The following is a 72,089-nucleotide window of genomic DNA, read 5'->3' on the forward strand; positions in this document are numbered from 1 at the left end:
ATTTTGTTGTTGGTTTCTTTTTTTTTTTTTTTTTTTTTTGAGTATGAAAACCAGAGGCTGGTTTGCCCCCTTTTACTTTGGAGGGTCCTTTGGGAATCACAAAGTTGGGGAAAGTTATACTATTTTTATAGTAGTGTTTTTTGTTTATAGTTTTAAATATTTTATTTGAATCAATTTTGTTGTTGGTTTTTTTTTTTTTTTGTTTTTTTTTTTTTGGAGTATGAAAACCAGAGGCTAGTTTCCCCCCTTTTACTTTGGAGGGTCCCTTGGGAATCACAAAGTTGGGGAAAGTTATACTATTTTTATAGTAGTGTTTTTTGTTTATAGTTCTACAGTTTTTATTTGAATCAATTTTGTTGTTGGTTTCTTTTTTTTTTTTTTTTTTTATATCTATACATATATATATATATGTACCTTACCCCTTTCACTTTCGGCTAATATTGTTGGGCCTTTGCTCGCTCAAACTTGAAGCATTCGAATTTCACAGCTTGTTGTTTAATTTGCACACACTTCGACTTCTGTCTACTTTTCTTTTATATATATTTTTTTTGAAGATCGATGTTGCTTCCAAGGCGGTTGAAAATTAAATGACTCGCTGCCCAAAGGTTTGGAAACTACAAAACGCACTCCAAAATTTGCGACACCACTCGTCAAACAATTCTGACTGTCGCGACATCGCTGTCGTTCTGTTCTAGCGGTCAGACCAAAAAGATGATGAAGTAGAGACGCTTGTCGCGAAGCAACTTTGTACCGTTGGGGCATCTCCGTCACTCTGACGAGACACGCAAGTCTGCAAAATGTAGCAAACGACAATGTCGCCTGTTACGCAGCTTGTACCCATATACATGTGTGTATGTGCTTAACGGGAATTGCTGAATTCGGGGGAACGAATACACCCGAAGCAAAAAATTTGGAAAAGATGATGAAATATTTTAAATTCGAGTGAAACTGAAAGGCAACACCAACATCAATATCATGGAGTGCATAGTACACATTGACGATTTATACATATGTATGTATATGTATGTACATATAGTCATATATCCGACTCCAATACCCAATAACATATAAATATTTCGGCCCTAAAATTCATAACGTTAAAGTAAACATCCGTTTTTATAAACAATTGTCCCCCTCAAAACCAAAGTGTATGAACGCTAATCCATAAAAATTAACATAAACAATCGAACACTTGAAGTAATAATTGTCCCCCTCAAAACCAAAGCGTATGAACGCTAATCCATAAAAACTAACATAAACACAACAACAACATAAACTTGAAATAATAACAACAACATAAACTTGAAATAATAATTGTCCCCCTAACAACCAAAGGCGTGAGAACGCTGACTCAGCACTTAAAATCGGACCAATCAAATCGTCGAAATATCAACCACGCCACCAAAGGGCTCCAAATTTAGCTATAAATATAACCATAAGACATTTTTGTAATCAGTTCTAAGTTTTCTTTCAAATAATAAAGTACGTTGCTTTTAACTCACGAAAAATATCTTTTTTTTCCTTATCGAGAAAATCGAATATATAATTGGCGCAGTCGGTAGGATTGGAAAAAAAAAAAGTTATTCTATCCGTGTTACATATAGAATTGTTATCCGTGTGTTACATAGAATTGGTGAATAACTATTGTAGTGAACTGTTATTCTATCCGTGCGACGCGTAGAATTTTTATCTGTGCGTTACATAGAATTAGTGAATAATCACTATAAAATAAATTTCCGATCCGACATCAAGAACTTACGGGTAGTGCTCAAAAGTCTAAAACAGTGAAAAATATTTTCTGCCAACTGTGCGCGGAAGTATCAACTGTGTGTTGCAACCAAAGAAAAAAAAATTTTTTACGCCAACTGTGCGCGAAAATATTAACTGTGTGTTACAACTATTAAATCCAATTGAGGAACAAAAACCGCCAACTTGTGTGCGAACAAAAAACCAAAATCCAAAATAAAACATAACCAAAACCCAGAAAATTAACAAAACAAAACACCACAAAAACCCAGAAGATCAACAAAACAACACATCACTAAAACCCAGAAAAAAAAAACAAAACAACACATCACTAAAACCCAGAAAAAAAAAAAACCAAAACAAACCATCACTAAAACACAGAAAAAAAATAAAAACCAAAACAAACCATCACTAAAACCCAGAAAAATCAAAAAAATTAAAAGAAATAAAATGGCTGTAGAACTCACCGAAGCCCACCTCAACCAAGCACTGTCTTCATTAAGACAGGTGGCAAATTACGATGGAGCTCCAGAAAATCTGACGTCGTTTATAAGGAGGATAGATTTTATTATGCACCTATATCCAACCAATGATATAAGGCAGCATAACATATTGTTCAGTGCAATCGAGATGCAGCTCACCGGAGAAGCACAACGACTCTCACAAATTGGACAATCCAACACCTGGCCGGAACTAAGGACACTCCTTATCAACGAATTAAAAACGCAGACCCCCTGTGAGGAACTTCTGCGACGCCTCTACAACACCAGCTATGCAGGAAATCTTCGTAAGTTTGTAACCGAATTAGAAGATAAGTCCTACATTATAACAAACAAATTAAGTCTAGAAAACGATGCGAATAACACCGCGCTTTATACAAACGCGTTAAATAACACCATAAAAGACGTAATCAACAAAAAATTACCCGATAGATTATTCATGACGTTAGCTAGATACGATATAACCACAGTCAGTAAATTAAAGCAAGTAGCTCAAAGAGAAGGGTTATACGAAAATAGTATAACAGAAATAAGAAAATCAAATCAAAGCCAAAATCAGAATCAAAAAGGTGGAAAAACTTTTGTACCCAATAGTACAATTCCGTCTCAAACAAAACAATCAGATACAATACCAAACCAAAAACTATTCCAAGAATTTCAACAAAAATTAAATATTGACAGGGCTCAAAATCCAATGAATAATCAACAGCAAAACAACTATTTAAAGAATAATGTAGCAAACCAGCCTACAAAAAGGCAAAGAGAAAGTAATAGTGGAATTAGCAAAATGGATACATCCGAAAATTTTCATCAGAATGCCTCGGATCAATCGGAAGAAGAGATAGAGACAAGTCCTTCATCAGAATAATGATGAACAATAAACCTTTGAGATGTGTAGTCGACTCAGGCTCTTCAATCAATATAATGTCCGAAAACTTTTTTAATTTCAAAACCTATTTAGGAGATTCCAAAATTCACATGATTGAAGGAGCAGTAGAACTAAAAGAAATTATTTTCCTTGCACCCAGCAAACTTTGTCCGACAGAACAAAAATTTTATATCCATAAATTTTCAAATAAATACGACATGTTGATAGGCAGAACTTTCCTAAAAGCCTGCAAAGCACAAATAAATTATGAAGAAGAATACGCAAAATTAGGAAACTATACATTTTATTTTAGAGATGTTGAAGAAATAGAAGAAGAACAAAACATAGAAGTTTTGGACCCACCCACAGAAAGGGACCCGGAAACAAATTTTGCGATTGAAAACGAAATAATAGAAAGCAATGAGTATAGACTCGACCATTTAAACAACGAAGAAACTCAAAAACTAAAAAAGGTCTTGTACGAATTCAGTGACATTCAGTATCGCGAAGGTGAAAATTTGACTTTCACGAGTACAATAAAGCACTCTATTCATACAAAACATGAGGACCCAATCTATAAACGACCATACAAATATCCCCAAACATTTGATATGGAAGTCAACAAACAAATAAATGAAATGATTGAACAGGGTATCATTCGAAAATCGAACTCCCCCTACTGTTCACCCATTTGGATCGTCCCAAAAAAAGGAGATGCTTCCAAGAAACAAAAATTCAGATTAGTCATTGACTATCGAAATCTAAATGAAGTCACAATAGATGACAAATTTCCAATTCCAGTCATGGACGAAATTCTCGACAAACTGGGAAAATGCCAATACTTTACCACCATTGATTTAGCTAAGGGATTTCATCAAATTCAAATGGATCCTGAATCTATTGCAAAAACAGCTTTTTCAACTAAACATGGCCATTACGAATACAGACGTATGCCATTTGGTCTTAAAAATGCCCCGGCAACATTCCAAAGATGCATGAATAATCTTTTGGAAGACCTTATTTATAAGGATTGCCTTGTTTATCTGGATGACATCATTGTGTACTCCACTTCATTGGAGGAACACATACTATCACTCAGAAAGGTATTTAACAAACTAAGAGAAGCTAATCTTAAACTCCAACTTGACAAATGCGAATTTATGAAAAGGAAACTGCATTCCTTGGTCATATAATAACAACAGAAGGTATAAAACCTAACCCAGATAAAGTCAAAGCAATTCAAAATTTTCCGATACCCAAAACTCCAAAAGAAATTAAATCATTCTTAGGATTATGCGGATTCTTCAGGAAATTTATACCCAACTTTGCACATATTGCAAAACCTTTAACTCTAGGATTAAAGAAAGGAGCTAAAATAAATATAAACGACCCAAATTATATTTCATCCTTCGAAAAATTAAAATATCTCCTTATGAATGATCCTATACTTGCATATCCCGATTTCAAAAAACCATTTTTCCTAACCACAGATGCTAGCAACATAGCTTTAGGTGCGTTCCTTTCACAGGACCATAGACCTATTTCTTATGGTAGTAGAACACTTAACGAACACGAACTTAATTATTCAGCTATAGAAAAGGAATTACTATCTATTGTATGGGCAACCAAATATTTTAGGCCATACCTTTTCGGTAGAAAGTTCGAGATTCTAAGCGACCATAAGCCTTTAGTATGGCTCAACAATATAAAAGAACCAAATATGAAACTTCAAAGATGGAAAGAAAATCATGTAGCAGATGCCCTTTCCAGAGTTAAAATAGATGAAAACTTTTTAGGATCAACAGAAAGCACAGCAGCTACAATACATAGTGCTCACGAGGATAATGAAAACTACATTCCAATAGTAGAAAGACCCATTAATTATTACAACAGACAAATAGAATTCATTAGAGGTTCAGAAGACAAAGCAGAAACAACAACTTACTTTTACAAAACAAACATAAAAATAACATACAAAGAAATGACCAATGCTTACGCAAGGGATATAATCATAAGATATCTTTGCAGTAAGAACACTGTACTATATTTTCATAATGAACAAGATTTTCCCATATTCCAACAAGCTTTTATCGAAATAATACAACCAAACGCAAATACAAAAACCTCGAAATCTAGCATTAAGTTAGAGGACCTTCAAACGTTTGCACAATTTAAAGAAATAATCCTAAAACAACATAAAGAATTATTACATCCAGGAATTGAAAAAACGATTAATTTGTTTAAAGAAATATTAAAATATTATTTTCCCGATTTTCAAAACCTAATTCAAAACATTATTAATGAATGCTCAGTATGCAATATCGCAAAGACAGAAAATAGAAATACAAAACTAACTTTTGAAATAACACCAGAACTTTTTAATATCAGAGAAAAATACGTCATGGACTTTTACATGATCGACAATTTACAATTCCTCTCATGCATTGACATTTACTCGAAATTTGCAACACTTGTAGAAGTAAAGTCTAGAGATTGGTTAGAAGCCAAGAGAGCAATTATGAAAGTATTCACTGAAATGGGCAAACCGATAATAAAATAGAATAAAATCAGACAAAGATTCAGCATTTCTGTGTATAGCACTAAAAAATTGGCTACAAGAAGAAAATGTAAAGTTAGAAATCACATCAAGTAAAAACGGCATCTCAGATGTAGAAAGATTCCATAAAACAGTAAATGAAAAACTCAGAATTATAAATAGTGAAAATGACATCGAAGATAAATTACTTAAATTTGAAAAAATTCTCCACGTATACAACCATAAGACGAGACATAAAACAACTAACCGAACACCAGCGGACATCTTTATCTATGCAGGATCCCCCGACTATAATACCCAAACAAGAAAAATACATAAAATAAACAATTTAAATGAAGATAGACACGACTTCGAAATCGACACTAGATTTAAACAAGCACCATTAGTAAAGTCAAAAACGACAAATCCATTCAAAAGACAGGAGAAATAAATCAGTTAGACGAGAAACATTTTGAAGAAAGAAATAGAGGACAAAAAGTTACACACTACAAATCAAAATTCAAGAAGAAAAAGAAAGTTAATAAAAGCAAATACGACAATTAATTAATTACAGGTCAACAACTCAAGATGACTTTTTTATGCATCATGCTATTCTTAACATTAAAATCAACATGCAGTCAATCCATTGACATAAACCCAGTAAAAGCACCAAACGGTTACTTAATATTTAAAACAGGAACCATGGACTTACCGACAAACTTTGAATATCATTATTTAAAAGTGAATTTAACTCTAATAGACATTACATATAATAATTTAATGCAACAAGCACAAGAATTTAAAAACCTAATCCATATTCAATACTTAACAGAAAAACTAAGTAGGGAAATTAATGGAATACACATTGTAAAACGTAACAAACGAGGACTAATTAACGGAATTGGTTCAATATACAAATATCTTTTTGGTACTCTTGATCAGGAAGATAAAGATGAATTAGAAGAAAAAATAAATAATCTTGAAAGCAATAGCGTACAAGCAAACGAACTAAATTACGTAATAGACACTGTTAATAAAGGTTTAGAAGTAATAAACAGCCTCAGGGAAGAAAAAGAAAAAGAAGTAAGATTAGAAGTTCTAATCTTTAATTTTGAGCATTTCACAGAATACATTGAAGACATAGAAATGGGCATGCAGCTCACTAGATTAGGAATTTTCAACCCAAAACTTTTAAAACATAATCACTTAAGTCATGTTAATTCGGAAAAACTATTGAATACAAAAACTTCCACCTGGCTTAAACCAAGTTCAAACGAGATATTTATCATTTCAAACATTCCTCAAGAAGTAATAAAACGCCTATCTTTGAGATACTTCCTTATCCAGACGAGAATAAAAATTTTAATAACAACACTTTGTTCAATAAAAACACAAAACAAATAGAAACTAACGAATGTATAATAGGCATTTTAAATCAAATCCCAACCACTTGTAAATACACTAAGACATATAAGAATTTTCAAACTAATTACATTGAACCAAACATAATTGTAACATGGAATCTACCAAAAACTAAACTTAATCAAAATTGCGTAAACAACGAATTAATAATAGAAGGCAATAACATGATAAAAATTTACGATTGTGCCTTACAACTAAACGAAATATCAATAATAAATTCATTGCTTGACTATAGCCAAAGCATTTATGTAACAAACAATATCACCAGGCTAGAACCTATTTCCTTTATCCAAACAAAAGAGATAATTAACGAACATACGAAATATTATACTGCATTTCAAACTATTACATTAACCACTTTTATACTTACTATAATAAGTTTGATTACATACTTAATCTATAAGTTTAAGGCAATGCCACAAAAATTAATTATTAAGCATTTCCGATCAAATAACAATCGTGGTCCCATAGACATAATCGAAACCCCAATTGTTGAAAAAATCGAGTCCCAAATTATAAACAAAATTGATACTCCAATATTTACAGCTGAGAAAAACCCCTCTCTATATCCCAATGTATCCGCCTGAGGACAGGCTATTTTCTTTAGGATGGGGGAGTCATATATCCGACTCCAATACCCAATAACATATAAATATTTCGGCCCCTAAAATTCATAACGTTAAAGTAAACATCCGTTTTTATAAACAATTGTCCCCCTCAAAACCAAAGCGTATGAACGCTAATCCATAAAAATTAACATAAACAATCGAACACTTGAAGTAATAATTGTCCCCCTCAAAACCAAAGCGTATGAACGCTAATCCATAAAAACTAACATAAACAATTGAACACTTGAAATAATAATTGTCCCCTAACAACCAAAGGCGTGAGAACGCTAACTCAGCACTTAAAATCGGACCAATCAAATCGTCGAAATATCAACCACGCCACCAAAGGGCTCCCAAATTTAGCTATAAATATAACCATAAGACATTTTTGTAATCAGTTCTAAGTTTTCTTTCAAATAATAAAGTACGTTGCTTTTAACTCACGAAAAATATCTTTTTTTTCCTTATCGAGAAAATCGAATATTTAATTATATGTACATGTTTTGTTGTCTTTATCGCTCTGTCCGATACAGTTGGTTCAATCGCAATCTCTCTTAACAATCTCTAGCACGATTAAGCAACAATTTATGCATTATTATAAATTTTTTTTTTTTTTTATTACCAATGCAATATTTGTGAATCATTATTTAAATACTTTTCTTTTTTTGAAGTGAAAACTTCTTTAGAATCGTTGGGAGTGATGTGAGACTCGATGAAACGAAAAAGCGACACTAAAAAGAGACACATATAGATCTTATAGTATTTAGCCTGCGAGAGAATGAGATGCAAATATATAAAAAGCATTATGAAAAACTTCGACCAAGCTGGGAGTCGAACATCGGCCGCCCGATCGCCAAGCCAGCACACTAACAACAGAGCCACGTCGACACTTTGTAAATTGCCGTCGAGTCGCTTTTTCGTTTTCACTTCAAAAATTTTGCGGACATGGCTATATCAACTCAGCTTCTCATGCTGATCAAGAATTTATATACTTTATGGGGTCGTAAACGCCTTCTTCTGTGCGTTACGAACATCTGACCAATTTTACAATACCCTCTGCAAGGGTATAAAAAGTAAATAAAATGTATCACAAAATATATAATGAATGAATGCACAGCAACTAGAATCACTGTCTGTTCAGCTCTCTAAAGTGGGAGAAATATGTGCATGCGAAACCAGATTGAGCAATGGAAAAACAGTTTTAATTGTGGCAATTTATATTTCACCCAATCAATCAATAAATAGCATCACGGAATTCATTCATGAAAATTTAATAAAGTATACACCAGAAGTATCGCGGATACTTAGAAAAGATTACGATAAAGTTCCAATGATTTTAAGTGGCGATTTTAACATAAATTTTGCATTGGACACAGCGGTTCCTTTAATTGACTTTCTCAATACAACATTCAGTTTAAAAATGTGTAACAATCGCACTGAATCAACAACACGATCAAAAACAACAATTGACGCGGTATTTCAAAGATATGTTGACAACATCGAAACCAAAGCATTTGTATCATATTTTATCTATCATAAGCCACTCGTATCATTTGTTGAAATTGAAAACATTGAGGATGAATAATAATAAAATGAAGAAAATAAAACATGACCTTTATAGCAATATTATAATGAACCTATAATTATCCCGCTCCTAATGCTGCTTTCGTCTCATTCTCTCTCAGTTTGTTTTACGGAAGGTTTCACTTCTATCGTGTCTAACCGTTAGACGCCCTCTTTTTTTTTTTTTTTTTTTTTACCAATGAAATATTTGTGAATCATTATTTAAAACCCTTTTTTTTTTGATACTTAGATACTTATGCATGAACGTAGGTTCCTTCGGGGCACTTTTTCCCGTCCCTGAAGTCGTTAAGCTGCGCCAGTTAACATCTCGGCCAAGTCGTGTTCGAAGAAAAGAGTAACTTTTCCCTGTGTTTATTTACTTTTTAGTATTTTTTATTATAAAATTAAAACCTCCGTCTTGTTTGACGTTCAACACACAATTATCATTTTTATTCGGCGACAATGCCGTTCTCTCCTTCAGTTAATTATGTATATATGTATGTATGTATATATGTATGTATGTATATATGTATGTAAGTTTTTTATACCCTTGCAAAAAGGGTATACTAATTTTGGTCAGAAGTGTGCAACGCATAGAAGGAAGCATTTCCGACCATATAAAGTATATATATTCTTGATCAGCACGACGAGACGAGTTCAAATAGCCATGTCCGTCCGTCCGTCCGTCCGTCCGTCCGTCCATCCGTCCGTCCGTCTGTCCGTCCGTCTGGATCAACGCAAACTCCTCCTAGACCGTAAGAGCTACAGAGCTGAAATTTTGCTTGTAGGCTTGTATATACTGCAGGCGTTGTATATCTCGGATTCAGCCGGATCGGATCACTATATCATATAGCTCCCATACAAATGGCAAAGTCACGAACAGTGACTTAAATATTGAATTAAATATTGGTGAGTTAATTACACATATCAACGACTATGCCAAATTTGATCAAGATCGGGTGACTATATCATATAGCTCCCATAGGAACGATCTTTCGAAAACAGTGACTTTGGTGAATAACTTCGTTACTTTTGACGCGATTGCTTTCAAATTAAACATTTGTTAGTTTAATATATCTGTTAATGACTGTGCCAAATTTGATAAGGATCGGGTAACTATATCATATAGCTCCCATAGGAACGATCGGTGGAAAACAGTGACTTTGTCCAATAACTTCGTTATTTCCTATGCTACGATTGCTGGCCGTTCTGTCGCAAACATTAGCCTTTTTAGATAAAACGTTTTTCCACTTTGATGGCTATAGGTAAGGAAAGAGTTACCAAAAAAGTTGCAAGGGTATACAAACTTTGACGCGGTCGAAGTTAGCCCCGGCCCTCTGGTTTTTTTTTTTTTTTATTCCTTTATTGATAGGTATAGATAGTATAGATAGATATATACAGAGGAAAAAGAAGATGCCATAAAGGGAGCTTGATCCTAGGGGACGTCCTCGTGGGAATTGCTTCCTAGGGTCGGTGGCTCTCTCTACGACGCTCCAGCTCTCATGCGTTCGGATTGTCGCAGATCCCGCATTACATATGCTGCAAAGCTGTTGACCGCTTCCCATGTTTGTGGGCTGCCAACCATTGAATCCACGAGGTTGTTCACCGTTAATCCAGCCCCTGCAGTGAGTTCTAGGTGCCTTCTTTGGGACTCATAGCGCCGACACCTGAAAAGAATATGTTGTGCGTCTTCTACGCTGTTATCGCTGCAGACTGTGCAGATAGGCGATTCTTCGTGTCCAAAACGATGGAGATATTGCCTAAAGCATCCATGACCGCTTAGTATCTGGGTTAGGTAGAAATTTACTGACCCATGCTTTCTGCCTAACCACTTCTCTATATTTGGGATCAGCAGGTGGGTCCATCTGCCCTTCTGTGACGCATCCCATCTTCTCTGCCATGTTATTAGGCTTCTGCCTCTAGCCTGTGCGCGTGCCAGTTTCTTCGAGGGCTCATCACTAGGTGCTGCAGCTACGACTGTGTCTTCATCCGCCTGAATGTCAAGTGGCAGCATCCCAGCTAACACTAATACTGCGTCGTCAGATACCGTTCTAAACGCGCAGCACACTCTGAGTGCAAAAAAGTCTGTGGGTTGACCGTATGCCCCTGCTGTAGCTTTCTACTAATAAAGCCGATTTCCAGATCCGAGCCGCATAAAGTACAATGGAGCTGTGAACTGTCGTCAGCAGCTTTCTCGTCTCTTGTTTTGGGCCCCTCGTGTTTAAAAGGATCCTTGACAACGAACGCACGCATACAGATGCCTTCTCCTGAATGTTGGCTAGGTGTTCTCGAAAGGTTAGTCGAGTGTCTATCCACACGCCAAGATAGCGGATAGCTCTTTTGGACTGGACCGTAGTCCCCTCAACAGTAATTTGTGCTGTCTCAACAAGTTTCCTGCTTGAAATTAGAACGGCCTCTGTTTTTTGCGCCGCTAATTTGAGTCCCACGGAGCCCAGCCATTCTACTATCTTTGCGATGGCCATGTTTGCTGCAGCCTCTGCTTGCTTAATCTCTTTTTTAACAACGACTAGTGCAACATCATCTGCATAGCCAATTAGTTGACAGCTATCACAGAGTGTCAACCTCAGGACGCCATCATACATTGTGTTCCATAGCAAAGGGCCCAGAACGGATCCTTGGGGAACCCCGCCAGATATGGAATGCAGCACGCTTCCAGCATCGGATGTATACTCCAACTGCCTCCTTCCGAAGTAGCTCCAGGTGATGGCATGAATGTGGGGCGGGACTCCAAAGTTTTGCAGTGCGTGAAGAATAGATCCCCAATCGGCAGTGTTAAAAGCGTTCTTTATGTCGAGGGTGACCAGCAGGCAATATTTTTTTGCACCTCCTTTCCATCTCTCACCTTTAATAGCTTCTGAGGCAATATCGACCACTCTTGAAATGGCATCAGTTGTGGACTTATTTTTTCTAAAGCCATATTGATTGGGTGAAAAACCGCCGCCTAGCCTTTTGGCTGATATAATAGATTCCAGGACCTTGCCTATGGTGTCTATTAGGCAAATTGGCCTGTATCCTGATGGCTCATCTAGGCTTTTGCCTGGTTTTGGCAGCAGGACCAACTTTTGCAGCTTCCATGTGTCCGGAAAGCAGCCCTCCCGGAGGCATACACTTGTGCAAATATATCTGGGTTCAGCATCATTGCCAGCTTTACGGCGCGATTTGGTATGCCGTCTGGCCCTGGAGCTTTACTAGGGTTGAGGCGTCCAGCCGCGGCCTTTATCTCCTCATTTGAGACTAAATCGACAGCAAAATGTGTCTGCATCGGTCTTCTGCACGTTAGTGCATCGCTTCTAGCTGGAAACAGAGATTGTACTATATCCCGCAGCTGCTCCGGATTTGTTGGTGCAGTTTTTTTATTTGCATACACACGCTTCACTACAATCTTATAGGCCTTGCCCCAGGGGTCCTTATCAGCTGAGTCACACAGCTCAAGGAAGCATTCCCGTTTGCTGGAATGTATGGCCCGTTTTAATGCCTTGCGAGTTCTTGCAAAAACTATATGAAGAGAGGGCCAATTGCCATCATTCCTTTTTCGCGCCCGTTGGTAACACCGTCTTGCCCTAAAGCAAGCCCGCCGTGCTTCTGCAATGCTATCATTCCACCAGAATACCGATCTATGGTGGCCTCGGTAAGCTTTACGTTCCTGCATGCTTTTGCCACACGCCTCGTCTAACTTACGAGCCAATTGGTTTGCCATACTCTGGGCTGACTCCGTTGCCAACTCTATACCACTACTCTACTCTAGCGGCAGTGAATTGGGGAACATTCAGGGTATCCGCTTTGTACGTTTTACATGCCACCGGATGCACATCTCGCTGACGGATTGATCCTCCGATCTTGAAAAGGATCGCCTCATGGTCGCTAGCCGTGTAGAATTCGCCGATTTTCCAAGAGGAGCGCCGAAAAATGCTGCTGACAAAAGTGAGGTCAATGACCGATCCTACACCCGTTTGGCTGAATGTATTTTGATTGCCACTGTTTAGCAGGGCAATATCTAGTAGGCCTCTAGCATTGTTCGAGACGCTGCCCCACTCTAAGGACCACGCGTTGAAATCACCAGCTATAATGAGTGGGCTGTGGCTTCTTGCGTCGGTAGCCAGCTCATCCAGCGCTGCGCAAAATTCTTGGTGATTGATGCTAGGTGGCATGTAACAACTATACACCCAGAACCGGTCTATCTTAGCCCGTACAAAATGTGCAAAAGCCCGGGTTTGAGACATTTGCAGCGGTCGCACGCTACTTAGCAAAATCGCCGCTTTTCTTTGCGTACTACAGGTCGTGTTGTTGCCGCCATGGAGTCTGTATGGCTCGCTTACGATGACTACATCAATGTTTTGTTCCCTCGTCGTTTGCTTCAGCATATCATGTGCTGCTTCATAGTGGTTTAAGTTAATTTGCATGAACTTAACCATGATTAACATTTTTTGTAAGAGCGTTCTGGCCACAACGGGCCCATAAGGACAACGCTGGCTCCCGGCAACATGACCCGCTTCTTTTATGCCATTTGCAGTGCATAGGAAACACTTGGCTGCGTTTTTACAGCCTCTGGCTTTATGCCGCTTTTCGCCGCACCGTAGGCACCAGTCGCTTCTGTCTTCTTGGCATTTGCATTGTGCTGAAACATGCCCAAATTCGTAACATCTGAAGCATCTAACAGGTGTATTGTCTATTCTAATGCGGCTTTCGTTCAGCCTAATCTTGATTCTGCCCACATTGAGGATATCTTTGGCAAGGGCTGCCTGAACGCTGATGGTCGCCCGCTGTGTACCAGCGAATGTTGGTCGTAGACTCTTTATCGCCAGAGTAGTAAATTGGACGCCAAACTGGCTCGAGAATTCAGCCACTAGCTCGTCCTTAGACACCATCTCGTCCAAGTCTCTGACATCAAGCTTGATGAAGTCTGAGAGTGCTTTGGCCTCAATCTGAGCACCGAAAGCTACTTCGATATCTTTCGTAAGCTTCTGGAGGTTTTCAGCCATCGGCTTGTTCATCTCCAATAAGAGGTCTCCATTCGCTGTGCGTCTTGCCTTGCGTACATTAGCGCCAATCGAGCGCACTTTGTCATCTTCACTAGACGTTACCATTTTTAGCATATCGCTATATGACAAATTGGCTTTATTAGCTAACAAAATAGCGTCTGGCCGATGCCTAGGGAAATCCTTTTTCGCTGGTGGTTTTTTGTTCGCACGTTTGTACGTAACTTGCTGCCATTCACGGGCGATTTGGTCTGGATCGCGCTCATTTCTTACCTGCCCTGGGGCAGATGTTTGTTCCCGCATTAATTTTTCTCTGGGAATTGTCGCTCCACGGTGTTTTTTTGGGGAGTATTTCGACTTGGTATCATGTCTTCTCTGCGGCGCTTGGCGGAGTCATGATCACTCCCCATTATAGGCCTATTTGGCTTAGAGCCCGATTTCGCTGGCGTAATTTGTGTGCTTTTGTCGCTGTTATGCGGGGTTTTGTGAAACTCACTCGCAAGCACTCTGAGGCAGAGCAGTTCCTGCAGCTCCTTCATTTGCACAATGGCTTGCTTAGTGCCCATGTTAACGTGTCGGACTGGCTTTCGTGGTTTATCGTCCGCCGAGATGCCTTGGTTAAAGGTGTTGTACAGCTGCCATATCAGTGATCCCAGTTCATCCAGCTCTGGAATGTGCGAGACCACTTGAACAGTTGGGCCATTCGGTGCCAAACATGGACTGTCTGGCATTAACCCAGCCTCTGCAGCCGCTTGAGGGACGCTGCATGCCGATGTTGTCGCTGACGGTGGCGATCGCATGAGCAGCGGCCGTTTACCGAAAATCGACTCTTCTGGTGCAGCAGTGCCTAGAAGATCTTCACCAATACGGGATTGATGTTCCAAGGATGCAGCTAGCTTATCCATGGGGACAGGCTTGGAAACAAACCAAATTTGAATTCAGATTTTAAATTTTAAATCCAAATTTAAATCTGCCGCCAAAAATGCCCGGAGGCGCCCCCTGCCGAATTCTAGGTAGGGGCTCCCCTTTGCTCTCCTCGTTTACCAACACTGGCAAGATCAGCTGTGTTGATGCAGTTTTGACTAAGAAAAAGTTGGTGCAACAACAAGACGCACAATTCTGGATGTAATTCGGATAAAAAAGTCTCACCCACACCAGGAAATATTTGGTGATGAGAGGCGGGAAAAAAGAAAAGAGAGGCAAGTAGCCGTCACCCTTCGCCCCCTCCACCGTCAGTGGACCGGCCTGCCGCAGAAGCAAAGATTGCTACTAGGCCAAATATTGAGGGCTGCAGCGGGGCTCCAACGACGTGGTATGTACTTAGTCTCCCTTGGAATCAATCTGACTCCTTTTTGACTTTTACAGGCGTTCCGGACACCAGTTTATGAAAGTTCAGACGGAGCAAAATATATACCGACAGTACCGCGGTTCACTTCCACTAAGCGTCAATATATATGTATGTAAGTGTCTATATATGTATGTATGGATATATGTATGTGTGTAAATATGTATGTACGTATATATGTACATATGTGTTATTTCCCTCCAGTACCAAATGTCCCCGGTCGACAATGTCGCCGCATCGTCGACTATACCGCCGTCGGCAGAATTTAATTCTGCCGGCGTCGACAAGCAAAGACCAGCCGACGGTGCCCGAACTATCCAATGTCGTCGTCGAAACACTTCGTCGTTTGAAAGAATTGAGCAAACACAATTTCTTGAAAAAAATTGACACAAAAAAAAAAAGGCAAGAATAGGAAAAATGCAGCATCAAATATTTATTTTCATGACGGCTTTTCCATACCCTTGTTACTTATGGATGAGGGAAAAATTTGAACTTTATTACCATATACATATTATTTTTATATATACATAATTTGTCAATAACTTGTTACTTATAAATTGATCATTAAATAAGCATGTTCTTTTGATGTGAAACATATGTAAATTTTACATAATTTTACATGCATCGTCGGTTATGGCCAAGCATACTCTGTGTTTTCGGGACGCGACAAGAAGGAAGACAAAAGAACAAAGTTAAAACGGGACATTGCATTGTTGTTTTTATTTACCATTTCGGCACGCGTCGCTTTGTAATTTTCGTTTCTCTTTGCATTTGATTTAGAATTGCGTACAAGACAGTTGTCAAAGATTACAGTGAGAAAGATTACAGTGAAAATATTTAAATTATTAAAAATTTATAAAGGTAAGTTTGCATGCATTTCAAAATAAATCAAATGAAGTTTAATGAAAATAAATTGTAACAATAGAAGTGACAAATTTTAATTTTTTATGTTCCAGAGGGTATTATAAAATTGATCAGATGTTTGTAACGCACAGAAGGAGACGTTTCCGACCATATAGAGTATATATATTCTTGATCTGCATGACAAGACGAGTTCGAATCCGTCTGTCCGTCTGTCTGTCTGGATCAACAGCTTATTGTAATTAAATAAAATTAGTTAAAAATTAAGAATAAATATATAAATAAATATAAATAAAAAATATAATATAATAAATTGCTGTGAAATAAAAATTTAATAAATGAATAAATTAATCAAAAGAACATTTGTATTTTGTTTTTTATTTTTGTATGGACAACACTATCGACATTCAACGCAATTGTCGATGGAACGTCCTCTGACGCGCATGCAAAGAAAATCCATCGATCAACGGTCGACATTCAAAGCAAATGTCGCTGGAACGTCCTCTGACACGAACGCAAAGAAGACCTGCCGACGTACCGTCGACGTTCAGAGGAAATTTCTTTGCAAATGTCCCTCAAAACATTTTCGAAAAAGCATCCGCGGACATACCGTCGACGTTGTCGCTCAGTTGTCCCGATTGTCCTTATTGCTAGGTCATCTAATGTTAAATGTCGCCGCAACTTAAATGAGCGTGTCGCCGCTATGTCCCCCAAGACAGCGGACATGTCCCCGCAAACTCGACGGAGAGTCTCCGCAGACGCGTACTGCAGGGTTGTTGCCCTTTTTGATGTGTTGTCCATGGTTTGTGTAGTTGAAGGTGAATTCGTTGGTGTGGTGACCGGGTAGGTAACTCGCGCTAGTCACAGAAAATTAGGCAAGCAGGAAAGACGTGAAAAGGAGAGAAAAACACAAATGTAAGATAATAAAAAAACATGTGAGAAATTTGAATTAACATTGAAATAAAGATTTCAGCCAACCGATCTAACCGATCGATGTGCCCACAAATTGTGCAACTGAATATAGCGCAATACAACACAAAACCGGCGTTCAATTGTTTGGTTAGAGGGCTCGGGGTACATGTTCGACTCGCGAACTTTTTTGGAGCTGTCCCACGTCACAACCTGAACATTTTCTACATCCTGATATTAGCAGAGTCTGAATATCTCTGAACCACGTGGATTGGAGTGGAATCTTCCAGAAGCTTCCAATCAACAACAAAAAAATCAGTAAATTTAAGTCTAGCATAAAACTTCTTTTAAAATGTAGGAAATCAAAATTAGTCCCAAAATTTATCAGCAATGACTCAAAAATTTTGAGTCAAAATACAATAGGATTTTCCCAAAAGATACTGACACATATTCGGACATTAACCAAATATTAGAAAGACATACTCATAATTTTCACACAAAGATATTAAGCTTATTAATAAAACAAACATAACATACTAACCAGACAAAACAAAGAGAAGAAAAAAGCAACCAAAAAGTTACAAGAACAGCTGGACGAAAATGATTTTAAAACATTCATGAAGAGTGAGAGTACGATAGCGGAAAAATTATCAACAACTTTGAAGAGACATCACGAATCCAAAAATGAGAGACTACGAAAACAACGGAACAGCGTTCTCTTGAACAAGAACAACAACAACACAAACTATTGGTTTGTAATTAAGACGAATATAGAATTTCCGACCGACGTAAAAGCGTTACTGGCGAAAGGCCCTAAGTTCGCAATCCCAGTGGAGAAGAGAAAATTCCCTCTCTTTAAATATATAGCAGACGGAGAGGAGCTAGTACAGACTCTTAAAGACAAAAAGAAACAAGAAGAAGCACGGAAAAAATTCTCTTTATTAATAAAAGATCACGAAACATCTAACAAAGAAGACGCAGCTGATCATGCAATACTTGACACAGTGGAACAAACAAGGAAATTTCTAAGACAGAATGATGACATATTAATTTTAACTTCAGATAAAGGGAATAAGACTTAACGACTTATACTTAACGATTTAAATACGTATAGAACTTTAAGGAAGGACCCAACCACTAGACTACAGACCAGAAACAACGAATTGGTGGAAAAATTATACAAACATGAACTTATTTCATGGACCGAACGAAATAAGCTTAAAACAAACACATCAATTCCACAACCGGATTACCTAAAATTCATAGAGAAGGTACGCCATTGAGACCAAACTGCTCATCAATTGGTTCTCCATCATACGGACTATGCAAATACATAGTCAACATATTAAAAAATATAACGGCAGACTCAACATACAATGTAAAGAACGCCTCAGAATTTAAGACAAGGATTAATAACACATTTATTTGCGACGATGAAAGATTGATATTATTTGATGTAGTTGAAAGATTGAAATGATTGAAAGATTGTGAAGAGGAGCGAGTAGACAAAGCCATTGAAGGGATTCCTGTGGAAATGCAGATTCGAGGATTCAAGGGCATTGCACAATTACGCCGTGTATTTTCAGGCATTCAGCTACCGGTATAGCGAGCAACAAGAGAAAGTACAAAGGTGGACGCTACTGCCAGGCGTTCCAAAGAAGATTTCCATTGCTACTACTGCAACTCGAAGAGCCACATGAGCAAGGACTCTAGGCAACCCGACACAGTGCGAGGGTTCTGCTTCGGATGCGGTGCCTTGGATCACTGAGTGGCCACTTAATAAAGAGAAGCTAGCTAAATGGTGCGACAACGTAAGACATGTTGAGATATATTTAAAAACACCAACTGATCCTTACTTAATTACAGCATGCTCAGGCAGTGATGTTTCACTTATTAAAATCTCTTGTCTACCAGAAGGTGAGGAAAAGGAAATTTTTAGCGAAATAGTTAAAGAAAGTGATAGCAAGATTGTTAGTGAAATAGAAAATACACGTAGAGGCAAAATGGTTATGGAAAGTGGGAATGAAACTGTTATTGAGTTAGTCAAAGAACAAGTTAGGTGTGATACAAAATGTGAAGAAAGAAAAGAGACTGCTAATATCCAGATAGATTTTAAAATCCGGAAAAAGTTTGAGCATTTTAGTTGTGCGCCTAGAAGATTGTCATATTCTGAGAAAGGCAAATTGCAGGTGATGCTAGACGGGTAAATGGAGAAGAAGGTCATTCACCCTATTGAGTCGGAGTATGCATCACCCATATTGTTAGTGCCTAAGAAAGCTGGCAAATTTGGTTGTGCATTGACTTATATATATATACAACAAATATACATATTTGTTGTAGATACAAATATAGATACATATATATATACACATATATAGATACATATATAGATATATATAGATACGCAAGAACAGAAAAGTTGCAGGAAGTGAAAAGAAAGTTGGAATTTGCTGTGGATAAGTTATTTGAAATGAGAAATGAAATAATTTACAGGAAAACCAATGACGAAAGGTTGATGTTTTGTGTACCGAGTGAAATGGAAGAGTCAATCCTTTTCAAGTATCAGAACGAACTAGGTAATATCAGCAAAGATAAAGTAATGGATGCCATTACGAAAACGTATTGGTTTCCTAACGTAAAGGAGAAAGTTGTGAAACACGTTAGAAATTGCTTAAAGTGTGTTGAGTATTCGCCAAATTCGGGAAAAGAGGAAAGAATATTGCACAGTATTCCTAAAGGGAATCGATCCTTTGAACTATTTCACATTGATCATTGTGGTCCTATATCATCAGGCAGAAACAAAAAGCATTTGTTTGTTATTATTGATGGTTTTACAAAATTCGCCAGACTATATCCAACAATGACGACGAATACTAACGAAGCGGTGCTGGCTCTTAAAAACTATTTTACGGCTTAGAGTCGACTCTTTTCCGTAGAATCAGATAGAGGAAGCTGTTTCACGTCATCAGAGTTCGAGCTGTTTGTACATCAGAATAACGTTAAACAATTAAGATTGCCACAGGCTAATGGCAAAATTTAGAGGGAAAATCGTACAATGGGACCTATGCTTGCTAAATTATCGGAGCCAAGAAATATTAGGCAAGTTGAAATCAAACTATTTTGAAATTTAAGACGATTAAAAATAGTTTGCAAAGCATCAGCATGGTGCATATAGGTCATAATATCAGAAGCTGGAGGAATATATGAACAAGAAATATATAAGCTAAAGTTGAAACATGTAGCTTTGACGCAAATAAACTCAACACCTAAGGGCAGATCAATCGGCACAACACTTGAACACAGATTCGAGTTAACAGCAATGAGTACTCCACTGGTACGACGACCAACACGATCAAGCCTATTAGAAATAAAGTTATTAGAAAGAATTTTATTATCCAAAACAGAGGAGTTAAGCCAAGTTTCAGAGAAAGCTAATATGTCAGCCGAAAAGGTTTGGCTATCACAGAACAGGTTCGGGAGCTTGGTTTGAAGTCCTCTTACATTTTGATAACGAATGCAAAGACTAGACGTTATTAGTTTTTTGAAGCAGAAGATAAATTAGGAAGGTGGACAGGCAACGGACGGGAGCGCTTAGCTGAGCACAAGCAGAGAGAACAACAAAACCACTAGCACTGATGGTATAATGGGGCGATGAAAGAAAGCAACTGCAGAAGCAATGACGAGAGAGAAAAATAAAAAAAATAAAAAATAAAATGCACCAAACACTAATCCCGAAACAGAAAAAACTGTTTAAACTATTTTATTTTCCGAATTATGGAAATAAAACACAATGGTGTCAAGCAAACAACACCAGCGAAAGCGTAAACAAACTAAGCTCAATTAATTATGGAAATAAAACACAATAATGTCAAGCAAACAACACCAGCAAAAGCGTAAACAAACTTTTGGAGTATTTGGAGCATTGCATAGGTAAACGAAGAAGTGACTAAAAGTTATGCTTAAACAAATGAGAATAATGATAACTGTAACGTTAATTATGTAAAGATCGGGAGATCTTACGGTCAAGACAGTCGAGTTGTAGAAGGAGAGACGGTCACACTCGCTCTCCTGCTTCTCTTCGATCCCGGTATTTTTAATCACTCTCTGAGAAAGAGGTAAGTTTAGCGCGTGAGTCAGTCAATGCCGAGTGTTGAGGAGAGTAGGACAGATATCGAGAGAACATTAATATTAACGACAACAAATAATAATAAGTACAGTTAAGAAATAAAATAAAATACTATTAATCTAAAGCAACCAAAAGACGAATCTCCTAAACAATCTGACATCGGTTGATTAAGAATAAACATCGTGTTTATCTGAAGCGGCTTCTCCGAATCAGATGGACTAAACAGTATATAATACAACTGTACTTTTGATACAAACTAACCTAGCGCATTACTAAAATTACAATCAGACACACACGTTGTGGAAAAACAGTTGTTGCTCTAAACTAACCCAAAAGATCACAACGGCAGGATGTCAAGTGGCCGACGGCGTGCCCAAAACAGTAACAGTTCAACCCTCGAACACGTAGGGTTTGAGTCGTAATAGAATAAGATCTTCTAAGTAGAATAGTTACCTCCTAGAGCCTAAGATTCCCTATATAAACTCCGTACTTTTGTAAATAAAATCAGTTAATATTTTGAATTCAACGAATGAAGATTGGGTTATTTTAGGGTTATTTATTCTCTAGTAAGAGAAGTAGAGTATCCTTGAAGCTGGTAACTTTGCCGATTGGTCGACAATAAATCAAAGAAAATATCAGATGAAAATTACTTGTCTTTGATTCTCAACACTTCTATAGAAAATTAATAAATTAATAGTAGTAAGAGAAGTAGAGTATCCTTGAAGCTGGTAACTTGCCGATCAACACTCCTATAGAAAATTAATTAAAATTTTCATCCAAAAATATTGAAAATTGAGTGAGATTTAGGGAATCTCCGGCGGGACCTTGAAATAAAACTCGACAGCATTACTTGAAGAATTTAGTGAAGAAATACTGTGCAAAATTTCCAAACGATTCGTCCAGTAGATTTTGATATTAAAAATGGCAACTTTTTAGAAAAGCGTTTTAAAGTTTTGGACATCCAAAAATCTAATATAAAACAGTCGGCCAACATGCGTTCAACTGCCCATAACTTCAGAACTTTTACTCTGATCGATCTAAACTTTTAATACACTATTCTTGTGGTGCATTAAAAAAAAAAAAAAAAAAACAGAGGGCCGGGGCTAACTTTGACCGCGTCAAAGTTTGTATGCCCTTGCAATTTTTTTGGTAACTTTTTCCTTACCTATAGCCATCGAAGTGTAAAAACGTTTTATCTAAAAAGGCTTATGTTTGCGAAAGAACGGCCTACAATCTTAGTATAGGAAATAACGAAGCCACTAACAGATATATTAAACTAACAAATGTTTAATTTGAAAGCAATCGCGTTAAAAGTAGCAAAGTTATTGACAAAAGTCACTGTTTTCGAAAGATCGTTTCTATGGGAGCTATATGATATAGTTACCTGATCTTGATCAAAATTTGGCACAGTTGGGTATAGGTATAATGAACGCTTCAATATTTGATTTCACGACAATAGCTCAGAAAATATCGAAGTTATTGAGAAAAGTCACTGTTCGTGACTTTGGCGGTTGTATGGGAACTATATGATAAAGTGGACCGATCCGGCTGAATCCGAGATATACAACCCCAGTATACACAAGCCTACATGCAAAATTTCAGTCCAGTAGCTCTTACGTTTGCGTTGATCCAGACGGACGGACGGACGGACATGCACGTCGTGCTGGTCAAGAATATATATACTTTATATGGTCGGAAATGCTTCCCTCTATGTGTTGCACACTTCTGACCAAAATTAATTATTTGGATTATGTTATTGATAAAATATCATGCTTGCTAAACTGTCCGGCCCCTAAAATTTGAAGAAAGTCCTAGGGATTCTTGGTATTTACGGGTGGTACCGTAGGTTTATTCCAAATTTCTCCGATCTTACATGCCCTACAACAGACGTTTTGTCCGCAAAAAAAAAAGTTTATGTGGGTACCAGAGGCCGAAAAAGCTCGTCCGGGATATTGTTAAAAATTTAACATACATATAACACTGTGTGAGTGAAATAGACAACAAATCAACTTCTAAGAAGTGACAAAGCAAACGCTTTTTGTGTCGGCATCATTGTGTAAGAGCAAGCGAGATAGGCTATGCTGGATTTATTGCATAAAATCGTTGATGCCCAAATACGCGAGGTAAAACGTCGGCAGAGGCAGGGGCAACCCGTTGGCAGAGGCAGAAGCTGGACGCGGCAAGAGAGAAAACGTCAGAAGAGGCCCGACGAAGACTTCGTGGGGCAGGAGCGGACTTGGGTAAATTTTTGGGGACTATAGATAGTTCTAATGGTTAATTGAATTTATTCAAACTAACCTTAGCATTAATTATTGGTATTGAACAAAGAAAATATTGTAATATTGAGCTTGACGAGGTTATGAGATTGCGAGTCGCAGATTTGCGAAATAAGTTGGCCGAATTGAACCTTAGCACAGTGGGAAGAAAACGCGATTTACAGAATAGACTTTTTACGCATTACAAAATTCAAGACCAGGATAGCGAGGAAGAATCAGTAGTTACAGTTACGGGCGAACTGCCTACAAATAATTTTAGTCGATCTTGGTACATCTTAAAAGGGCAGTGTATCCTATTTTTCCGACTCAGGTAGTTCCGACATTGATTCGTGGGTGCAACAGATAGAAGAGTGTGCTATTACAGTACAATGGAACAAGTTACAGACCTTTATATATGCCAAACAGTTGTTAGCTGCGACAGCCAAATCATTTTTTCGAAGTCAACATGGTATACACAATTTGGAGATATTAAAAGCAGCATTGCAAAGAATTTGGTTCGAAACGATTAGCAGCTGAGATTCATAGAATATTATCGCAACGTTCTTAGAAAAGATAGGAGTCTTTACATGTAAATTTGTATGCTTTAATGGAAATTGCCAAACCAGTGAGTTTGGACGATGAGAGCTTGATAGAATATATTGTAAAGGACATTCCAGACTCACAAGTAAATAAAGCTATTCTATTTCAAGCCTGGAATCTGGATAACTGAAATTTCAAATAAATTCGTATTAGTAAGTTCGTGCTTCACACAAGTTTGAGGCTCAGTCAGGAAAAAGGATTAATCAGGGTAAAATAATCTAACGTTATTGTTGAGTTTGGCGCTAAGGTTCGATGTTTTAGCGGGCCCACAAGAAAACACTCTACTTTTCACGTGATACTTCATTTATTTCTTCCACGTGTATTTCTTATGCTGTGTGTATGGTGTGTGTGCCGTATGCGAGTCGTTATTATGCCGCCGTTTGAGAGCCGCTATGGTTGTAAGCGAGCCGCTATTAATTAATCGCCCTTACTCGCGGTTGTAACCAAACTGTTCTGTCCGCCGCTTAGTAACAAGCATAGAACCTAACATGTAAGCTTAAAGCGCAAGATGCAACGGTTAATTTCCCAGCACGTAGGCTGGCGCTTAAGAATAAGTATGAAAATGAAAGAGAATGAGTGATATGGGTTAAGCCATTGGTGGCTGCGTCGGGTCTGCTGGGCAGAAAGCAGAATTTCGGCGGCAACATTCCCCCCCCAGTAAAGCTGCTCTCTTCAGGGGTTGCTTTGCTCCAAAACAGCCGACGTCTAATACAGCTACTTTAGCCAGCTGGCCGTTGAAGAGTCCCGTTGGCAGTTCTGATGATCACTTGACGCACCTGGTTGTCTTTGGCCAGGATTGTTTGCTCGACTATACCTTTTGGCCATCTATTTCGGGGCAGAGTCTCGTCCAATATTACAACGACGTCTCCAGCTGCTATTGGTGGTCTCTTCGTAAACCGTTTTCCTCGCCTGGCTAAATCGTGAACGTATTCGCGTACCCATCGTCGCCAGAATTGATCGGCGAATTCTTGTACAGCTTGCCACATGTGCTGTACGGTATGTATGGTTTCGAAGACTGGTTAATAGTTGCATGCTGATCCTAGTAGTAGATGGTTAGGGCTGATAGCCTCGCCGTCTTTGCTGTCCAGAGAGACACAAGTAAGCGGTCTGGAATTTAGGATGAATTCCACTTCCCAGAGTGCGCTTTGTAGGCCCTCGATGGTGAATTTTCTCGCTGGGCAGATTGCGTAGAGTACAGTCTTGACGGAACGAACAAGTCGCTCCCATGCTCCCCCATATGAGGAGCGGCTGGTGGATTAAGTTTCCATTTGATGTCATCGAACGCCGGTTGCACGGCGTTGAAGTTGATCGTCTGCGCTTTGTCACAGATAATCTTTTCAGCAGTTAGTGCCATTGTCGCTGTAAATTTCTCTCGGGGTCCCGCGCCGATTGATGAAGTTTCGGATGCACATTATGCACGATGCAGTGTCCAAAGAGCACGCCAGTTCTATATGCACTGCCCGTATGGTTAGGCAGGTGAAAAGGTGAAGGAACGTTGGTAGGCAGCCAGCCTGGCGATGGGCAAGGGAGCCATTTGCGGTGGAACAGGCATGGCGCTCTCATTTTTACAGTGTTGGCCGCATGCTCCGCATGTATAAGACTCGTAGGCGTGGTATGTAAAACATGCCTCGAATCCTGTTAATACACGTCTCATGGGATGTGTGGTGCATTCCTCATGATACCAGTTCACTATGAGCCGCGTAGTGTGGTGCCCATATGGGAGCAGTATTTGGTTTTGGCCGTTTAGGTTTTCTGCTCGCCCTCGGGTACGTAGGAGCTGGTTTTCATCTAGAAAGATATTCAAACATATGAGTTTAGAATTTGTTTTTAAAGGTTTACCTCTCTTTAAGTTGCGCCTTAAGTTGCGAATTTCTCCGCAGTAGGAGTGTGCGTGCCTGCTGAATCATCTCGTAAGACACCTCTGTAGGTGGCGATGCCTTTTTTTGTTTCGCTTTCAGTTTCTCAATGTAGAGAATAAAGCGCGCTAAAGCTGGATATAGCCTGCGCCAGTCGGAAAAATATTCCGCGTTAAGTTTTAGCTCCATCGGCGAATTGTCGATGAAGAGTATGTTATGCCTGACTTCAGCATTGTTTGGTGGCCCCAAATCATCGCATTTTGGCCACTCGTGTTGATCCTGCAGCAAATAGTCTGGACCGTGTAGCCAAGTTTTATATTTATTGGCGTTGTTTGTTTTAGTAGCACGATCTGCAGGGTTAAGGTTGGTTGGAACCCAGTTCCATTGGCTAACGTTTGTGAATTCCAATATTTCGCCCACGCGGTGCATGACGAAGCCATTTGAGAACAGTCTTGTAGTCGGACCAATAACAACTCGAGTTAATTGACAAACTTGGATTGCGTTTGGATTCGGTTACTCAGCTTTGCTCCGTATCCATTTGGGTAACAATGCGTCGGGCAAACCAGTATCCCAGCCAATGCCGCTTCTCCAGACTTCTTGCAGTAGGATTTTTAGCTCTATTGTAAAGCATGAGATAAAGCCGAGTGGGTCGTACATTGACATAAGTACTTGCAAGAGCTCGCGTTTGGTTGGTGTTTTGTCGCTGTCTAAAACGTTGCGCTTCAGCCTGGCGAACTTGCAGATGAATGTGAATACGTCGGAGTTCGGCATCCAATATAAGCCGAGTACCTTTTCTGTTGCAGTAATTTCGACAGCTTCGGGAAGTAGCGAATCGCTCTTTAGTATTCGTAGGACCTCCTTTGAGTTCGAAGACCAATTGCGTATGTGGAAACCACCTGCTGCATGGATGTCTCTGACTTGAGTTGCGATGTTTCCGACTTCCACGTAGTTGTCGCCGCTGTATATAAAATCATCCACGTAGTGGTAGTCCTTCATGGCTTGTGCTGTTTGAGGGTACTGTTGGCAGAATCGATCTGCATTTTTGTCACGAATAAAGTGTGCAATGCATGGTGCGCAATTGATTCCGAAAGTAAGCGCTTCCATAACATAGACGTTAGGCTCTTGCCTCTCGGATTTGCTGTCGAACCACAGAAACCTTTGCGCATGAGAGTAAGAGGTCAAACAGGGAGATTAGGAGATCTGGACCACTCCAGATGTAGTCATTCAGGGCCTTGCCACCGGATTGGGCGGCTGCATCCCATACAACCCGGACCTTCTCTGGTTTATTTGCATTTTTAGTTATGAAGGTTGGTAGATACCATGTCCGTCGGATTGGTGCAGCTATTTCCTCCGGCGTCAGCATGCGAGCATAGCCCTTTTCGACGAGGTTGTCGATTTGCTTGGTTGTCGGGAAAATTGCTTTTGTAGGCATTTAAGCCGTTGTAGTGCGTTTGCGTAGCTATCAGGTAATAAAACTTCAGGGTCTTTCCACATTGGACCGACCTCGTACCTGCCGTTCTTCAAGGCGGTAGTAGATTCAAGTCTGGTTAGAGCTTGAGTTTCTTCTGGTGATGATAGCGGTTTTACTGTGGTAGCGTCTAATGAGAACGCTTGTTTGATGATCTCATGCAGCTTGGCGTCTGCGTCTCGGCATCCACACATGTGAACGCTGACATTAGCTCTAGTGGCCCTTGATGGCGTGGAGCTTTGTAGTGCCCATCCCAGTCGCGTCTTTGACGCTATTGGTTGGTGCCATGCCCCCTCTTTGATTTTAAGGGGTACGGCGAGGTTCCAGTTATTTGTGCCGATTAGGATGCTTGGGCGTGCGTTGGTGTATGATGCTATCGGTAGTCCCGCTAGGTGGGGGAATTCTTTGGCGGGAGCCCTTATGTCGATAGACTGTACAGGTAGATCCAGGGTATCTACACTGTGAACCTCTTCCAAGTAGAATTGATTGCCATTATGTGGGTTGGCAACCGTAAGCGTGACACGTTCCGATGCATTTTCTTCGCGTGTTGTATCGTTGGTCCATTTTAGGCACAGTGGATCTGGAACTCCTTTTAAGAGAGTTGCTTAAAGACCTTGTTGTCGATGAGCGTTAGTGCCGATCCCTCATCTAGAAGTGCAAAAGTGTTAGTGACTTTTGTTTTATTGATGATTTGTATTGGAATGACACGGAAATATGTTGAGCCAGATTTTCTGGATCGCTGGGTGTGCTTGCCCTCCGGCGTATGCACGTTGGTGACCATAGCTGGCCTGTTTGGGCTGCTGGGTATCGCAGCCTCTGGTATTGGCTGCATCTCGTGGATCAATGGGTAATGTTTGCTTCGGCAGCCTCGTATGCCGCAAACCTTTTCACTTTGGCACTTTTGGTGATCTAAACTGTCATCACCCGTTTAGGCATTGTTGGCAGAGCTTGTGATTTTTCGGAAAAGACATCTTTCGCTGATGTGGCGTGGCTTTGAACGATGAACTGTGTATTTTGTGCCCAGGTTCGTTACATACGACGCACGTAATTTCCTTGACCTGCTCCTTAGGTGCCTCTGTGTGATGATTTAGGCTTCCGCTCTTCTTATGGTAAAGCGGCGATGTTACCTGGCTTGCTGCTTCAGCTATGTCGTAGATCCATTTGCTAAAAGATTCCATTGATAGTACCTTAGTGTCTTTGGGAAACATTGCCCACTGCAGCTTCAATTGTGTGGGGAGTTTCTCTAGTAGCTCTTGTACGAGCATCGGGTTTTGTATGTAACCTGTGAGTCCACATGCTTCCGTCGTTGGGTAGATGTTTCGTACACACAGTCCGTATTCGATAAGTGGTTCAAGCTTATCTTTTATTGCGGGTAGTTGCCGCGTTTTTTCCAGTAAGTTGTGCAAAATATGCTCTGGCCGACCGAAACACATACGTAATGTTTGTATGATTTCAGGGACCATTGCTGGTATAGGGAGTTTGGATTGAACTAACTCACTCGTCGTGCTGATCAAGAATATATATACTTTATATGGTCGGAAATGCTTCCCTCTATGTGTTGCACACTTCTGACCAAAATTAATTATTTGGATTATGTTATTGATAAAATATCATGCTTGCTAAACTGTCCGACCCCTAAAATTTGAAGAAAGTCCTAGGGATTCTTGGTATTTACGGGTGGTACCGTAGGTTTATTCCAAATTTCTCCGATCTTACATGCCCTACAACAGACGTTTTGTCCGCAAAAAAAAAAGTTTATGTGGGTACCAGAGGCCGAAAAAGCTCGTCCGGGATATTGTTAAAAATTTAACATACATATAACACTGTGTGAGTGAAATAGACAACAAATCAACTTCTAAGAAGTGACAAAGCAAACGCTTTTTTTGTCGGCATCATTGTGTAAGAGCAAGCGAGATAGGCTATGCTGGATTTATTGCATAAAATCGTTGATGCCCAAATACGCGAGGTAAAACGTCGGCAGAGGCAGGGGCAACCCGTTGGCAGAGGCAGAAGCTGGACGCGGCAAGAGAGAAAACGTCAGGAGAGGCCCGACAACCCGCTGGCATAAATTAAACGAAGACTTCGTGGGGCAGGAGCGGACTTGGGTAAATTTTTGGGGACTATAGATAGTTCTAATGGTTAATTGAATTTATTCAAACTAACCTTAGCATTAATTATTGGTATTGAACAAAGAAAATATTGTAATATTGAGCTTGACGAGGTTATGGGATTGCGAGTCGCAGATTTGCGAAATAAGTTGGCCGAATTGAACCTTAGCACAGTGGGAAGAAAACGCGATTTACAGAATAGACTTTTTACGCATTACAAAATTCAAGACCAGGATAGCGAGGAAGAATCAGTAGTAACAGTTACGGGCGAACTGCCTACAAATAATTTTAGTCGATCTTGGTACATCTTAAAAGGGCAGTGTATCCTATTTTTCCGACTCAGGTAGTTCCGACATTGATTCGTGGGTGCAACAGATAGAAGAGTGTGCTATTACAGTACAATGGAACAAGTTACAGACCTTTATATATGCCAAACAGTTGTTAGCTGCGACAGCCAAATCATTTTTTCGAAGTCAACATGGTATACACAATTTGGAGATATTAAAAGCAGCATTGCAAAGAATTTGGTTCGAAACGATTAGCAGCTGAGATTCATAGAATATTATCGCAAAGTTCTTAGAAAAGATAGGAGACTTTACATGTAAATTTGTATGCTTTAATGGAAATTGCCAAACCAGTGAGTTTGGACGATGAGAGCTTGATAGAATATATTGTAAAGGACATTCCAGACTCACAAGTAAATAAAGCTATTCTATTTCAAGCCTGGAATCTGGATAACTGAAATTTCAAATAAATTCGTATTAGTAAGTTCGTGCTTCACACAAGTTTGAGGTTCAGTCAGGAAAAAGGATTAATCAGGGTAAAATAATCTAACGTTATTGTTGAGTTTGGCGCTAAGGTTCGATGTTTTAGCGGGCCCACAAGAAAACACTCTACTTTTCACGTGATACTTCATTTATTTCTTCCACGTGTATTTCTTATGCTGTGTGTATGGTGTGTGTGCCGTATGCGAGTCGTTATTATGCCGCCGTTTGAGAGCCGCTATGGTTGTAAGCGAGCCGCTATTAATTAATCGCCCTTACTCGCGGTTGTAACCAAACTGTTCTGTCCGCCGCTTAGTAACAAGCATAGAACCTAACATGTAAGCTTAAAGCGCAAGATGCAACGGTTAATTTCCCAGCACGTAGGCTGGCGCTTAAGAATAAGTATGAAAATGAAAGAGAATGAGTGATATGGGTTAAGCCATTGGTGGCTGCGTCGGGTCTGCTGGGCAGTAAGCGAATTTCGGCGGCAACATTCCCCCCCAGTAAAGCTGCTCTCTTCAGGGGTTGCTTTGCTCCAAAACAGCCGACGTCTAATACAGCTACTTTAGCCAGCTGGCCGTTGAAGAGTCCCGTTGGCAGTTCTGATGATCACTTGACGCACCTGGTTGTCTTTGGCCAGGATTGTTTGCTCGACTATACCTTTTGGCCATCTATTTCGGGGCAGAGTCTCGTCCAATATTACAACGACGTCTCCAGCTGCTATTGGTGGTCTCTTCGTAAACCGTTTTCCTCGTCTGGCTAAATCGTGAACGTATTCGCGTACCCATCGTTGCCAGAATTGATCGGCGAATTCTTGTACAGCTTGCCACATGTGCTGTACGGTATGTATGGTTTCGAAGACTGGTTTATAGTTGCTTGCTGATCCTAGTAGTAGATGGTTAGGGCTGATAGCCTCGCCGTCTTTGCTGTCCAGAGAGACAAAAGTAAGCGGTCTGGAATTTAGGATGAATTCCACTTCCCAGAGTGCGCTTTGTAGGCCCTCGATGGTGAATTTTCTCGCTGGGCAGATTGCTTAGAGTACAGTCTTGACGGAACGAACAAGTCGCTCCCATGCTCCCCCCATATGAGGAGCGGCTGGTGGATTAAGTTTCCATTTGATGTCATCGAACGCCGGTTGCACGGCGTTGAAGTTGATCGTCTGCGCTTTGTCACAGATAATCTTTTTAGTGCCATTGTCGCTGTAAATTTCTCTCGGGGTCCCGCGCCGATTGATGAAGTTTCGGATGCACATTATGCACGATGCAGTGTCCAAAGAGCACGCCAGTTCTATATGCACTGCCCGTATGGTTAGGCAGGTGAAAATAACGCCCCATCTTTTTTTGCTTCGCCGTACTACAGCAACTAGAAGGGGCCCGAAGTAGTCGATACCGACGTAAGTGAAGGAACGTTGGTAGGCAGCCAGCCTGGCGATGGGCAAGGGAGCCATTTGCGGTGGAACAGGCATGGCGCTCTCATTTTTACACGTCTCATGGGATGTGTGGTGCATTCCTCATGATACCAGTTCACTATGAGCCGCGTAATGTGGTGCCCATATGGGAGCAGTATTTGGTTTTGGCCGTTTAGGTTTTCTGCTCGCCCTCGGGTACGTAGGAGCTGGTTTTCATCTAGAAAGATATTCAAACATATGAGTTTAGAATTTGTTTTTAAAGGTTTACCTCTCTTTAAGTTGCGCCTTAAGTTGCGAATTTCTCCGCAGTAGGAGTGTGCGTGCCTGCTGAATCATCTCGTAAGACACCTCTGTAGGTGGCGATGCCTTTTTTTGTTTCGCTTTCAGTTTCTCAATGTAGAGAATAAAGCGCGCTAAAGCTGGATATAGCCTGCGCCAGTCGGAAAAATATTCCGCGTTAAGTTTTAGCTCCATCGGCGAATTGTCGATGAAGAGTATGTTATGCCTGACTTCAGCATTGTTTGGTGGCCCCAAATCATCGCATTTTGGCCACTCGTGTTGATCCTGCAGCAAATAGTGTGGACCGTGTAGCCAAGTTTTATATTTATTGGTGTTGTTTGTTTTAGTAGCAAGATATGCAGGGTTAAGGTTGGTTGGAACCCAGTTCCATTGGCTAACGTTTGTGAATTCCAGTATTTCGCCCACGCGGTGCATGACGAATTGCTGAAACTTTCGTGGATCCATACGAAGCCATTTGAGAACAGTCTTGTAGTCGGACCAATAACAACTCGAGTTAATTGACAAACTTGGATTGCGTTGGATTCGGTTACTCAGCTTTGCTCCGTATCCATTTGGGTAACAATGCGTCGGGCAAACCAGTATCCCAGCCAATGCCGCTTCTCCAGACTTCTTGCAGTAGGATTTTTAGCTCTATTGTAAAGCATGAGATAAAGCCGAGTGGGTCGTACATTGACATAAGTACTTGCAAGAGCTCGCGTTTGGTTGGTGTTTTGTCGCTGTCTAAAACGTTGCGCTTCAGCCTGGCGAACTTGCAGATGAATGTGAATACGTCGGAGTTCGGCATCCAATATAAGCCGAGTACCTTTTCTGTTGCGGTAATTTCGACAGCTTCGGGAAGTAGCGAATCGCCCTTTAGTATTCGTAGGACCTCCTTTGAGTTCGAAGACCAATTGCGTATGTGGAAACCACCTGCTGCATGGATGTCTCTGACTTGAGTTGCGATGTTTCCGACTTCCACGTAGTTGTCGCCGCTGTATATAAAATCATCCACGTAGTGGTAGTCCTTCATGGCTTGTGCTGTTTGAGGGTACTGTTGGCAGAATCGATCTGCATTTTTGTCACGAATAAAGTGTGCAATGCATGGTGCGCAATTGATTCCGAAAGTAAGCGCTTCCATAACATAGACGTTAGGCTCTTGCCTCTCGGATTTGCTGTCGAACCACAGAAACCTTTGCGCATGAGAGTAAGAGGTCAAACAGGGAGTTTAGGAGATCTGGACCACTCCAGATGTAGTCATTCAGGGCCTTGCCACCGGATTGGGCGGCTGCATCCCATACAACCCGGACCTTCTCTGGTTTATTTGCATTTTTAGTTATGAAGGTTGGTAGATACCATGTCCGTCGGATTGGTGCAGCTATTTCCTCCGGCGTCAGCATGCGAGCATAGCTCTTTTCGACGAGGTTGTCGATTTGCTTGGTGATTTGCTCCTTCAACTGTGGTTGTCGGGAAAATTGCTTTTGTAGGCATTTAAGCCGTTTTAGTGCGTTTGCGTAGCTATCAGGTAATAAAACTTCAGGGTCTTTCCACACTAGACCGACCTCGTACCTGCCGTTCTTCAAGGCGGTAGTAGATTCAAGTCTGGTTAGAGCTTGAGTTTCTTCTGGTGATGATAGCGGTTTTGCTGTGGTAGCGTCTAATGAGAACGCTTGTTTGATGATGTCATGCAGCTTGGCGTCTGCGTCTCGGCATCCACACATGTGAACGCTGACATTAGCTCTAGTGGCCCTTGATGGCGTGGAGCTTTGTAGTGCCCATCCCAGTCGCGTCTTTGACGCTATTGGTTGGTGCCATGCCCCCTCTTTGATTTTAAGGGGTACGGCGAGGTTCCAGTTATTTGTGCCGATTAGGATGCTTGGGCGTGCGTTGGTGTATGATGCTATCGGTAGTCCCGCTAGGTGGGGGAATTCTTTGGCGGGAGCCCTTATGTCGATAGACTGTACAGGTAGATCCAGGGTATCTACACTGTGAACCTCTTCCAAGTAGAATTGATTGCCATTATGTGGGTTGGCAACCGTAAGCGTGACACGTTCCGATGCATTTTCTTCGCGTGTTGTATCGTTGGTCCATTTTAGGCACAGTGGATCTGGAACGCCTTTTAAGCGAGTTGCTTAAAGACCTTGTTGTCGATGAGCGTTAGTGCCGATCCCTCATCTAGAAATGCAAAAGTGTTAGTGACTTTTGTTTTATTGATGATTTGTATTGGAATGACACGGAAATATGTTGAGCCAGATTCTCTGGATCGCTGGGTGTGCTTGCCCTCCGGCGTATGCACGTTGGTGACCATAGCTGGCCTGTTTGGGCTGCTGGGTATCGCAGCCTCTGGTATTGGCTGCATCTCGTGGATCAATGGGTGATGTTTGCTTCGGCAGCCTCGTATGCCGCAAACCTTTTCACTTTGGCACTTTTGGTGATGTAAACCGTCATCACCCGTTTAGGCATTGTTGGCAGAGCTTGTGATTTTTCGGAAAAGACATCTTTCGCTGATGTGGCGTGGCTTTGAACGATGGGCAGCTGTGTATTTTGTGCCCAGGTTCGTTACATACGACGCACGTAATTTCCTTGACCTGCTCCTTAGGTGCCTCTGTGTGATGATTTAGGCTTCCGCTCTTCTTATGGTAAAGCGGCGATGTTACCTGGCTTGCTGCTTCAGCTATGTCGTAGATCCATTTGCTAAAAGATTCCATTGATAGTACCTTAGTGTCTTTGGGAAACATTGCCCACTGCAGCTTCAATTGTGTGGGGAGTTTCTCTAGTAGCTCTTGTACGAGCATCGGGTTTTGTATGTAACCTGTGAGTCCACATGCTTCCATCGTTGAGTAGATGTTTCGTACACACAGTGCGTATTCGATAAGTGGTTCAAGCTTATCTTTTATTGCGGGTAGTTGCCGCGTTTTTTCCAGTAAGTTGTGCAAAATATGCTCTGGCCGACCGAAACACATACGTAATGTTTGTATGATTTCAGGGACCATTGCTGGTATAGGGAGTTTGGATTGAACTAACTCACGTGCTTTTCCCTTTAGGCTAGCTTGCAGCCGCATAAGATTTTCTGCATTCGTATACCCAGCGATTTCCGTACTTGTCTGAAAACTACTGTAGAAAAGAGGCCAGTTCTGAGGATTGCCATCAAATGTTGGAAGCTCTTTCGGTATCGCTTGACGGGCTGCAAGTTGTGCCGCGCTTGGTATTGCTGTGTTTAGGTCTATGTCCATTCGCACTTTACTTTCTGGATAGTCCCTGCAGCCCTGTTTTGAGTATTTGTGAAATTCCAGGGCGCCATCGGCGTAGCACTTAAGTGCAGTTGTTGGCGTGTCGTAGCACGCGTGTTGTTTGAGGTTAGGAACGGCAGCTGCTGTGCCTCGTGATCGTAATGCCACGTGTCACGCACAGCTGAGTGTGTGACCATCGCTTTTTGTTTGGCAGAAGTAAAAATAGGAACAGCCGTCCTAGCTGTGACCGGGAATATTATTGGCGGGCATACTCCAAAGTCCCGATCCGGTTCGGGTAGCGGCCCCGTTCGTTTTGCTGGTGACGAAGTAGCCTGAGGTTCGCCTGCTCGTGTGGTATTTCCGAGGTTCTGCAGAGCGTTGCTCAATATGATTGTGATGACTTCCGATGACACGTTGACACAGTCGCAGTTCCAGCTGTTCTCAGATTTCTCGTCTATTACTCCAACGCAGTCGAAATGATACCAGGAACAGCATCGATTGCATTGTACCATGCGGTCATTGTCTTCCTGCATGCATTTCTTGCAATGATATATTCCACTTGATAAGTCTTTTGTTGCCATGGATTACCAATGAGTTTATACTTTTAAGCGATGTTGATTAGTTATGTGCCCTATGTAGGTCGTAAACGGTTGACCGTTGAGGTTATGTATCACAATTTAGTGATTGGTTATGCAATCATCGAGGTTAACCTCTATATGATTGGCGTGTAGAACCGTGGGTTGACCCGTCGAGTTGAGTTAAATAATTAACTTTTTCGGTTCATTTAGTGGAAGGACTTGTAGATAGTGGCGCTGGTTTATGTCTTATGCGAAGAAATATTTACTTTATGATTGGATCGAAACCGTTATTAGGCGGAGCTAGACACTTGATGACTTTCGGTAGTTATGAACATAGCATTCCATGTAGTGCCAGATCAGGGCATAAGTTTTGATGCTATAGTGGTTCGAACGATATTGAACACTGTCAATATAAGTGTAACAACAAATGGATCTAATTTTGCTATTCGCAGCCATATAGCAGTTTGGTACACCGATAGTAAGCCAAATAGAGGCTGATATTCAGAGAGAATGTAAATTCTTCATCACAAATATTAAAGATAGGGATAAGAGTTTAGACATAAATCTGTCGCATTTGAACTATTTGATAAAAGGGGCAGTAATGAAATTAATATGGTACCACAAGCCAATAAGAAATACGAATTGACCAGTAAGCATGAAAATTATATTGAGCGACGAAATACCTGTATATCAGCACCCGAGACGTTTAGCCCTTTGTGACCAGGAAATCGTTGATAAACAAATTCAAGAATGTCTTGCAGAGAAAATAGAACAAATGTCTTAGTCTCGAAAAAGAATGGTCAGAAACGTTTATGCTGTGTCTACAGGAAATTAAACGAAAAGATTCTTGGTGATAACTTTCCCATGGTTCATATGAACAGCGTTTTAGAAAAGTTGCAAGGTGCCGATGTGTTTTCAACTTTAGACTTAACAAACGGATTTTTCCATGTACCGGTAGTCCAAAGCTCTCAGAAATACCGAGCCCCGAGATTGATCTTAAAATCTTCGACTGCGCCCTTTATGATGTCGACATTGCTGGTACTTGCATTTCCCATAGTACGGCACCGTAAGTCCAGATGGGTTTCAGCACGGACGTTATGCGATTGACTTGTTTAATTCTCCCATGTTTTTCGCGGAAGCCGAACTGGTGTGAAGGGTTTTTGCCAGAAATGAGTTTAATTGGATCTACAGGACCTTTTCAAAAAGCTTCGAAAGACATGGCAGCAAACTGATTGGCCTACAGGATGATGGCTGGGTTTTGTCCTTTCCCACTTTAGGAATCATGATGATAGTGGACTTTTTCCACGCTCTTGGGAAGTACTCAATTCTTATTATAGCGTTGAACAGTTTGCAGATGTATTGTATGGCGATGATAGGGATTTCTAGGATCATTTTCGGTGTAATTGGGTCATGACCAGGGTGTTTTTTCGGCTTTAAGTGGTTTTGAATAACTGCAGTAATCTCATTCAATTAGAGTTTCGAGTACTCACTATCCGTTATTGTGCTTGAAGGGGGAAGTACAATCGAGTTTGATGTTGGATTTGGCTGGAAACGGTTTTCCGTTTGGCAAATACGGATGCCCTCTCTTGGTCACTGTGTGCTTATCCACCGGTTGGACTCCTTATCGGTGAAACTGTCTCTTTAGGAGCGCTTAAAGTTGGGTGACCTTTCCAAAGAGGATGTTTAGTGCTGGTTGGACTAAGCTTTTCTATGTATTTCCTTTGAGCCCAGCTTTCTTGTCTTAACGCCTTGAAGAGGTTGTGATTGGCATGCCTTAGTCGAAGTTTTGGTGCTGGTGAGCGAGTAATCCGCCATACTGTTTTTAGACGTCATTTTTTCCGTTACTAGTTGTTTTTTCCGTCGGTTCGTAGGCCTGTCATCAGGTTTTGGGTAAGTAGAGGCAGGTGGGGTAGATACTCTTGCTGCAGCTCCCAGCATTGACTCCAGTACAGAGACGCATATGTCAATGTCCTCTGCAGCATTCAGTTTCGGCGAACAGTCAATGTGGGCACTCATGTACATTTTAAATTTAAGCCAATTTGTTTTGTTGTTTTTAAGCCTATATGAGCGATCAAGTATTTGAAGTCTAGTTAATAGCATAAATAACACTGGAGAGTGATCGGAAGTTATATCAAGCAGTGTATCCGCAAAATGAGACCCAAACCATCTTATTGAGTGGGTTGACTATTGTGTTATACAACTGCTTGCCTTTAGGATTTACCAGGCGAGATCCCTAGTGCGTATTTTCGGCGTTATAGTGCCCTACTGCGGTAAATTCCTTTTCTGAGATTCATTGCCGAGATTGACAGAATGTTGTCATTAGGGGTAATTGAGTTCTTCTAGTCCTTGGAGTTCGTTCCTTCCATCCACTGAGAAGTCAAAGCGTAAGCGGCATTCACACTACCGGGCCGACCTCTACATCAATTTACGAACATGTCTTTTGCACTGTGTAAAGCACCGTCAACCACGTGTAGTCTAATAGATGAAGTCATCCCAGATCTTCGATACTGTGTATTTGGATATTTGAATGATTTATGCAACGTTTCCGAAGACTTTCAATACCACCTCGCCGTTCTGCCGAGCAATTCAAAAAGGCCAACATTACATTAAACATTAAGAAAAGTAATTTTTGCGTGCCTAGAATTAATTATTTGGATTATGTTATTGATAACGCAGGCATTTGTACAAATCCAACAAAAATATCATGCTTGCTAAACTGGCCGACCCCTAAAATTTGAAGAAAGTCCTAGGGATTCTTGGTATTTACGGGTGGTACCGTAGGTTTATTCCAAATTTCTCCGATCTTACATGCCCAACAACAGACGTTTTGTCCGCAAAAAAGAAGTTTATGTGGACACCAGAGGCCAAAAAAGCTCGTCCGGGATATTGTTAAAAATTTAACATACATATAACACTGTGTGAGTGAAATAGACAACCAATCAATTTCTAAGAAGTGACAAAGCAAAAGCTTTTTGTGTCGGCATCATTGTGTAAGTGCAAGCGAGATAGGCTGTGCTAGATTTATTGCATAAAATCGTTGATGGCAAATACGTTAGGAAGCAGACACTATATGTACGAGCATGTTTGATAACGGACGGCGATCAGTGAAACTTTTTAGAACAGTCTAGAAATATTTGGATAGAGCGAATCAAGACGCAAAACGTCAGCAGAGGCAGAGTCAACCCGTTGGCAGAGGCAAAGCTGGACGTTAGCGCAAGGTAAAACGTCAGCAGAGGCAGAGGCAACCGGTTGGCAGTGGCAAAGCTGGACGTAGCGCGAGGCAAAACGTCAGCAGAGGCAGAGGCAAAGCTGGACGTAGCGCAAGGTAAAACGTCGGCAGAGGCAGAGGCAACACGTTGGCAGAGGCAGAAGCTGGACGCGGCAAGAGAGAAAACGTCAGAAGAGGCCCGACGAAGACTTCGTGGGGCAGGAGCGGACTTGGGTAAATTTTTGGGGACTATAGATAGTTCTAATGGTTAACTGAATTTATTCAAACTAACCTTAGCATTAATTATTGTTATTGAACAAAGAAAATATTGTAATATTGAGCTTGACGAGGTTATGGGATTGCGAGTCGCAGATTTGCGAAATAAGTTGGCCGAATTGAACCTTAGCACAGTGGGAAGATTTACAGAATAGACTTTTTACGCATTACAAAATTCAAGACCAGGATAGCGAGGAAAAGAAGTAGAATCAGTAGTTACAGTTATGGGCGAACTGCCTACAAATAATTTTAGTCGATCTTGGTACATCTTAAAAGGGCAGTGTATCCTATTTTTCCGACATTGATTCGTGGGTGCAACAGATAGAAGAGTGTACTATTGCAGTACAATGGGACAAGTTACAGACCTTTATATATGCCAAACAGTTGTTAGCTGCGACAGCCAAATCATTTTTCCGAAGTCAACATGGTATACACAATTTGGAGATATTAAAAGCAGCATTGCAAAGAATTTGGTTCGAAACGATTAGCAGCTGAGATTCATAGAATATTATCGCAACGTTCTTAGAAAAGATAGGAATCTTTACATGTAAATTTGTATGCTTTAATGGAAATTGCCAAACCAGTGAGTTTGGACGATGAGAGCTTGATAGAATATATTGTAAAGGACATTCCAGACTCACAAGTAAATAAAGCTATTCTATTTCAAGCCTGGAATCTAGAAAAACTGAAATTTCAAATAAATTCGTATCAGTGAGTTCCTGCTTCACACAAGTCGTTAAACAAGTTTGAGGCTCAGTAATCTAACTTTATATTTAAAGGACTTATAGATACTTGTCTTATGCGAAGAAATATTTACTTTATGATTGGATCGAAACCGTTATTATTCGGAGCTAGACACTTAACAGGATTAGTTAGGATTATGTTATAATACCATTGAAAGTGGATGGTTTAGTTATGAACATAGCATACTATGTAGTGCCAGATCAAGACATAAGTTTTGATGCTATAGTGGGTCGAACGATAATGAACACTGTCAATATAAGTGTAACAACAAATGGATCTAATTTTGCTATTCGCAACAATATAGAAGTTTGGTACACCCATAGTAAGCCAAAGAGAGAACAAAACGAGTCAGATATTCAGAGAGATTGGAAATTGTTCATCACAAATATTAAAGATAGAGATAAGAGTTTAGACATAAATCTGTCGCATTTGAACCATTTGATAAAAGGGGCAGAAGAGAAATTAATTCGATACCACAAGCCAATAAGAAATGCGATTTGACCAGTAAGCATGAAAATTATATTGAGCGACGAAATACCTGTACATCAGCACCCGAGACGTTTAGCCCTTTATGACCAGGAAATCGTTGATAAACAAATTCAAGAATGGCTAGCAGAGAAAATAGAACAAATGTCTTAGTCTCGAAAAAGAATGGTCAGAAACGTTTATGCTGTGTCTACAGGAAATTAAACGAAAAGATTCTTGGTGATAACTTTCCCATGGTTCATATAGACAGCGTTTACGAAAAGTTGCAAGGTGCCGATGTGTTCTCAACTTTAGACTTAACAAACGGATTTTTCCATGTACCGGTAGTCGAAAGCTCTCAGAAATACACTTCTTTGTTACTCAGAGTGGACAATATAAATTCCTGTATGTTCCTTTCGGTATTTCTAATTCACCAGCTATATTTACAAGATTCATAATGGTTGTATTAGGATATTTGATTAAAGCAAACGATTGTGAAGTCAACATGGCAGAAATCATCATTCCAAATGAACAAATGTACTAAAACGCGTACTAGACGTGTGAGTAATTGGAGTAAATGTCAGATGCTGCAACGAAAAGTCCTATTTTTAGGTCATGACGTAGAAAAACGTTAACGTTTAATATATTTGTTGAATCTACTCTTAAATTGGAGCCTAACAATAAGTTGGGTTGGTCTGTCATTTCTTTTAAGACGAGTTCTATTATTAGTTCGAGTAAGGGAATTGGTAAGAACATTGATTGTTGACTACCAATTTTAGATTTTACGCAAGGTATATTTAGATCATTTTTAATGTTGTCGTTCCGTAAGTACCACCGAGCCCCGAGATTGATCTTAAAATCTTCGACTGCGTCCTTTGTATGATGTCGACATTGCTGGTACTTGCATTCCCCCATAGTACGGCACCGTAAGTCCAGATGGGTTTCAGTACGGACGTTATGCGATTGACTTGTTTAATTCTCCCATGTTTTTGGCGGAAGCCGAACTGGTGTGAAGGGATTGTGCCAGAAATGAGTTTAATTGGATCTGCAATACCTTTTCAAAAAGCTTCGAAAGACATGGCAGCAAACTGATTGGCCTATAGGATGATGGCTGAGTTTTGTCCTTTCCCACTTTAGGAATCATGATGATAGTGGACCTTTTCCACGCTCTTGGGAAGTAGTCAATTCTTATTATAGCGTTGAACAGTTTGCAGATATATTGTATGGCGATGATAGGGATTTTTAGGATCATTTTCGGTGTAATTGGGTCATGACCAGGGTGTTTTTTCGGCTTTAAGTGGTTTTGAATAACTGCAGTAATCTCATTCGATTGGAGTTTCGAGTACTCACTATCCGTTAATGGGCTTGAAGGGGGAAGTAACGGGTGTTTTTTTAAGCGTTTGGTTTTTAAAATTGAAATTAAACACACAAAATTTGAATATTATTGTTAAATTTTTATTTGAGGTGATAAAACAAACTCTGCCAATTACTTTTTAAAAATGACTTCATGTAAATGTTGGCCGCGACTGCGTTTCAAGTGATCAACACGGAAGGTCCAATTTTGCACCACTTTTTCCAACATGTCTAAGGAATTTCGCCAATAACACGACTGATATTGTCTTCCAATGCACCAATTGACGTTGGTTTGTCCTGGTAAACCAATGACTTTACATATCCCATAAAAAATAATCCAGTGGTGTAATGTCACATGACCGCGGTGGCCAACTGACGGGTCCAAAACGAGAGATTAATTGTTCACCGAACTCATCTTTCAATAGGTCCATTGTCTCACGTGCTGTGTGGCATGTGGCACCGTCTTGTTGAAACCACAAATCAACCAGATCATTATCTTTCATTTTGGGCAAAAAAAAGTCTGTTATCATCGAACGATAACGCTGTCCATTGACGGTGACGTGGCGACCGTTATCGTCTTTGAAGAAAAATGGTCCAATGATAGCGCCAGCCCATAAACCGCACCCGTCAATGGCAAATACGGATGCCTCTTGGTCACTGTGTGATTATCCACCGGTTGGACTCCTTATCGGTGAAACTGTCTCTATAGTAGCGCTTAAAGTTGGGTGACCTTTCCAAAGAGAATGTTTAGTGCTGGTTGGACTAAGCTTTTCTATGTATTTCCTTTGAGCCCAGCTTTCTTGTCTTAACGCCTTGAAGAGGTTGTGATTGGCATGCCTTAGTCGAAGTTTTGGTGCTGGTGAGCGAGTAATCCGCCATACTGTTTTTAGACGTCATTTTTCCGTTACTAGTTGTTTTATCCGTCCGTTCGTAGGCCTATAAGCCAATTTGTTTTGTTGTTTTAAAGCCTACATGGGCGATCAAGTATTTGAGGTCTGGTTAATAGCGTAAATAGCACTGGACAGTGATCAGAAGTTATATCAAGCAGTGTATCCGCAAAATCAATCAAGGCAACCAATGTAGTGTTGCAGCAGCTGTATTGGTCAGATATAGCAGTTGCTTTTAAGTGCTGAGTTTCAAATCTGTTGAGGAACGAGTAGTTTATACGGTTCTTGATTAGGATACCAGGCCCGCCATGAGCTTTGCCGTCTGAATGATTTGTTGCGTATAAGGTATATTTTGGTATTTAAAAATTCTTTTTTGATGTTAATGTGTTTTCGATATCAGCATGACGTCGATTTCACTTGAGTCGACCAATAGTAGTAGGTTATTTTTGTACCATACACCCATAGGGTGAAATCCCTTCGTCCCCACAAAGTATATATATTCTTGATCACGATCAACAACCGAGTCGATCTAGCCATGTCCGTCTCTCCGTTCGTCCGTCCGTCTGTATGAACACCTAGATCTCGGAGACTATAAGAGCTAGAGCCACCAAATTTGTCATGCAGTTTCGTGTAGTATGTACACTTATCGAGTTTGTTTCAAATTTTTGACACGCCCCCTTACGCCTCCGGAATTTACAAAAAACAGATTTTCTTAAAAACTATGTAAGCTACAGACATTAAATTTGGTATGTAAGCTAGCTTAATAGACGCGCAGATATTGACTATTTAAAAATTTTGCCACGCCCATTTCCGCCCCAGAAAATTAAACAAAACTGATTTTCTCGAAAACTAACAAAGCTAAAGTCACCAAATTTAGTATGTATATTGGCTTAGTATGCGCGCAGAATACATATATTTTAATATGTTGCCACGCCCACTTCCGCCTCCATAATTTGGAAAAACCGATAGGCTCTTGCAATTTTTTGACCATCGCGATCAAATTTGGCAGACTAATAAATCTTATCTATTTCTATCAAACTACCAAATTTGAAATCGGACTAGAAACATACAAAATATACGTATGAACGTATTTTGCTACGCGATCCATAAGGGCAGAATTTTCCGTTGGCTTGTGGCGGCGCTAGAGTGCTCGTGTGTTTGTAGAGTGAGCGAGATAGCATATGGTATGAGGGTATGTTAAAACAATTTAATAGACATACATTTTGTTTTCGAAATTTTAAATATTTGTTTCACCTGGTTAAGATCCTTAAAGACAAGACATCCTCTGTAGTTGGCCGTGTGGTTCCCTACACAGTTACTGCATAGTCGTAGTGCGACGTTATTTCTGTCCTTGGTGCAAATGCCATAGCCAAGAGCCAACATACACTCACCTAAGAGTGCTTGTTATAGGTGAGATGGGTTACAACTTACAAGGGGCACTTCAGGTATGCGAATCACCGATTTGGATGAATTTTGTATATGTTGTAGAATACCCCGTCATTTGAAGCTGTGTGAAATATTTCGGCGCCCTATTCTATATTTTCCTAATAAATCGGATTTATAATTATAGCATTGGTGACTTATAGGTAGAACGCCGAGTGGACTCGGTGTAAGGGGTATAGGTCCTGCCTAAAATAGGCTAACCAAATGGCGTGTTTATGTCCTAGGATCTCGATTCACCATAGTTACTTATTGTAACGCATTCGCTATGACCATGAAAAAGAAAGATGTTCCTTTGAGAGTTGCTTGTTGGGCTATGTATCTTCAAGTTTTTGATTATGTTATTCTACATCTATCAAGTACTCAAATGTGCCACGTCGATGCGTTGAGTCGTTTTGCATGTTTTATGTTTGTTAAGGACACTATTAAACATCGATTAAGAGAAGCTCAGTTGCAAGATGAGTGGACCAAGGCAGTAAAGACACTAGTCAAAAAGGAAAGCTATGAAGACTTCTATATAGAGAACGAGATTCTCTATAAAGACCCTAATTGTGGCAGTGGAACATGAGATTATTAAACTTGCACATAACCAGGGTCATTTTTCCGTCAAGAAAACGCAAGATTTGATCGAGAAATCGTACTATATTCCCGAATTGAGACGTTTTGTCCGCAAAAAAAGAAGTTTATGTGGACACCAGAGGCCAAAAAAGCTCGTCCGGGATATTGTTAAAAATTTAACATACATATAACACTGTGTGAGTGAAATAGACAACCAATCAATTTCTAAGAAGTGACAAAGCAAAAGCTTTTTGTGTCGGCATCATTGTGTAAGTGCAAGCGAGATAGGCTGTGCTAGATTTATTGCATAAAATCGTTGATGGCAAAATACGTTAGGAACCAGACACTATATGTACGAGCATGTTTGATAACGGACGGCGATCAGTGAAACTTTTTAGAACAGTCTAGAAATATTTGGATAGAGCGAATCAAGACGCAAAACGTCAGCAGAGGCAGAGTCAACCCGTTGGCAGAGGCAAAGCTGGACGTTAGCGCAAGGCAAAACGTCAGCAGAGGCAGAGGCAAAGCTGGACGTAGCGCAAGGTAAAACGTCGGCAGAGGCAGAGGCAACCCGTTGGCAGAGGCAGAAGCTGGACGCGGCAAGAGAGAAAACGTCAGAAGAGGCCCGACGAAGACTTCGTGGGGCAGGAGCGGACTTGGGTAAATTTTTGGGGACTATAGATAGTTCTAATGGTTAATTAAATTTATTCAAACTAACCTTAGCATTAATTATTGGTATTGAACAAAGAAAATATTGTAATATTGAGCTTGACGAGGTTATGGGATTGCGAGTCGCAGATTTGCGAAATAAGTTGGCCGAATTGAACCTTAGCACAGTGGGAAGAAAACGCGATTTACAGAATAGACTTTTTACGCATTACAAAATTCAAGACCAGGATAGCGAGGAAAAGAAGTAGAATCAGTAGTTACAGTTATGGGCGAACTGCCTACAAATAATTTTAGTCGATCTTGGTACATCTTAAAAGGGCAGTGTATCCTATTTTTCCGACATTGATTCGTGGGTGCAACAGATAGAAGAGTGTGCTATTGCAGTACAATGGGACAAGTTACAGACCTTTATATATGCCAAACAGTTGTTAGCTGCGACAGCCAAATCATTTTTCCGAAGTCAACATGGTATACACAATTTGGAGATATTAAAAGCAGCATTGCAAAGAATTTGGTTCGAAACGATTAGCAGCTGAGATTCATAGAATATTATCGCAACGTTCTTAGAAAAGATAGGAGTCTTTACATGTAAATTTGTATGCTTTAATGGAAATTGCCAAACCAGTAAGTTTGGACGATGAGAGCTTGATAGAATATATTGTAAAGGACATTCCAGACTCACAAGTAAATAAAGCTATTCTATTTCAAGCCTGGAATCTAGAAAAACTGAAATTTCAAATAAATTCGTATCAGTGAGTTCCTGCTTCACACAAGTCGTTAAACAAGTTTGAGGCTCAGTCAGGAAGGATTAATCAGGGTAAAATAATCTAACTTTATATTTAAAGGACTTATAGATACTTGTCTCATGCGAAGAAATATTTACTTTATGATTGGATCGAAACCGTTATTATTCGGAGCTACACTCTTAACAGGATTTGGCGACAGTAAAGTGATGACTTTCGGTATGTTATAAGAAAGAGAAATTAATTCGAAGAGAAGAGAAATTAATTCGATACCACAAGCCAATAAGAAATGCGATTTGACCAGTAAGCATGAAAATTATATTGAGCGACGAAATACCTGTACATCAGCACCCGAGACGTTTAGCCCTTTATGACCAGGAAATCGTTGATAAACAAATTCAAGAATGGCTAGCAGAGAAAATAGAACAAATGTCTTAGTCTCGAAAAAGAATGGTCAGAAACGTTTATGCTGTGTCTACAGGAAATTAAACGAAAAGATTCTTGGTGATAACTTTCCCATGGTTCATATAGACAGCGTTTACGAAAAGTTGCAAGGTGCCGATGTGTTCTCAACTTTAGACTTAACAAACGGATTTTCCATGTACCGGTAGTCGAAAGCTCTCAGAAATACACTTCTTTTGTTACTCAGAGTGGACAATATAAATTCCTGTATGTTCCTTTCGGTATTTCTAATTCACCAGCTATATTTACAAGATTCATAATGGTTGTATTAGGATATTTGATTAAAGCAAACGATTGTGAAGTCAACATGGCAGAAATCATCATTTCAAATGCACAAATGTACTAAAACGCGTACTAGACGTGTGAGTAATTGGAGAACATTGAATGTTGACTACCAATTTCAGATTTTACGCAAGGTATATTTAGATCATTTTTAATGTTGTCGTTCCGTAAGTACCACCGAGCCCCGAGATTGATCTTAAAATCTTCGACTGCGTCCTTTGTATGATGTCGACATTGCTGGTACTTGCATTCCCCCATAGTACGGCACCGTAAGTCCAGATGGGTTTCAGTACGGACGTTATGCGATTGACTTGTTTAATTCTCCCATGTTTTTGGCGGAAGCCGAACTGGTGTGAAGGGATTGTGCCAGAAATGAGTTTAATTGGATCTGCAATACCTTTTCAAAAAGCTTCGAAAGACATGGCAGCAAACTGATTGGCCTATAGGATGATGGCTGAGTTTTGTCCTTTCCCACTTTAGGAATCATGATGATAGTGGACCTTTTCCACGCTCTTGGGAAGTAGTCAATTCTTATTATAGCGGTGGACAACTGACGGGTCCAAAACGAGAGATTAATTGTTCACCGAACTCATCTTTCAATAGGTCCATTGTCTCACGTGCTGTGTGGCATGTGGCACCGTCTTGTTGAAACCACATATCAACCAGATCATTATCTCTCATTTTGGGCAAAAAAAAGTCTGTTATCATCGAACGATAACGCTGTCCATTGACGGTGACGTGGCGACCGTTATCGTCTTTGAAGAAAAATGGTCCAATGATAGCGCCAGCCCATAAACCGCACCCGTCAGTTGGCCACCGCGGTCATGTGACATTACACCACTGGATTATTTTTTATGGGGATATGTAAAGTCATTGGTTTACCAGGACAAACCAACGTCAATTGGTGCATTGGAAGACAATATCAGTCGTGTTATTGGCGAAATTCCCTTATACATGTTGGAAAAAGTGGTGCAAAATTGGACCTTCCGTGTTGATCACTTGAAACGCAGTCGCGGCCAACATTTACATGAAGTCATTTTTAAAAAGTAATTGGCAGAGTTTGTTTTATCATCTCAAATAAAAATTTAACAATAATATTCAAATTTTGTGTGTTTCATTTCAATTTTAAAAACCAAACGCTTAAAAAAACACCCGTTACAATCGAATTTGATGTTAGATTTGGCTGGAAACGGTTTTCCGTTTGGCAAATACGGATGCCTCTTGGTCACTGTGCGATTATCCACCGGTTGGACTCCTTATCGGTGAAACTGTCTCTATAGTAGCGCTTAAAGTTGGGTGACCTTTCCAAAGAGAATGTTTAGTGCTGGTTGGACTAAGCTTTTCTATGTATTTCCTTTGAGCCCAGCTTTCTTGTCTTAACGCCTTGAAGAGGTTGTGATTGGCATACCTTAGTCGAAGTTTTGGTGCTAGTGAGCGAGTAATCCGCCATACTGTTTTTAGACGTCATTTTTCCGTTACTAGTTGTTTTATCCGTCCGTTCGTAGGCCTATAAGCCAATTTGTTTTGTTGTTTTAAAGCCTACATGGGCGATCAAGTATTTGAGGTCTGGTTAATAGCGTAAATAGCACTGGACAGTGATCGGAAGTTATATCAAGCAGTGTATCCGCAAAATCAATCAAGGCAACCAATGTAGTGTTGCAGCAGCTGTATTGGTCAGATATAGCAGTTGCTTTTAAGTGATGAGTTTCAAATCTGTTGAGGAACGAGTAGTTTATACGGTTCTTGATTAGGATACCAGGCCCGCCATGAGCTTTGCCGTCTGAATGATTTGTTGCGTATAAGGTATATTTTGGTATTTAAGAATTCTTTTTTGATGTTAATGTGTTTTCGATATCAGCATGACGTCGATTTCACTTGAGTCGACCAATAGTAGTAGGTTATTTTTGTACCATACACCCATAGGGTGAAATCCCTTCGTCCCCACAAAGTATATATATTCTTGATCACGATCAACAACCGAATCGATCTAGCCATGTCCGTCTCTCCGTTCGTCCGTCCGTCTGTATGAACACCTAGATCTCGGAGACTATAAGAGCTAGAGCCACCAAATTTGTCATGCAGTTTCGTGTAGTATGTACACTTATCGAGTTTGTTTCAAATTTTTGACACGCCCCCTTACGCCTCCGGAATTTACAAAAAACAGATTTTCTTAAAAACTATGTAAGCTACAGACATTAAATTTGGTATGTAAGCTAGCTTAATAGACGCGCAGATATTGACTATCTAAAAATTTTGCCACGCCCATTTCCGCCCCAGAAAATTAAACAAAACTGATTTTCTCAAAAACTAACAAAGCTAGTCACCAAATTTAGTATGTATATTGGCTTAGTATGCGCGCAGAATACATATATTTTAATATGTTGCCACGCCCACTTCCGCCTCCATAATTTGGAAAAAACCGATAGGCTCTTGCAATTTTTTGACCATCGCGATCAAATTTGGCAGACTAATAAATCTTATCTATTTCTATCAAACTACCAAATTTGAAATCGGACTAGAAACATACAAAATATACGTATGAACGTATTTTGCTACGCGATCCATAAGGGCAGAATTTTCCGTTGGCTTGTGGCGGCGCTAGAGTGCTCGTGTGTTTGTAGAGTGAGCGAGATAGCATATGGTATGAGGGTATGTTAAAACAATTTAATAGACATACATTTTGTTTTCGAAATTTTAAATATTTGTTTCACCTGGTTAAGATCCTTAAAGACAAGACATCCTCTGTAGTTGGCCGTGTGGTTCCCTACACAGTTACTGCATAGTCGTAGTGCGACGTTATTTCTGTCCTTGGTGCAAATGCCATAGCCAACAGCCAACATACACTCACCTAAGAGTGCTTGTTATAGGTGAGATGGGTTACAACTTACAAGGGGCACTTCAGGTATGCGAATCACCGATTTGGATGAATTTTGTATATGTTGTAGAATACCCCGTCATTTGAAGCTGTGTGAAATATTTCGGCGCCCTATTCTATATTTTCCTAATAAATCGGATTTATAATTATAGCATTGGTGACTTATAGGTAGAACGCCGAGTGGACTCGGTGTAAGGGGTAGAGGTCCTGCCTAAAATAGGCTAACCAAATGGCGTGTTTATGTCCTAGGATCTCGATTCACCATAGTTACTTATTGTAACGCATTCGCTATGACCATGAAAAAGAAAGATGTTCCTTTGAGAGTTGCTTGTTGGGCTATGTATCTTCAAGATTTTGATTTTGTTATTCTACATCTATCAAGTACTCAAATGTGCCACGTCGATGCGTTGAGTCGTTTTGCATGTTTTATGTTTGTTAAGGACACTATTAAACATCGATTAAGAGAAGCTCAGTTGCAAGATGAGTGGACCAAGGCAGTAAAGACACTAGTCAAAAAGGAAAGCTATGAAGACTTCTATATAGAGAACGAGATTCTCTATAAAGACCCTAATTGTGGCAGTGGAACATGAGATTATTAAACTTGCACATAACCAGGGTCATTTTTCCGTCAAGAAAACGCAAGATTTGATCGAGAAATCGTACTATATTCCCGAATTGAGAGATAAGGTTATTCGTGTGGTACATAGTTGTGTGACGTGTATTTTTGTTAACGCAAAAGCTGACAAAAAAGAGGGATATTTTACTTCAATAGAGAAGGGTGACAAACCACTTTGTTCTTACCATATTGATCACGTCGGACCAATGAAACTTAGAAATAAACGGTATAATTACTTGTTGGTTATTATAGATAGTTTTTCTAAGTACGTTTGGTTGTATCGCACCAGGAGCACAGGCGTAGATGAAGTGATACGGTGTTTAGAAGTTCAAGCAACAAATTTTGGGAACTCAGTAAAATTGATATCTGATAGAGGAGCGGCTTTTACATCGCACATCTCCAAAAAGTATTGGGAGGATCACAACAACGTGCATTTATTGATTACCTCCGGAGTACCGCGAGAAAATGGGCAGGTTGAATAGGTTGAAATACGTAAGGAAAGTTCAACAAATCATCAATTGATTACTAAGATCGCTCCTTTTATGATCCTAACCGGTATTGACATACGAAGATCAGAAGATGTAAACCTTAAAAAACTAGTCGATGATCTTCTAATCGAAGAACTAGCAGAACATAGGAAGAAAATACGAATGGAAGCACTTGAAAATATAAAACAAATTTAGGAGGAGAACAAGAAGTCAGCTAATCTAAAGAGAAAAGAGGGAAAACGATTTAGAATAAATAATTTGGCTGCTATTAAGCAACCCTAATATGGGGTTGGTCTGAAACTTAAAGAAAAGTAGGACCATATAATGTGAGGTAATCGAGGAATATTTAAAGAAGAGAAAGTCGAACTAATAGGACTTCAACTGTATCGGAATATATGAAGTTGTGGCGACAGCCATTCGGGTCGAATGTACTGTCAGGAGGGCCAAATGTGGGATATGGCATTGATAGAGCAGAATCTAAAGTAATAGAAGAGAAGAAATAAACACGTAGTGGCCGAACATATTAGTAATAGTAGAGAAGGCAGGGTTAAAAAGGGTGTAAATCATTCGCAAAGAAACTGTCAACTGAGTCCCACGTCAAGGTGTTATTTTTATAAGTATATTACTAAACTCTTAACAATATATTGAACTCGATTATCATCAAAAAATTCAAATATTAATAAATAAATAAATATAGTAACGATCATTGAATCAACGCTACATATATTAAAGCAACTATTGACTTCAGCTCCTATCCAAGCAAATGCAAATTTGGAAAATACACTTTTTCTCCATTGTGACGTTACGATTATAAAATAGGAGCTGCTTTAATTCAATTAAGTGAGGACAACCAATTGCTTATATGTCTAAAAGGTTAAGTAGAGCTCAACGTATTTATAGTGTCACGGAAAGGGAATATTGAAAGGTTTAGATGTTACAAGGAGATTCAGGAGTTTGAAGGTGTAACTGATCATTCCGGTTTATTATGGCTTATGCGTCAATAGAATTTCTCAGATAGATAATAAAGGTTAATATTTAGGCTATAACAGTTTAAATTTTCTATTTCATATATCATATGCTTTCACATATCATATGGTGCACGGGATCACGCTTATGCGAGGATGAAATAGCCGAATTAGAAATTGGTCCGATTGTGAATTTAGAGTCTGACGCATTGCAACGAGGATCGTATATAAAACTGAGAGAAAAATTTCTTAAGGATTTGAACAAATATCCGGACGTCAAGATGACAGAAAAATTTATTTATATGAGAACTGTTAATATATCACAGGAAAAGCATAGTTGGAAGTTGTGGGTACCAGACGGATTAGGACCAGTTGCCAAACATTGTCCGAACTTATATTCGCCAGAGTTCAGTTTGCAAGGAAACTAAAGCTCCAAATGATATTCTCCGTCTTTCAATGGGAAAACCATAATTTACATGCCGTCCATTTTAACGCTTTTATATTGATTTACTTGGCCCATACCCAAAAAGCAAAAGAGGATACGTTGGTCTGTTGATTGTACTAGACCACTACAGCAAATATTATTGGCTATTTGCACTTAAAAATTTAATTCTTTGTCCATTTAACACTTTTTGTTGACGAATATTGCTTTGGAGTTCCAGAGACAATTATCAGTGATAATGGAGTCCAATTTGAGGCCAACCATTTTAGTGCATTTCTTACCGAATTAGGTTTCACTCAAATGTATACTGCCGAACAGCCTAGAACCCCAGAGAGCGGCGCAGCGAGAGCGAAAAATCTTCGCTCGCAGCAGTGTCGCTACGCATCGAAAATAATTCAGTCTGCCACAGATTGCAGAACGATGAACGCATGTCTGTGTCGCTGCCCTTCAGGACATGTCGCACAGCCCGGGGTCGAACTCGCATTTAATTTTGTTGGCAAAATACTTTGATTTCCTTTCACTCTCTGTACTCCTATTTTCTTACTCTTTTGATTAGCATTCGATTATAAATAATGCTAATATTTTAATTTAATACTTTGCCAACAAAATTACTATTCACTATTTGTGTATATTATAGATAATATTTAAATAGCATTTACCTTTATCTATATCAAAAATCAATAAGAAAACACAAATACAATATATTTTCACTGCGTGCTCAGAAAAACGAAAAGTACAAACCAACGCGAACAGAAATACAAAAGAAAGTAAAAAACAACAACACAGTCTCGAATGAGAAATATTCATTTTTTTCCGGCAATTTTTTTTTCGGCAGCCGATTGGGTTTCGATAATGAAATTTGTTCGTTTTTATGCCGACGTCGGTGGCTCGGACAATGCGGCGACATTGTCGGCGCCGACAATTTCGTACTGAAGGGCTTTGAATTGAAAGCAAGTTAACACACATTTGCATTTACTTTGTGCCTGTGTGTGTGTGTGTTTTATTTTTTTTTTTTTTTTTTTTTATTTCATTTAAAACATTGCTAACATAATTACAAATAACATAACAAGGGAACAAACATACGAAGTCGGGCATAATGAAAAAGGATTACGGTTACTGCGGGACGACTTGTCGGTATTGCTTCGCAGACCGTGTGCTTCTTTAATTCGCCGACCTTTCCCTCTCCAACTGCCTAAGTTTCTTCATCACGTGTGCGGCGAAGGCGGCGGCCGCCTGCCACACGTTAGAGTTTGCGACCATCATCCCGGCGAGGTTACACTGCGTCACCGGCTCGCCCATGACCCTCTCCAACCGGTGTCTTTCCTCGTCAAATCTTGGGCAGTGTTGCAGCACATGACTCTCATCTTCTATGATGCCAGCGCCGCACCATGTGCACTCGTCGGAGACATCGTGGTGGAACCTCTTCAGGTAACTCCTGAAGCACTTGTGGCCGCTCATGAGCTGAGCAAGGTAGTAGTCAACCTCACCATGCTTCCTCGACACCCATTGTGTGATGTCCGGGATTAGTGCATGGGTCCACCGTCCCTTGGGCGAGGAGTCCCACCTCTCTTGCCATCTGCGCATGGAGTGCTGCCTTGCCATGAGTCGCGCCTGTCCTCTTGATTGGGTTATGTTGCTGCCACTTGATTGCCTTGATGCTACAAACGTGGCCGACGCAATTGCCGCACATTCATCGATGGGCATCATTCCAGCGATCACCAGAGCTGCGTCATCGGATATGGTGCGGAAAGCGCTACACACCCTAATAGCACTTAGACGATGAGTCGACTCGAGGCTCCTCCTGTAGCTCCTAACCTCCACACCTTTAATCCACGAAGGAACTGCGTACAGGGCAGTGGATTTTACTACGCTCGATAGTAGCAGTCGCCGTCCTTGCTTCGGGCCACGCGTATTCAGCAATATACGGGCTAGGGACCGGGCCGACGCAGCTGCCTTGCTACTGCAGTATTCTAAGTGCTCCTTGAAGGACAATCTAGTGTCAAGCATGACACCTAGGTATTTAATGGCACGCTTGGATACCACGAGGGAGTCACCTACTCTGATTTTTGCGGTTTCGACGCGCTTCCGGCTGCTAATGAGCACCGCCTCGGTCATTTGCGCTGCCAATTTAAGCCCTGCGGCCGATAGCCAGTGGCCAACTTTGGCTTTCGCCACGCTACAACGCTCTTCGGCGACGTGAAGGTCCTTGGCCGAAACCACCAGAGCGACATCGTCAGCAAACCCGACAATGTGTGTGTGCTGCTCGAACTCAAGGCGCAGGACTCCGTCGTACATGGTGTTTCATAACAAGGGGCCCAGGACGGATCCTTGTGGAACACCAGCCGATACCCCTCTTTCTTCCAGGCCATCCTCCGTTAAGTATCGGATTCTCCTGTCGCGAAAGTAGCTCCGCACGCTGTTCATCAGGTAGCTTGGGATATTGAATGTTGCCAGCGCGTCCAGTATGCGATCCCACCTTGCTGAGTTAAACGCGTTCTTCACGTCGAGCGTCACCACGATACAGTATTCTTTACTGCCGCCTTTCCATCTAGAGCCGTCGATTGCCTCAGCTGCCAAGTGAACCACACGGTTTATTGCGTCGATTGTGGATCTGGCCTTTCTGAATCCGAACTGGTGCTCGGATAAGCACCCGCCTGCTAATCTCGCCGACTCCAGTCTCGAGCAAAGCATCGAGACCAGCACCTTGCCAGCTGTATCCAACAGGCAAATGGGCCTATACGAGGATGCCTCGTCTGGTGGTTTTCCGGGCTTGGGCAACAACACAAGGTTTTGTAATTTCCACCTTGTGGGAAAGACTCCTTCTCTTATGCATTTTGAGTACAACTCCGTGAATACATGAGGGAGTATCGTTACTGCCAGTTTAAGTGCGATGTTGGGGATAGAGTCGGGACCCGGGGCTTTATTTGGCTTTTGACGCCTCACCGTCTCGATGACCTCAGCAAGCGAGCATTCTTCCACTTGAAGGTGTGTCCCAAGGGAGACACATGCGATAACTCCGGGGCGTCGGGAAATAGGCTGCTGACGATGGAGCGTACAGTGGTTGTGTCTGATGGGGATGACTGCCTGTTTCCGTGTACTCGTTTGACCACCGTCTGGTAGGCTTTGCCCCAAGGGTCTTGTTCTGCCGAATCACATAGCTCGAGGAAACATTCTCGCTTGCTATCCCTGATCGCCACCTTAAGGGCTTTCCTCCGCCTTCTGTACTCCAGAGTATGCCATGCCTACGCTCCAAACAGCCGAAGCAGCAATACTGTCGCTGGCGTAGGAAAGATCCACCACCGATCCTGTGCCGGCCCTTCGGAAAGTGTGTTGTGTGCCGACGTTAAGCAGAGATATGTTTAAGTTGGCAAAACCTTCAAGAAGAATACGGCCGCGGGCGTCAGTACGGGTGCTGCCCCACTCGGTGGCCCACGCGTTGAAATCCCCACCGATGATGAGACCTTGGCGTCCTCTTGCGTCGTTCGAGATGCTGTCTAGAATGCTTCCGAAACGCTCCAGTGCCAGGCTGGGTGCAAGGTAGCAGCTGTACACCCAGTTTCTGCCGATCCGCGCTCTGACAAAGCCGTCCTCAGATAGGACGTCCTGCATGACTAGCACGTTACTACCGCAGCACCAAATTGCTGCTTTGCCGCACGCTGCCTTGGCCCAGCGACCACTTTCTCCTACTCTATAGGGCTCACTCAGTAGAGCTATATCCGCCGACAACTCAGGCACAGTCTGCTGAAGCAGGTCCTGAGCCGCTATGCAGTGATTCAGGTTCAACTGCAAGAACTTCAAATGGGGCTGAGTCATTTGGCGTCTTTCTGCATCCTCTGGGCACCACTGGATGGGCACGCGCGGATACCCGCTATGTGGTTTAAGGGACTAAAAAGCACTTGGCGGCGGCCGAGCAGTCTGTAGACTTGTGACCAGGATTGCCACACCTGAAGCAGCAATTTGAATTAGGCATCGAAAACAGCACGCAGGTTGCGCTTCTAGCTCCTTTATTCGGCAGCTATCCAGAGTACCGCGAGAAAATGGGCAGGTTGAATAGGTTGAAATACGTAAGGAAAGTTCAACAAATCATCAATTGATTACTAAGATCGCTCCTTTTATGATCCTAACCGGTATTGACATACGAAGATCAGAAGATGTAAACCTTAAAAAACTAGTCGATGATCTTCTAATCGAAGAACTAGCAGAACATAGGAAGAAAATACGAATGGAAGCACTTGAAAATATAAAACAAATTTAGGAGGAGAACAAGAAGTCAGCTAATCTAAAGAGAAAAGAGGGAAAACGATTTAGAATAAATAATTTGGCTGCTATTAAGCAACCCTAATATGGGGTTGGTCTGAAACTTAAAGAAAAGTAGGACCATATAATGTGAGGTAGTCGAGGAATATTTAAAGAAGAGAAAGTCGAACTAATAGGACTTCAACTGTATCGGAATATATGAAGTTGTGGCGACAGCCATTCGGGTCGAATGTACTGTCAGGAGGGCCAAATGTGGGATATGGCATTGATAGAGCAGAATCTAAAGTAATAGAAGAGAAGAAATAAACACGTAGTGGCCGAACATATTAGTAATAGTAGAGAAGGCAGGGTTAAAAAGGGTGTAAATCATTCGCAAAGAAACTGTCAACTGAGTCCCACGTCAAGGTGTTATTTTTATAAGTATATTACTAAACTCTTAACAATATATTGAACTCGATTATCATCAAAAAATTCAAATATTAATAAATAAATAAATATAGTAACGATCATTGAATCAACGCTACATATATTAAAGCAACTATTGACTTCAGCTCCTATCCAAGCAAATGCAAATTTGGAAAATACACTTTTTCTCCATTGTGACGTTACCGATTATAAAATAGGAGCTGCTTTAATTCAATTAAGTGAGGACAACCAATTGCTTATATGTCTAAAAGGTTAAGTAGAGCTCAACGTATTTATAGTGTCACGGAAAGGGAATATTGAAAGGTTTAGATGTTACAAGGAGATTCAGGAGTTTGAAGGTGTAACTGATCATTCCGGTTTATTATGGCTTATGCGTCAATAGAATTTCTCAGATAGATAATAAAGGTTAATATTTAGGCTATAACAGTTTAAATTTTCTATTTCATATATCATATGCTTTCACATATCATATGGTGCACGGGATCACGCTTATGCGAGGATGAAATAGCCGAATTAGAAATTGGTCCGATTGTGAATTTAGAGTCTGACGCATTGCAACGAGGATCGTATATAAAACTGAGAGAAAAATTTCTTAAGGATTTGAACAAATATCCGGACGTCAAGATGACAGAAAAATTTATTTATATGAGAACTGTTAATATATCACAGGAAAAGCATAGTTGGAAGTTGTGGGTACCAGACGGATTAGGACCAGATGCCAAACATTGTCCGAACTTATATTCGCCAGAGTTCAGTTTGCAAGGAAACTAAAGCTCCAAATGATATTCTCCGTCTTTCAATGGGAAAACCATAATTTACATGCCGTCCATTTTAACGCTTTTATATTGATTTACTTGGCCCATACCCAAAAAGCAAAAGAGGATACGTTGGTCTGTTGATTGTACTAGACCACTACAGCAAATATTATTGGCTATTTGCACTTAAAAAATTTAATTCTTTGTCCATTCAACACTTTTTGTTGACGAATATTGCTTTGGAGTTCCAGAGACAATTATCAGTGATAATGGAGTCCAATTTGAGGCCAACCATTTTAGCGCTTTTCTTACCGAATTAGGTTTCACTCAAATGTATACTGCCGAACAGCCTAGAACCCCAGAGAGCGGCGCAGCGAGAGCGAAAAATCTTCGCTCGCAGCAGTGTCGCTACGCATCGAAAATAATTCAGTCTGCCACAGATTGCAGAACGATGAACGCATGTCTGTGTCGCTGCCCTTCAGGACATGTCGCACAGCCCGGGGTCGAACTCGCATTTAATTTTGTTGGCAAAATTCTTTGATTTCCTTTCACTCTCTGTACTCCTATTTTCTTACTCTTTTGATTAGCATTCGATTATAAATAATGCTATTAATTTAATTTAATACTTTGCCAACAAAATTACTATTCACTATTTGTGTATATTATAGATAATATTTAAATAGCATTTACCTTTATCTATATCAAAAATCAATAAGAAAACACAAATACAATATATTTTCACTGCGTGCTCAGAAAAACGAAAAGTACAAACCAACGCGAACAGAAATACAAAAGAAAGTAAAAAACAACAACGCAGTCTCGAATGAGAAATATTCATTTTTTTCCGGCAATTTTTTTTTCGGCAGCCGATTGGGTTTCGATAATGAAATTTGTTCGTTTTTATGCCGACGTCGGTGGCTCGGACAATGCGGCGACATTGTCGGCGGCGACAATTTCGTACTGAAGGGCTTTGAATTGAAAGCAAGCTAACACACATTTGCATTTACATTGTGCCTGTGTGTGTGTGTGGGTTTTATTTATTTTTTTTTTTTTTTTTTCATTTCATTTAAAACATTGCTAACATGATTACAAATAACATAACAAGGGAACAAACATACGAAGTCGGGCATAATGAAAAAAGGATTACGGTTACTGCGGGACGACTTGTCGGTATTGCTTCGCAGACCGTGTGCTTCTTTAATTCGCCGACCTTTCCCTCTCCAACTGCCTAAGTTTCTTCATCACACGTTAGAGTTTGCGACCATCATCCCGGCGAGGTTACACTGCGTCACCGGCTCGCCCATGACCCTCTCCAACCGGTGTCTTTCCTCGTCAAATCTTGGGCAGTGTTGCAGCACATGACTCGCATCTTCTATGATGCCAGCGCCGCACCATGTGCACTCGTCGGAGACATCGTGGTGGAAACTCTTCAGGTAACTCCTGAAGCACTTGTGGCCGCTCATGAGCTGAGCAAGGTAGTAGTCAACCTCACCATGCTTCCTCGACACCCATTGTGTGATGTCCGGGATTAGTGCATGGGTCCACCGTCCCATGGGCGAGGAGTCCACCTCTCTTGCCATCTGCGCATGGAGTGCTGCCATGCCATGAGTCGCGCCTGTCCTCTTGATTGGGTTATGTTGCTGCCACTTGATTGCCTTGATGCTACAAACGTGGCCGACGCAATTGCCGCACATTCATCGATGGGCATCATTCCAGCGATCACCAGAGCTGCGTCATCGAATATGGTGCGGAAAGCGCTACACACCCTAATAGCACTTAGACGATGAGTCGACTCGAGGCTCCTCCTGTAGCTCCTAACCTCCACACCTTTAATCCACGAAGGAACTGCGTACAGGGCAGTGGATTTTACTACGCTCGATAGTAGCAGTCGCCGTCCTTGCTTCGGGCCACGCGTATTCAGCAATATACGGGCTAGGGACCGGGCCGACGCAGCTGCCTTGCTACTGCAGTATTCTAAGTGCTCCTTGAAGGACAATCTAGTGTCAAGCATGACACCTAGGTATTTAATGGCACGCTTGGATACCACGAGGGAGTCATGAGCACCGCCTCGGTCATTTGCGCTGCCAATTTAAGCCCTGCGGCCGATAGCCAGTGGCCAACTTTGGCTTTCGCCACGCTACAACGCTCTTCGGCGACGTGAAGGTCCTTGGCCGAAACCACCAGAGCGACATCGTCAGCAAACCCGACAATGTGTGTGTGCTGCTCGAACTCAAGGCGCAGGACTCCGTCGTACATGGTGTTCCATAACAAGGGGCCCAGGACGGATCCTTGTGGAACACCAGCCGATACCCTCTTTCTTCCAGGCCATCCTCCGTTAAGTATCGGATTCTCCTGTCGCGAAAGTTGCTCCGCACGCTGTTCATCAGGTAGCTTGGGATATTGAATGTTGCCAGCGCGTCCAGTATGCGATCCCACCTTGCTGAGTTAAACGCGTTCTTCACGTCGAGCGTCACCACGATACAGTATTCTTTACTGCCGCCTTTCCATCTAGAGCCGTCGATTGCCTCAGCTGCCAAGTGAACCACACGGTTTATTGCGTCGATTGTGGATCTGGCCTTTCTGAATCCGAACTGGTGCTCGGATAAGCCCCCGCCTGCTAATATCGCCGACTCCAGTCTCGAGCAAAGCATCGACTCCAGCACCTTGCCAGCTGCATCCAACAGGCAAATGGGCCTATACGAGGATGCCTCGTCTGGTGGTTTTCCGGGCTTGGGCAACAACACAAGGTTTTGTAACTTCCACCTGGTGGGAAAGACTCCTTCTCTTATGCATTTTAAGTACAACTCCGTGAATACATGAGGGAGTATCGTTACTGCCAGTTTAAGTGCGATGTTGGGGATAGAGTCGGGACCCGGGGCTTTATTTGGCTTTTGACGCCTCACCGTCTCGATGACCTCAGCAAGCGAGCATTCTTCCACTTGAAGGTGTGACCCCAAGGGAGACACATGCGATAACTCCGGGGCGTCGGGAAATAGGCTGCTGACGATGGAGCGTACAGTGGTTGTGTCTGATGGGGATGACTGCCTGTTTCCGTGTACTCGTTTGACCACCGTCTGGTAGGCTTTGCCCCAAGGGTCTTGTTCTGCCGAATCACATAGCTCGAGGAATCATTCTCGCTTGCTATCCCTGATCGCCATCTTAAGGGCTTTCCTCCGCCTTCTGTACTCCAGAGTATGCCATGCCTACGCTCCAAACAGCCGAAGCAGCAATACTGTCGCTGGCGTAGGAAAGATCCACCACCGATCCTGTGCCGGCCCTTCGGAAAGTGTGTTGTGTGCCGACGTTAAGCAGAGATATGTTTAAGTTGGCAAAACCTTCAAGAAGAATACGGCCGCGGGCGTCAGTACGGGTGCTGCCCCACTCGGTGGCCCACGCGTTGAAATCCCCACCGATGATGAGACCTTGGCGTCCTCTTGCGTCGTTCGAGATGCTGTCTAGAATGCTTCCGAAACGCTCCAGTGCCAGGCTGGGTGCAAGGTAGCAGCTGTACACCCAGTTTCTGCCGATCCGCGCTCTGACAAAGCCGTCCTCAGATAGGACGTCCTGCATGACTAGCACGTTACTACCGAAGCACCAAATTGCTGCTTTGCCGCACGCTGCCTTGGCCCAGCGACCACTTTCTCCTACTCTGTAGGGCTCACTCAGTAGAGCTATATCCGCCGACAACTCACGCACAGTCTGCTGAAGCAGGTCCTGAGCCGCTATGCAGTGATTCAGGTTCAACTGCAAGAACTTCAAATGGGGCTGAGTCATTTGGCGTCTTTCTGCATCCTCTGGGCACCACTGGATGGGCACGCGCGGATACCCGCTATGTGGTTTAAGGGACTCAAGCCCATCTCGGCACATAAAAAGCACTTGACGGCGGCCGAGCAGTCTGTAGACTTGTGACCAGGATTGCCACACCTGAAGCAGCAATTTGAATTAGGCATCGAAAACAGCGCGCAGGTTGCGCTTCTAGCTCCTTTATTCGGCAGCTATCCATCCAATTCGAACTCTGCCCACCTCTAGGAGTTTTAATGCCACTGCCTCGGGAGCACAAACCACGGCTGACATCGTATTCCGAAAACTAGACCGGAAGCTTCTTACTCTAAGCGACGTCGCCTCGACTTTGGCTTGGTCAGCCAGCTTAGCCACTAATTCCTGGGGCGTCGCTTTCTCGTCCATGCCGTGAATGGCTACAGCCTTATGGCGGGTTAGAGCTTTCACACCTGCCTCCTCGCCAAGGACTTGACTGATCGCCTCCTTAAGGGACTGGGTTGTGTCCGCTGTGCATTTCCGGAGTTCCAGAAGAAGCCCATCTTTAGCGGTGCGTCGAACTCGCATTACGTGCTCACGGACGTGATCCAGCTGCCCGTCAGTGCGCCTCGTCACGCGCTCTAAAACTTGGCTATAACTCAAGCCTTCGTTCGCCTGAATTAGTAGCGCCTCCGGGCGGGATTTCTGAAGTTTCCCACTGATTTTCGCTTTAGGCTTGCGGGAGGACCTCGAAGGGCCCACCTTTACCCATTCTTGGCTGCTTTGGGCATTTTGCTGTGCCCTAGGCTGCTCCACATCAGACGGGTGTAGCTGCTGGTGCTGCATGGCTTGTTGCTGTGATCCAATTTGACTGGATTGGCTCTGCTGATGGAGCTGTTGCTGTCCCTGCTGGTACTGCGCCGTCTGAAGCCGTGTAGACGACTTCTGTGGGTGTTGGCGATTCTTCTGTTGCGTCTTCTGCTGGTGTGGCCTCGCTTGGTGACGACCTGAGTCATCGAATGGTGACGTTTGACACAGCTTATCCCGCTTAGACGGTGAATTCACCAGTTCGGTTTGCTGTTGCCTACTCACACGTTTAGGTGGAGACATGCTGCAAGTGGCACACGCCACTGGCAATTGCGAGATCGGCCCTTTGTCTTGAAGCAAGGCGATCACTGCTACGTGCAGTTCTCGCAGCCGAGCAACCTTCTCGCTAAACTCGTTAGTGATGCTGAGGTTAATTTTGCCACTAGCATCCTTATCTCTGCTATAATGGGTAGCAATTGAGGCCAGAATATGGCCCATTTCCTCCAACTCGTTGCAAGTAGGCCGCACCTACCCCACCTTGCTTTTTTTAATGCAGGCCCCGTTATTGGCTGCCTCGCCATCGGTCCCCTCAGCCCCAACAGATGGGCTTCTAAGCCTTTTAGGCGTTGCCTCGTGAGCATCCACTACTAGGGCAGCGTCTGGTGTTGCCACAGGCACCGACGGGGCGGGTGCAAGAGGTCTTGCCACCTTCTGCCGCTGCGGTGGCGGGGTCCGCTTCATCATTATTGACTCGGCCGCGCGTTCTAGAGGCAATTTCCCTCGCAAGACAAGAATTTCCTCTTGCCGCAACGCTGCGAGTTATGCCGCTCCAACTCGGCGGCGACACCAACAATTGCCCTATTGACAACAGCCTATGTATTCAAAGAAACTACTATGGAAAACAAATTATGGCCAGACTATACAAATTTAATTTCGTTTAAATAAATAAATAAATATGGAATAAAAAAACGATATAGAGAAATTTTTCTACCTTGTTAACGATAACACAAGTGTATGCTAAAGATCGGACTGCACTTCTAGCGCTGCTCTTGCTTAGCTCGTCGGATGAGGGGGGTTCTTTCCTACTCTAGGCATACGCACGGATCATTCAGAAAAAATATAAGTGCACTATCAGAAACTAAAAGGATGTAAAAAGCAAATTATTGGACCAGATCGGGATACTATTAATTGTGCGGACGACTTCTCTGCAGATTAGCTAAAGCTGTTGTTCGCTAACCCTTTCTGTACCCATCCTACCTTGGCAAACTATTGGGTTTAATTGATTGCCCCTTAACAGACTCTTAAATGATCTTAGACGATTTGTAACGGCAGCATAGTCATGGATTCAGGCGACGGACTCCTCAATGAATTAGTTTACACAAACATGACGAAATTTCAAGTTACGGGTTTAATTCCAAACAAAAGGGTTTTCATGACTTAATATTCTCAGAAATTACAAAATAAAGATATGTAAAAAGATATAGCAAAATAAATTTAAATACGATAATTAGAGAAATATAGATTCAAAAATTCATAGTAATTCAAAAGAGATTTGGGTTATGTGGCCGCGTGTGCCAGTTGGCAATGAAACAAATATTTATATATGTATATACATGTGTGTGTTAACTCACGATTTATCCAACGGTGCGATCTCTGGGCCCATCGATGCTGCAGGGATTTGCTGTATAATTTAGTTATTAGAAAAATGAAATGCAACAAAGCCAATCTCTACGCCTTACATACCCATTAGGTTTTCTACTAAGGAAAACGTATTTTACTTAACCAAATAGGGACTTAATTTTAATAATAGTATTTTAAGTTTCGTTACGTTACTTAAACTAATAATTCATTTAAATTTCTTTTAGTTCAGCAAAAATTTACGTTAATAAAAGAGGAAAAAACCAGAGGGCCGGGGCTAACTTCGACCGCGTCAAAGTTTGTATACCCTTGCAATTTTTTTGGTAACTCTTTCCATACCTTTAGCCATCAAAGTGGAAAAACGTTTAAGCTAAAAAGGCTAATGTTTCCGAAAGAACGGCCTACATAGGAAATAACGAAGATATTGATCATGATATAGTTACCCGATCCTTATCAAATTTGGCACAGTCATTAACAGATATATTAAACTAACAAATGTTCAATTTGAAAGCAATCGCGTCAAAAGTGACGAAGTTATTGACAAAAGTCACTGTTTTCGAAAGATCGTTCCTATTGGAGCTATATGATATAGTCATCCGATCTTGATCATAGTCGTTTATATGCGTAATTAACTCACTAATATTAAATTTCATGATCATAGCTTAGAAAATAACGAAGTTATTAAGAAAAGTCACTGTTCGTGACTTTGCCATTTGTATGGGAGCTATATGATATAGTGATCCGATCCGGCTGAATCCGAGATTTACAACGCCTGCAGTATATACAAGCCTACATGCAAAATTTCATAAAATTTGGGTTCCCGCCTAGTCATACAAAGATACGTCCTACGATGCTGTTGCCGCCAATAGTTTCTTCTGGTCGACTAATCCGGAAATTCCCGAATTACTATCGCGACTCACACAAGCAATCTACAACGGGCACCATCGCACTAGGAGTCTGCATAACTAGCTTGAAAGTAAAATTAATCTAAATAACTGGATATGAATGAATGATATTGAGCAAAAACATGTGTGTGGATACTTTGGTGGTGTACATATCCGATTAGTAGTGGGGTTGTCCTACGTTTAATTCGAGCCTTATGATTCGGCTCCATTACTGTAGTGGTGTTCTAAATTATTCGGGTCCCATGTTTGGCATTTCTGTAGTAATGAATAATTTAGAATTCGGGTCCCACGTTGGCATTTCTGTAGTAATGAATAATTTAGAATTCGAGTCCCACGGTTGGCATTTCTGTAGTAATGAATAATTTAGGATTCGGGTCCCACGGTTGGGCGCCATTTCTGTAGTGATGTACATGTGCACGTGTAGTTGTTAGCTACCTAATTTTTCTACGTTGCTAACGATAACACAAGTGTATGCTAAAGATCGGGGTCGTGCACTTCTAGCGTTGCTCTTGCTTAGCTCGTCGGATGAGGGGGGGTTCTTTCCTATTCTAGGCATACGATCTTAGACGATTTGTAACGGCAGCATAGTCATGGATTCAGGCGACGGACTCCTCAAAGAATTAGTTTACACAAACATGACGAAATTTCAAGTTAATGGTTTAATTCCAAACAAAAGTGTTTTCATGACTTAATATTCTAAGAAATTACAAAATAAAGATATGTAAAAGATATAGCAAAATAAATTTAAATACGATAATTAGAGCAAATAAAAAAGAGAAGAAGAGATTCAAAAGAGATTCGGGTTATGTGGCCGCGTGTGCCAGTTGGCAATGAAACAAATATTTATAGTATATACATGTGTGTGTTAACTCACGATTTATCCAACGGTGCGATCTCTGGGCCCATCGATGCTGCAGGGATTTGCTGTATAATTTAGTTATTAGAAAAAGGGTTGATAAAATAAATCCGAGGCTCGCGGATGTCTTGGTTATTGAAAAATGTTTCTATTTTGTTCCAACGAAGAAAATATCGATTGGGCTGGGGTACAATCAACTAAATTGTCCCAAAGAAAATGAAAAATCCAAGGCTGCTTGAAAGCCAAAAGTTGCTTGGTCGACGCCACATGACCGAAATATAAATTTTAACTGAAATATAACGGGGTTTAAATTCTAATATTTTCACTAGATTTAATTTTATATCACCTTATTCTTCGAATATTCACTAATATTTTTATTCACTTTAGCCAAATATGTCTATTACTGCATTGTGCAGTCACTGTACATTTTAACGATGATGTAATGTGCACGTGTTTCACAAATATATATGTATATATTTATGTGAATATTAATATTCACGTCTTTTCGCAATCAAACTATCAAATTAAATGAAAAAGCCTGTACCAAAAATTCTGTTTCTAAGCAAACGCAATGCATGCGAACGAATTCTAACGGATCTTTTCCATGCTCTCTTCTTTGCTTACGCTTTGCGTTCGCTGTGCGAAATGAGAGTAAGAACCGTACCAATTGAAGACATGTGCGTAGTAGGCAAGGGGGGTTATTCATTTATTCTTGCAAACTTTAGGTTAAATCAAGCGTCTGGCATTCCTATGGTCCAAACTCGGTCTAAGGGACTCTCAATCCGCAACGAAGAAACTTTCTCTGCCCGTATCCGATTCGGGCGGCTGTTGCAAACTGGTTGACTTTTTGAAATGTCTCTGTGCCCTTCACGGTGTGCAGCTTTTGAGCCCAAGGTGTCTCAAAAATGATCCCTGGCAAATTCTCGGAATTCAAATATAAAATTCCTTCTTAGGCTTTCAGCATTCAATTTGATTGTGGCTAAGTTTTTGAAAGAACTTACTAGAAACTTCCAAAGATTCAAATATCCACAAAGAATTAACCTACGATAATAAGATTCACAAAACTCCACAATAATTGTTGTCCTATATGCTTCAGATTAATATTTAATTAATAATTTGGCTTGATGGCCAAGAAAATTTCAGATTAAATTTTTATATATTTTCTTCTGGAGGAGCAGCGTGGTTTATGCGTCTAGCCAGGGCGGAAGTTCGTCAAAAAAAGAGTGTGACCAATGCATGCGATCGCGCACGATGCCACTTAGCTAGGGTTGCACTAATAAAACTATCGAACTTCTAAGCTTAGCTGATTATTTTTATCGACACAATTACCCACCACTTACTGACATACAAACTAACGCCTTAAAATTTAAAAATAAAACTAACGGCAGAAACTGGGCACTACAACCACAGGATAATACTAGAGCTTGCTTCGGAGTATTAACCTGAAAAAAGACGGTTACTGCCTAATGTCCTTAGCGCGATAGGTTCCTAGCAGTTTGCCATTTAAATCCTCTAACACATAATAACAGTTTCCTAATCTCTCTCGAACTCGAGACTTTAGCCACAACAAGTTTAATTTAGCACTAACGCATTTTTGGAAGTTACTCTGTCCAAAATTACGTCTAAAGACTTCTTGTGCTACTTTGAAATTAACCTCCTTGGTTCTCAGATTATATACCTTTGCATTCTGCTCCGCTGGCTGTGCTATATTCTTCTTGAGTAAATTACGCCGTAATGCTAACTGATCGTCCTTTCGCAACACGTTATTCGATTCATTCATCATGTTAATCTTTTCGAGAAGAGTATATTGGGAACCATGTGTGGCCATGTCAAAACCAAACAAAGCATGGAAAGGAGAGCATCCTATACTCTGATGATACGAATTCCTTAGTGCACAACTTATAGCAGGTATGTGTAGATCCCATTCGCGCTGGTCCTCTTTGAGATAGGCGCGTATTGCTGCAATTATGGATCTGTTTACCCTTTCAGAGGCATTCGACTGTGGGGAATAAACAGCTGTATATATATGTTTTATACCCAACGTCGTCAACCATGCATTAAATTCGCTTGCCTTGAATTGCGATCCGTTGTCGCTAACTAATATCTCGGGAACTCCGTATCTAAAGAATATATTATCCTGCAGGACCCTTTAATCACATTGCTCTTAAATGCTTTAAGGGGTTGAAGCCAATGATACTTCGATAAATGATCAACCACTATCAGGAGTCCAATATGACCACGTTTACTTCTCGGATATGGTCCCAAAAGATCAATATATAATCGCTGAAAAGCTCTCTCTGATACTGCATGCTTACCCATTGGTGGCTTTAAGATTTGGTTAGGTGCTTTCGTTGACTTGCACGTCTCACAGTTTCGTATATAATCACGCAACTGTACCACCATGCCAGGCCAAAAGAATGTCCGACGAATGAGCTCCAAAGTTTTTGCCATTCCGCCATGTGCAGATATCGTGTCTTTATGAGCTCGTTTTATAACTTCTTTGGACAAACCTTGTGGAATCCATAATTTCCAAATATGTATTGACTTGACTGGACTCTGTTCCATCATCATGTTCCGTGCGTATATGAACAAATTGATCTATTATTTTTAAATCCGGGTATCTTTCCTGTTCTTTTTTAATTTTCCGTCTTAGTTGTTGATACTTTTCGTCATTGAAACTAGGAGAGTTCAAATCGACTAAGGGGCGAAGTTCTTCCAAAGCACACAAATCCTCTGAAAACATTCTGGACAAGGCGTCGGGTACTACATTATCTTGACCTCGTCGGTGACTTACTTCAAACTTATAACCTTGCAGCTTCATGGCCCATCTCGCGAGTCTTCCTTTCAAATCTGATTGTCGCATCAACCAAACTAAACTGGCGTGGTCGGTTATGACTTCGAATTCTTGTAGTTCCAGATAGCAGCGGAATTTTTGAATTGCTTCCAAAGCAGCCAAGCACTCACGTTCTGTTACGCTATAGTTTCGTTGAGACACCGTGGGCTCAAAAGCTGCACACCTTGAAGGGTACAGAGACATTTCAAAAAGGGATATAATCATAAGATATCTTTGCAGTAAGAACACTGTACTATATTTTCATAATGAACAAGATTTTCCCATATTCCAACAAGCTTTTATCGAAATAATACAACCAAACGCAAATACAAAAACCTCGAAATCTAGCATTAAGTTAGAGGACCTTCAAACGTTTGCACAATTTAAACAAATAATCCTAAAACAACATAAAGAATTATTACATCCAGGAATTGGAAAAACGATTAATTTGTTTAAAGAAAAATATCATTTTCCCGATTTTCAAAACCTAATTCAAAACATTATTAATGAATGCTCAGTATGCAATATCGCAAAGACAGAAAATAGAAATACAAAACTAACTTTTGAAATAACACCAGAACTTTTTAATATCAGAGAAAAATACGTCATGGATGGTCGATTTTTACATGATCGACAATTTACAATTCCTTTCATGCATTGACATTTACTCGAAATTTGCAACACTTGTAGAAGTAAAGTCTAGAGATTGGTTAGAAGCCAAGAGAGCAATTATGAAAGTATTCACTGAAATGGGCAAACCAATAGAAATAAAATCAGACAAAGATTCAGCATTTCTGTGTATAGCACTAAAAAATTGGCTACAAGAAGAAAATGTAAAGTTAGAAATCACATCAAGTAAAAACGGCATCTCAGACGTAGAAAGATTCCATAAAACAGTAAATGAAAAACTCAGAATTATAAATAGTGAAAATGACATCGAAGATAAATTACTTAAATTTGAAAAATTCTCTACGTATACAACCATAAGACGAGACATAAAACAACTAACCGAACAGCAGCGGACATTTTTATCTATGCAGGATCCCCGACTATAATACCCAAACAAAAAAAATACATCAAATAAACAATTTAAATAAAGATAGACACGACTTCGAAATCGACACTAGATTTAAACAAGCACCATTAGTAAAGTCAAAAACGACAAATCCATTCAAAAAGACAGGAGAAAAAAATCAGTTAGACGAGAAACATTTTGAAGAAAGAAATAGAGGACAAAAAGTTACACACTACAAATCAAAATTCAAGAAGAAAAAGAAAGTTAATAAAAGCAAATACGACAATTAATTAATTACAGGTCAACAACTCAAGATGACTTTTTTATGCATCATGCTATTCTTAACATTAAAATCAACTTGCAGTCAATCCATTGACATAAACCCAGTAAAAGCACCAAACGGTTACTTAATATTTAAAACAGGAACCATGGACTTACCGACAAACTTTGAATATCATTATTTAAAAGTGAATTTAACTCTAATAGACATACATATAATAATTTAATGCAACAAGCACAAGAATTTAAAAACCTAATCCATATTCAATACTTAACAGAAAAACTAAGTAGGGAAATTAATGGAATACACATTGTAAAACGTAATAAACGATGACTAATTAACGGAATTGGTTCAATATACAAATATCTTTTTGGTACTCTTGATCAGGAAGATAAAGATGAATTAGAAGAAAAAATAAATAATCTGAAAGCAATAGCGTACAAGCAAACAAACTAAATTACGTAATAGACCCTGTTAATAAAGGTTTAGAAGTAATAAACAACCTCAGGGAAGAAAAAGAAAAATCAGTAAGATTAGAAGTTCTAATCTTTAATTTTGAGCATTTCACAGAATACATTGAAGACATAGAAATGGGCATGCAGCTCACTAGACTAGGAATGTTCAACCCAAAACTTCTAAAACATAATCACTTAAGTCATGTTAATTCCGAAAAACTATTGAATACAAAAACTTCCACCTGGCTTAAACCAAGTTCAAACGAGATATTTACATTCCTCAAGAAATAATAAAAACCCCTATCTTTGAGATACTTCCTTATCCAGACGAGAATAAAAATATTTTGACAGAAAATTCATACGATAAATACTATTTTAATAACAACACTTTGTTCAGTAAAAACACAAAACAAATAGAAACTAACGAATGTATAATAGGAATTTTAAATCAAATCCCAACCACTTGTAAATACACTAAGACATAAGAATTTACAAACTAATTACATTGAACCAAACATAATTGTAACATGGAATCTACCAAAAACTAAACTTAATCAAAATTGCGAAATTGTGCCTTACAACTAAACGAAATACCAATAATAAATTCATTGCTTGACCATAGCCAAAGCATTTATGTAACAAACACCAGGCATAGAACCTATTTCCTTTATCCAAACAAAAGAGATAATTAACGAACATACGAAATATACTGCATTTCAAACTATTACATTAACCACTTTTATACTTACTATAATAAGTTTGATTACATACTTAATCTATAAGTTTAAGGCAATGCCACAAAAATTAATAATTAAGCATTTTCGATCAAATAACAATCGTGGTCCCACAGACACAATCGAAACCCCAATTGTTGAAAAAATTGAGTCCCAAATTATGAACAAAAATGATACTCCAATATTTACAGCTGAGAAAAACCCCTCGCTATATCCCAATGTATCCGCCTGAGGACAGGCTATTTTCTTTAGGATGGGGGAGTCATATATCCAACATATAAATATTTCGCCCCCTAAAATTCATAACGTTAAAGTAAACATCCGTTTTTATAAACAATTGTCCCCCTCAAAACCAAAGCGTATGAACGCTAATCCATAAAATTAACATAAACAATAAAACACTTGAAATAATAATTGTCCCCCTAACAACCAAAAGTGTGAGAACGCTAACTCAGCAATTAAAATCGGACCAATCAAATCATCGAAATATCAATCACGCCACCAAAGGGCTCCCAAATTTAGCTTATAAATATAACCATAAGACATTTTTGTAACCAGTTCTAAGTTTTCATTCAAATAATAAAGTACGTTGCTTTAAACTCACAAAACATATCTTTTTTTCCTTATTGGGAAAATTGGATATTTAATTATATATATTTTTTGAACTGTTACTTACAAGCTCACGATGTCGACTGATTCAAATGCTGTGCAAACAAGGCATGTCGAATTTCAACCAAATTAGGCAAGTGAAAGGGAATTTGTACTATCTACAAAATACTAGTTGACCTGGCATATTTTAGCATATTGAATTGAATTAATTCTATCCGGAAGCTCAAAGTTATTGTAATATAAATAGTTTTAATTAAAAAAAAAGC

At 40.6% G+C, this 72,089-nt stretch overlaps 3 protein-coding genes across 3 annotated transcripts; all 3 read right to left on the bottom strand.

The window, feature by feature from the left end:
* Positions 1-12,995: 12,995 nt before the first annotated feature.
* On the bottom strand, positions 12,996-13,676 carry LOC124461572. Its single transcript, XM_047013090.1, has one exon. The coding sequence runs from the start codon at positions 13,674-13,676 to the stop codon at positions 12,996-12,998; it is 681 nt and encodes a 226-aa protein (XP_046869046.1).
* Positions 13,677-26,079: 12,403 nt separating this feature from the next.
* On the bottom strand, positions 26,080-26,621 carry LOC124461573. The gene is made up of 2 exons (XM_047013091.1): positions 26,176-26,621; positions 26,080-26,113 (listed from the first exon to the last, which is right to left on the bottom strand). Exons 1-2 carry the CDS (start codon positions 26,619-26,621, stop codon positions 26,080-26,082), a joined length of 480 nt encoding a protein of 159 aa, XP_046869047.1.
* Positions 26,622-32,112: 5,491 nt separating this feature from the next.
* Positions 32,113-32,654, bottom strand: LOC124461574. Its single transcript, XM_047013092.1, has 2 exons — positions 32,209-32,654; positions 32,113-32,146 (listed from the first exon to the last, which is right to left on the bottom strand). The coding sequence occupies exons 1-2, from the start codon at positions 32,652-32,654 to the stop codon at positions 32,113-32,115; spliced, it is 480 nt and encodes a 159-aa protein (XP_046869048.1).
* Between the last annotated feature and the right edge of the window lie 39,435 nt (positions 32,655-72,089).

Source organism: Drosophila willistoni, unplaced genomic scaffold (genome assembly GCF_018902025.1).
Source record: "Drosophila willistoni isolate 14030-0811.24 unplaced genomic scaffold, UCI_dwil_1.1 Seg533, whole genome shotgun sequence".
In the NCBI taxonomy this organism is placed as follows: domain Eukaryota; kingdom Metazoa; phylum Arthropoda; class Insecta; order Diptera; family Drosophilidae; genus Drosophila; species Drosophila willistoni.

Excerpts from the sequence above, each read along its gene's own strand:
- LOC124461572 (XM_047013090.1), bottom strand. The coding sequence starts at position 13,676 with ATGGTTAAGTTCATGCAAATTAACTTAAACCACTATGAAGCAGCACAT.
- LOC124461573 (XM_047013091.1), bottom strand. The coding sequence starts at position 26,621 with ATGCACCGCGTGGGCGAAATATTGGAATTCACAAACGTTAGCCAATGG. Across the intron at positions 26,114-26,175 it reads AAGGCGCAACTTAAAGAGAG|CTCCTACGTACCCGAGGGCG; the intron begins GTAAACCTTTAA and ends GATGAAAACCAG.
- LOC124461574 (XM_047013092.1), bottom strand. The coding sequence starts at position 32,654 with ATGCACCGCGTGGGCGAAATACTGGAATTCACAAACGTTAGCCAATGG. Across the intron at positions 32,147-32,208 it reads AAGGCGCAACTTAAAGAGAG|CTCCTACGTACCCGAGGGCG; the intron begins GTAAACCTTTAA and ends GATGAAAACCAG.